This window comes from Coptis chinensis, chromosome 7, assembly GCF_015680905.1.
Source record: "Coptis chinensis isolate HL-2020 chromosome 7, ASM1568090v1, whole genome shotgun sequence".
NCBI classification, from domain to species: Eukaryota; Viridiplantae; Streptophyta; class Magnoliopsida; order Ranunculales; family Ranunculaceae; genus Coptis; species Coptis chinensis.
The window spans coordinates 41,329,080-41,401,168 of NC_141462.1; the positions used below are offsets into that span (position 1 = coordinate 41,329,080).

General features: G+C 35.5%; 2 protein-coding genes and 4 long non-coding RNA genes across 6 annotated transcripts; 1 reads left to right on the plus strand and 5 right to left on the minus strand.

Annotated features, from left to right (window-relative positions):
* Positions 1–7,520: 7,520 nt before the first annotated feature.
* LOC147487572 (uncharacterized) lies at positions 7,521–11,131 on the minus strand. The gene is made up of 4 exons (XR_015201612.1): positions 9,875–11,131; positions 8,726–9,015; positions 8,533–8,597; positions 7,521–8,417 (listed from the first exon to the last, which is right to left on the minus strand). It is a non-coding gene; the product is annotated as an uncharacterized LOC147487572 (long non-coding RNA).
* A 2,969-nt stretch (positions 11,132–14,100) lies between these two features.
* On the minus strand, positions 14,101–15,360 carry LOC147487573 (uncharacterized). The gene is made up of 3 exons (XR_015203079.1): positions 15,114–15,360; positions 14,260–14,410; positions 14,101–14,190 (listed from the first exon to the last, which is right to left on the minus strand). It is a non-coding gene; the product is annotated as an uncharacterized LOC147487573 (long non-coding RNA).
* Positions 15,361–24,312: 8,952 nt separating this feature from the next.
* Positions 24,313–32,441, minus strand: LOC147487574 (serine/threonine-protein kinase PCRK1-like). Its single transcript, XM_086572061.1, has 4 exons — positions 31,618–32,441; positions 29,303–29,563; positions 25,793–25,915; positions 24,313–25,111 (listed from the first exon to the last, which is right to left on the minus strand). Exons 1-4 carry the CDS (start codon positions 31,996–31,998, stop codon positions 24,596–24,598), a joined length of 1,281 nt encoding a protein of 426 aa, XP_086428187.1. The 5' UTR covers positions 31,999–32,441; the 3' UTR covers positions 24,313–24,595.
* Positions 32,442–32,909: 468 nt separating this feature from the next.
* Positions 32,910–38,126, minus strand: LOC147487575 (TCP-1/cpn60 chaperonin family protein). The gene is made up of 14 exons (XM_086572060.1): positions 37,925–38,126; positions 37,706–37,767; positions 37,534–37,606; positions 37,287–37,354; positions 37,076–37,145; positions 36,292–36,360; positions 36,141–36,212; positions 35,880–35,953; positions 35,459–35,736; positions 34,220–34,604; positions 34,019–34,144; positions 33,583–33,687; positions 33,413–33,487; positions 32,910–33,345 (listed from the first exon to the last, which is right to left on the minus strand). Exons 1-14 carry the CDS (start codon positions 37,947–37,949, stop codon positions 33,154–33,156), a joined length of 1,674 nt encoding a protein of 557 aa, XP_086428186.1. The 5' UTR covers positions 37,950–38,126; the 3' UTR covers positions 32,910–33,153.
* A 3,941-nt stretch (positions 38,127–42,067) lies between these two features.
* Positions 42,068–43,648, minus strand: LOC147487576 (uncharacterized). The gene is made up of 3 exons (XR_015200669.1): positions 43,435–43,648; positions 42,837–42,987; positions 42,068–42,401 (listed from the first exon to the last, which is right to left on the minus strand). It is a non-coding gene; the product is annotated as an uncharacterized LOC147487576 (long non-coding RNA).
* Positions 43,649–56,338: 12,690 nt separating this feature from the next.
* On the plus strand, positions 56,339–59,605 carry LOC147487577 (uncharacterized). The gene is made up of 4 exons (XR_015201919.1): positions 56,339–56,407; positions 57,776–57,814; positions 58,737–58,827; positions 59,319–59,605. It is a non-coding gene; the product is annotated as an uncharacterized LOC147487577 (long non-coding RNA).
* The last annotated feature ends 12,484 nt before the right edge of the window (positions 59,606–72,089 follow it).

The following is a 72,089-nucleotide window of genomic DNA, read 5'->3' on the forward strand; positions in this document are numbered from 1 at the left end:
ACAGATGCCATTGGAGATGTCATCCTGCCAGTCTCCATTAGAGAAAAGGAAGACATGGTCAAAACCTCAACACGATTCAGCGTGATTGATGTCAAGTCGTCCTACACTGCCATTCTAAGACGCCGATGGATTCACAAGATCCAAGCAATTCCATCAACCTTACACCAGGTCCTGCGATTTCCCAGCCCCCGCGGCATCATGGAGCTTAGAAGCAACCAACTAGAAGCCCACCGGTGCAATCACGTCAGCACAATGACCTCACCCAAGCCTCAGGTCGTCGAACACAAAGACGTCCCAAAGAAACAAGATCCTCAAACGTCCAACCTTACAACAACTGCAATAGATAAGCTCAAAGGGAAACAAGCTTAAATAGAACTAGGAGAAAAAGTCAATCTGGGCTCAGATGAAGACCCAAAGTTCGTTTATGTAGGGGCTGATTTAGACCACTAGCTCAAGTAGCAACTTGTCAAATTTCTATCTCTCAATAAAGATGTTTTTGCTTGGTTGTATATCGATATGTCAGGAATTGACCCTCAGGTCACTTGCCACAAGTTAAATGTAGATCTAACAGTCAAGCCTGTCAAACAACGACCTAGGAAACTAGCACTCAAATTTCAAAAAGCCATCAATGAAGAGATAGAAAAGCTCAAGAATGTTGGATTCATTAGAGAAGTCAAGTACCCGACCTGGCTAGCCAATATTGTGGCCGTTCCAAAGAAGAATGGTCAGGTACGACTTTGTATAGATTTCACTAATGTCAACAAGCACTGCCCAAAGGACAACTTCCCCCTACCAAGGATTGACATACTGGTAAATCAAACATGTTGCCATGAGCTGTTATCATTCATGGACGCATATAGTGGATACAACTAAATATCGCTTGCAGAAGAAGACCAGGAAAAGACATCCTTCAGAATCGAGCAAAGGAACGTTACATTCTGGCCCCTACCATTTGGCTTGAAGAACGCCGGTGCGACCTACCAAAGACTAGTCACCAAAATGTTTAAAGACTTGCTAGGAGACACTATGGAGGTCTACATAGACGATATGGTGGTCAAAAGCGAAAAGGCGGGTGATCACATCTCCCACCTGCAAGAAACCTTTGAACGACTTCGCCAAAACAAGATGAAGCTCAACCCAACAAAATGCGTATTCGGAGTAGCCTCGGGAAAATTCTTAGGTTACCTCGTGTCACAAAGGCGCATCGAAGCAAATCAGAACAAATACGAGCTCTCCTTGAGATGCCAGCACCAACCACAAAGCAACAAATTTACAAGCTATTAGGCATAGTTTCAACACTCAACAGATTCATCTCACGAGCATCTGACAAATGCAGACTATTCCTGCAAATACTCAAAAAAGGCACAACATTCACATAGACAGACGAGTGCCACAAAGCCTTCACCGACCTGAAAGCTTACTTATCAACGCCGCCCGTCCTGTCCAAACCAGAATAAGCAGAAACACTGGGGCTTTACCTTGCTACAACCGACTTTGCAATCAACTCAGTTCTTTTTCGCGAACACGAAGGAGTCGAAAAGCCAGTCTACTTCACCAGCAAGATGTTAGCAGATTCAGAAAAACACTATTCTCTGATGGAAAAAGTAATGCTCTCTTTACTCTACTCTGCTCGGAAGTTCCGACCTTACTTCCAATCTCACAACATTAAGGTAATCACCGATGTACCCCTCAAGCAAGTATTAAGTTCCAGCAACAAAACCGCTCGAATGGCCAAGTGGGCTGAAGAACTCAGAGAGCACCACATAGAGTTCGTTCCCAGAACATCTCGCAAAGGACAGGTCATTACTGATTTCCTTGTAGACTTCCCTGTCGAAGACACCAACTGGGAACCCGAGCCCATCACTTTACTCCATCAACCAGCCACCCCTGACACATGGCACCTCTACATAGATGGAGCGTGCAACAATAGCGGCAGTGGACTGGGGGCTCTGTTAACATCACCAAAAGGCACCCAGCTACAAAAATCAATCAAGATCGATTTCGCAATGTCCAACAACGAAACGGAATACGAAGCATTGATCACAGGCCTCCGCATGGGACGACAGCTACAAGTCCCAAAGCTTAAAGCTTACAGCGACTCCCAGCTAATCGTCAAGCAGATCACCAAAGAATATGTCACGAATGGAACAAACCTGACAAACTACGCTCAGGTCGTCAATGACCTCGTCAGATCATTCAAAACGTTCTCATTGGAACACATTCCTAGGGAAGATAACAGACATGCAGGCAGTCTAGCTTTCTTAGCCTCAAAGACACAAGAGGTTTACCCCAGCATAGTCTACATTGACATCCTGGAAAGGCCCGCATACCAGAAAGAAAGTGTCAATAGCCTCACCGACTTTCAGCCCTTATCCGAAGAAGAAATCACTCAATCTTGGATAGGCCCATTCCTGAAACATATTTTACAGGGTGAGATGCTGGCTAAGGCAAAGAATGCTTGTGCAATACAATTTCGAACCCCAAGATACACAGTAATCAACGGACGATTATTCTGCAAATTTGCAAGAGGGCCCCACCTAAGGTGCATAACTCCACTCGAAGGCCAACTCATTTTCGATGAAATCTATAAAGGTGAATATGGCAACCATGTAGGAGCAAGATCCCTGACACATAAAGCAATAGCCCAAGGCATGCATATCGAGGCAAAAAGGTACATTCTTAAATGTCTCCAATGTCAAACATTTTGTAACGCCCGTATTTATAATATGTATTTATTTATTTATTTATTAATTTTTTTTTTAAATTTGTTAGATTGGATTTGGGATATGTGGGCCTAATTTCTGGGCCCGAGTCTGTGTTGGGCTTAGGTTTCAAACCCAGGTATATATATTCATATTTGTCCAGAGAATAGGGTTTTCGGATAAAAATAAAATAAAATGGAGGCAGAGATAAAAAAAAAAACTCACTTGCTAGAGAGTTGGAGCGCAACGATTCGGACTATGAAGGATTTGTGGAGCTTTTAATTAATATGAGTAGTTATTTTGCTTTTTCACCAAACCTATAGTTTTACGTGTATCAATGTATACATACATATTTCTCTGTCTAATGTTTCTGTCTATTTTTACTACTCATTCTCCTGTTATTATTCGGCGTCCTGTTGTATTGTTAAACTCTGTTGAAACTCTGATATCGACATTGAACTGTCGAAGCTTGATTGGGCCCGTTAATGGCGTTGCCAAGCCCAAAAGAAAGAATCGGTCCTGTCTAGTATTTGAGCTCTCATGGTTATGGTTTTGAACCCTTACTGATGTGGTTATGATTGAATGATGTTTGGTGGTTGTGGTGAAGTGTTGGGTATGTGGTATCAATGTTGGTTTGAGTGATGTCAAAGCTGGAAGGAAATGTTAATGGCAGCTCGCCCAAACATCATCCTGTAAAATATTTTGAACTGTTATTCTGTTGATTGTGTTGGTTGATTGATGATTGGTTATAGTGGGGTAGTGTAGTGTGTGTGAGGGCTGTCGAATGGGGGCTGTTAGGAGCTTGAAGACGCATCAATGGCGTCGAGAATCCAGATCCATGGATGGGGGAGTGATTTCGAAACTTAAAATTTGGAGTTTCTTGGTGAATTAAAGTTGTGGTGGTTTTTCACCCTAACTAATTTCGATTAGTTTTTATATGGGGGTGTGTGGAGGTTTGTGGTGGCTGATTTGGTGGAGGTGGTGAGCTGGAGGAAGAAGAAAGAGGTGGAGACGATATTGTTTCTGTGTTTGGTTGGGCTTTGGTCTAAACATTTGTTTGGGTTGGGCCAGTTTAGATTAGTTTTCTTTGGCCAATTTGGTTTAAGTTGTTGGGCGGATTCTATTCTTTTGTTTTGGGTCGGAACTGAGTTAGATTGTTTTGTTGGGCCAAAATCTATTCTTAATTAGTTTTCTTTGGGGCGGTTTATAATTTTATGTGGGCTGGTCCTTATGTCCCCAATTGGGTCAGGTTGAATAAATAGAATGTTTAGACTTTTGGGCTTTGGTTTGGGACTGGTGACTGTTGGGTTTGACCCTTTGATTGTTGAATGTTTAATTGTGCTACGTTTTTATATATTAAATTGTATGGACAAATCAAATGCTAAAATGGTGCGGAAGCCTGCATAAATTGGTTCGTCATTATCTAAGAAAGATTTGACGTTGATATTGTGTAATTTTTGACACGTGACAAGAGTGAAATTTTAGGAAATATAATATTCCTAAAACGCTATAAAAATGTTATGCAGTACATTTGGAGCAATTGTGACATTATATGATATGTTGGGATATATATATTAAATGCAATATTTTTGGAGAAATTGATATAAACGCTCTATTATTATATCTGTGAGATGCTACTATGAGGTAGTATAATATTTGTGGATATTTCCCACGGGATTGTGGCTCAATGCAATAATTTATTTGGCACGTGAAAGAATGAAAGTTGTTCTGAGATGTATTGAGATATTTCCAAATATGGTGACTTAGTGCAATAATTTATTTGGCACGTTAAAGAAGGAAAGTTGTTATGAGATGTATTGAGATATTTCCAAATATGGTGGCTTAGTGCAATAATTTATTTGGCACGTGACAGAGTAAAATGGTTATGAGATACTAATGTATGACATTCGAATAAATTACGTAATGAAAATCCTAGAACCTAGCTACCTACCACAACTCATGTGATTAGCCCCTGTGTAGGGCGTGTGTAATTTGATTGGCCCTTCTGGCATTTCAGTGAATCTGAATGGCCCTTCTGGCATAGCCGACTAGTGGCTTGATTATCTAGTTCGCAAACTTTAGAATGAGACACGTGATATTTTATGTCGAATAGTAGCAGTACTCATATAATGGCTTTCGTGTGAGGGTTACCTGGTATGCGATATCCCGCTTAGGGTAGCTACGCACGGAGTGGTTCATTATGTGAGGGGAGGCATGTGGATGTACATATTCGGCATTAGGAAGTGATTGTAGTAACCAGGGAAACTAGGTAAGACATAGAGACGACGTGATTCTAGAGACACTTGAAGAAACTATAAACAATAATTGTGATGATATATCAAAGTGTACGTTAAATCTATTATAAATGATTTATTGTGATTTAGGTTGCATTCACAATGGTTTTGCAGAAGGATGGGTTGAATTGATTATTCATGCAGGTGTGACCCACTCTGTGATTTGACTTACACCAATGTAAGTATAGAGTAAGTTTTAGTTTGGTTATTCTATTATTAGATACAGTTGATCTAGTACGGTTTGAAGTTATGGCATCTTAGTGGAGGAACTAAATGCCTTATTATTATTGAATTGGAAGCTAAGGCGCCTCAGTGGAAGAACTACCTGCCTTAAGTATTGTAATTAAGAATGTTGTATTAGTTGTGGGGAGTTAAAGGGGGTGGAGGAACTAAACGGTATGGAGGAACTAAGTGTGTTATGGATTATATATATATATATATATATATATATATATATATATATATATATTTATTTATTTATTTATTTATTTATTTTTGGTATTTTAGGGCTACTCATACCAGCATTGTTTATAATGCTGACCCGATTTGCATGTTTGCTTATCGGGTGTGTTCATTAAATGAACCCAGTTGATAAGTCTTAACATGATTAATGTTGAAGAAGGTGGATTGCTGCTTGTGGTTCGCGTTAGCGTCTCATTTCAGGATATGTTTTGTTTTCTCCTGAGGTGCAATAGATTTTAATTGAGACAATGTTGTTTTGTATTTTCAGTTGTAATTATAATTAAAGAGTTGTTGAAAGGAAATTTGTAACTTAATTATATTTGTAAATTTTTGAAATGAAGAGGACTTTTGTTTATTTAAAATTTTTATTGGTTTCAAATTATTAGAATAATTAAATAGATGACGGGTTTTTGGAAATTGAGAGTGCACCACACCTCGAAAATCGAAGAGTCAGGAACAAATATTGTTTTTCCAATTTTGTTGAAATTCGGGGTGTGACACATTTGACCACAACCACCTAAGTCCAGCATGGGAGTTGATCAATATTGCAAGCCCATGGCCTTTCCACATGTGGGGGCTAGACATCATGGGACCATTCATCCCACAAAAGAAAATAGGGCTCAAATACGTCCTGGCAGCCACAGATTACTTCACCAAGTGGGTTGAAGCAATCCCACTAGTCCAAGTCAAGGAGGTCAACACCATCAACTTCATATGGACCAATATCATCACAAGATTTAGTCTACCCAACACCATTATCATGGACAACGGAACCCAATTTGCTGGCACACAAGTCAAGGCCTTTCTACAAAAATGGCGTATCACTCAAGCATTTTCTACACCTAGATATGCACAAAGCAATGACCAAGTAGAGGCCACAAACAAGGCCATCAAAGAAAACCTCCAAAAGAAGTTGGAGAGCAAGAAAAGCCAATGGCCAGAGCAGCTCGAGAACATTCTGTGGGCATACAGAACAATAACTAGAGCCAGTACAAATGAGTCTCCTTTCACACTTTGCTTCGGAATAGAAGCAGTAATACCATCAGAACTCACACTTTCAACCACACGTTCTGACATCGTCAAGTCAGGAGACAATGACAGCATCTTGGCAAAAGAAGTTGATCTCCTAGAGGAACGAAGAGAAACAGCTGCAATATCCCTAGCTCGGTACCACCAAACAATCCAACGATCTTACAACAAGAAGGTCATCCCAAGATCTTTTCAGGCTGGGGACCTAGTCCTCAAAAAGACACTTGCTCCAGCCAAACTCGACCCAACATGGAAATGTCCCTATATTGTTGACAAAGTCATTGAAAACGGTGCATACTGGATCAAAACTCAGCTCGGTGATATGCTTCCCTGACCTTGGAATATAGCTCTCCTAAAGCGATTTTATCAATAAGTCTTTCTCCAAATACATAATTCGATATGAATAAAATTTCATTAACATTTTTATGTACAAATATCATTTTGTGCATTACATGAGTACCATACATCTTGCACTACACAACCCGACCTAGGACATCACAATGTTAGGTCGTACATCAAAGGCGAAGTCTACAACGACTCAATTACAATCACATAGTGGTTAATCATCAATCAATTCAAACAAGGTCCCCCAAAAGGACCCTAAATCAACTTAACACCAATGCCAAGGTTAATTATGATTCAACTGTAATTGCCACTCAAAGGCCAATTATCAGACAAATATAATCCAGGGGACCCCCAAAAGGACCCCAAGTCAACTTACGACCTCGAAATAGTTTAAGTTAGACACAACTACAATGGCCATTCAAAGGCTAATTATAAAAGCTTCCCCCAAAAGGAACGACTCGCACACACCTAAACATGGCAAAGCCTAGGTGTCAACTATGCAAATCTACCAGGTCATACACAAAAGCATTATGACCTGATATAGTCAGACAAACTGATACAATCAGACAACCTACCCAAGTTCAGCAGTTCATCATTGCTTCAGCTATACAACACAGGTCGTCAAACAATAATCAAAAGAACGAAAGCAATCATTGGCAGGCAAACATCAAAACACAATCTCAACAAGTAAGTAATTTAACTATTCCTACTTAAATACAATTTTGGTTAAATACTAGAGGCCCCCAGGTTATCCTGAGAAAACAACCTCAGCACCCCCATTAGAAATCAAAAGTCATCAGTATCAGTATCAATATCAACTACAGCATGAAAGAGAACATTGTTCAAACATTTCATCCATAATCAAAACAACTGACAAGCACAAGAGATCAATTAGCACAAGAAAGATTCTCCACATTCAAAGGCTCTAATGGTCCACCCTCTTCACCAACTGGGCCACTAACTGGATCACAGCTTGCATTTACAACTTCTGGGGAAACCTCTTCAGTTCGATAAACAGATGGTATAGCCCCTGTCATTCAGCAAATCCAACACATGGAAAATCCTCCAACTATTCCCTACGAACTGACAAGGGGCTTTTCCCAAAAAATTCAACACCTCCACAGTAAGACGGGAAAAATGCAACCTCATCCCAGCCTTCAACTATCCATAGCAAACAACTATTCCTCCACCCCAAGGAACGTAGTCACTATGAAACATATTTCTCTCCCCACTCAGGTCGTACATGGCCAGGTCGGCCTTCACCCAGCCAAACTCCTCCCTCAGATAAGCATAACAATCTTCCGACCTAGGTCTCCTCGCATCCTCAGCCCTTGTCTCCAACAACGGAGACGACGAAGCCTCAGCACCACTACAAACCCTATCATCAACCTCTTCACCACTTACTGTTCTCTCTCTCCATTCATCAATTTCAACTTCACTACTCAAGCTATCACTGGTAGCAGACATTACGAGTTCTAGAATAAACAAAATATCAAAGTTTGCAAGATCAAAAGACGCACCTAATACCGAAGATGAGAAAAGTTTTTTTCTTTTTTTTCTTTAGCTCTATTTTTTCCTTCTTTTCCTAGATGGAAAAATGAGAAAAAGAAATCCTTAACAAGCCAAAACCCTTCAGCTTCCAAAACCTTGAGAGACTACAAAAATGTTTCGTGTTCCCAAATGCCTAAATCATTACTCACCCACAAATCGTCGTAATTTCAGGCCCACAAATCCAGCCCAACAGTTCCCGCACATTTTCCGAAACCTAATTTCAAAACAAAGAACTGTCAGACACGTGCTTTCAAACTTTACTTTTTTTACCGTTCTTTTTCCATGCAACAACTGTTCAAAGAACACAAAAATAAAATAAAATAAAGGGGGTTGTGTAAGTACCCTCCGTTCCACACTATAGTGCACATGTCCACATACCAGGTCGTCCTCCCACAGCTCGTCCCATATCATCAGGTCGAACCCACGACCCAACACTCAGGTCGGCCACATCATCAATTACAGTCATTTATGGAAGCAAATCAACTAGCGCAATCTTGAGCTCAATCAACGCCACAATCAAAGAGACATTAACTTTGTAACAGCAGAGTAATGGCGAATCATCAAGATAGCACACAAGGTGGATCTACACTTCATAACGGTCCAAGGCAAATATGGAAGGTCAGCTCAAACATCTATAAATAGAGAGAGATGAACTACATAAGGCTTGATTCAAGTTTACCCCAAGAAACTTGATACATAGGCAACTCTTATCCTAGGAAGAGTGCAGCTATTCCCTACCTCACGAATCATCAAGTCGTTGTTCAGTAAATACAACATCTACAATTATGATTAAGATTTTAATTGTTTATTCTCTGTATTCCATTCTTCAATATTAGCACAAGTTCGCAAATGATATATATCAAATAAGACTTGCCAAAAGTTTATGGTAGCCTTAGGAGAGAACTTGGTAAAGGGATATGATGTAAGCGTTCCAACAATTAGGTCGTCTTTAGATGCTTCCAAGTTCATGGGCACTTCATCTCAAAGATACTAGACTATTAGAAATGTATGTCCGTGTGTTTGTGTAAGACATAACACTACACTAGAACAGTTGAAAAAAGACATCAAAGTGCCGTCGTTTTAAAAAAAAAACAACACTTTAAAGTGTCGGATGGTGACCCGTTTTTTTAGCGAATGTTTTTTTTTTCACACTAAAAGGTCGCTTTATCAAATTTTCATTTTTTTTAAAGCGTTGAATGAGCTAAAAGAAGCCCAGTCTACCGAGAGGAAATCAAACAAAATGGACATTTCTTCCTAAACAGACCCATCTTCATACAACAATAACAACATAAGCCAAATATTAGTAAATTCAAATTCTTTTCCATTTCCACACCTACTAAATAATATAGTCATACCACTCAACAAAATTCTAAACTTAAAATTTCAATTCATACACTATTACAATGATCTAAATTGTACAAAAATCTCATGCAGAGAACTTTCAATTTAACTTCTGATGAGTAAATATTCGAAAAGAGAAGTATGTAGTACCAAAACCACCATCTCAAGCTCCAGAGGGATGCAGTCCTGATCCTGATGGTATAGCTTAGTAAAGTAGAACAGAAAAAAGAATTAATTCATTTTTGGATGGCAATCAAGAGACAACTTCTAGGATCTTGCATTGGAGTCATATACAGATGTAGTGGATTCGTGATAGATCCATAGGAGTCTCACTTCCCATACCATAACGTGGTGTCTCACTGTTGAAACGGAAAGGTCAGGAAGCTCAACAAATAGACCAGCTTTTAAGAAACAGAAAGTTGACAACCAATTACATATTATTACCGATACGGAGTTGAAACAACAATATTATCCCTAACATTTTTGAAAATGTTGCCACGTGAAACTTTGTAGAGGTTTTCAAGGAAAAGGGGGGACTAAGCAGCTCAAAAAATTGAAAGCAACAAATTACTGTGGAATTCTAAATGAAAAAAAGAATGAACAATAACAAATGGCCCTATTATCTCAGCAGTGACAAAATATAACTATACAGTAGCCACAAATTATCGGAGTTCGATAGTATATAATTGTTCAAGTGCCACAATAACTACGAAACCACTTGTCATACGCTTTGGGGATGACACATGTTGCAGCTAAAGTATGAAATCAAGTTAGAGAAGCATCACAAAAAATGTAACTTAAAATGAACAGATAGTGAAACCTGTATACAATGCACTTGAAAGCATATATGTAACAGAGTTTCAAAGGAAAGTAAGAGCGTTATGATTATCTAAATAGGCCATCCGAATTGCGTCTGTATTATTGTCTTTATGTGTGTAATATGCAGGAAATGCATGACAAACACATTAACAAAGACATATCAGATTTGTCATTTTTAACATATCAAAATGAGGTGGCAGTCCTAGAGGGTTCACATGTTTGGTTACGTAACCATTAACAAGATTCAACAGATCAGGGCATGCTCCTACTATTTAACAATTCATGTCATGGAAACTAAGGTATGATTTGTAGAAAATGGTAACTTAGAAACTAATAAACTTTTGTTATTTTCAAGATCATGTTTCCTTTATCTACTTCAAGTAACAATTAAAAAAACTACGATATCTTCATAGATAAAATATAACAATTTTTTCATTACCAACGTTTATATGACCTCCATATATAGGTGTATTGATAAAAGAAGCAATCAGCTATAAGCAAAGACCATACAAGTGAAAAATATGGCAAAACAACACTGCAAATGTATGTCAAAGCATGCCATAAATTATGCTAACACGTGATGTTCACTCCTTGGGGAGAGTAAAGAACCCGCTCGCCCGGTCCGAAAAAAAATGTCTCACTAGAAGATTGTTGATGATGGTGAGAAATCACTTTTGTTGCAGACTCTTCTCCAACTGCTCCAAGCTTGAGCTTGGATGAAATCCGAAGGTTTCCTTCCATGTTTCCTGGATGTAAAAACTTGTGTTAGATAACAATGTTGTCCACATGAATCCTTTTCATACTGCTAGATGCAAAAGTCATGTAGATAACATATTTGTAGATCATTCAAATAGAATTTTAACTTGTATGACCAATGTGTAATTAGTCCTTATATTGCATGGGAAAAGGAGAATGTGCATAAACACAAACTTGCGTCAAAACAAATGCAAGATAGTTTTTTTTTAAAAGTTTACAGTTTAATTGTTTGTTATTCAGTGTCTTTCAATAGTTAACAAGGACACTCATTCTCAACGTATTTGTTGTGTCAGAGTCCATGACAGTGTGTTGCACATGTGTCAAACACATATAGAAACATTCTATACGTAATGTGTATAAGGTTTTAGGCCCTACCTTATCAAACAATTAGTACACACGTCATTCAACATTAGTGTATCTGTAATTTTCGTTACATAGCAGATCACAGACTACAAAACAAAAGAGAAAAATAAAAAATGTACATACAGTATGTGTAACAAAGTTTCCACATGGAAGGATTCCTAGCCAAGGTAGGAAGCCAGATTTTGGTAATCTGTTAACCGGTAGATACCGCGATCTTCATGAAACATCGCTGCATTTCTGTTTTCTGGTTGTTTTGTCACAGAATCCCAGGTGGACAAAGAAACAAATAAATTGAGAATCCTCTGCATATTTCAGAACATGCTTACAAGCAAACACACACACAAAAGAAAAACTATCAACTTCATAAATATAACTATGAAGAGATCACCACGTTTGGAAATGCCTAAGAAAATTGGAACATTTTCTCAGGGATACCTTTGTTGTATCCACAAAGTACTTTCACAAAGAAAATTTGGCAAAAAACACTAGTTAAAAATGGACTATGTCATATAAATATTACAATCACATAGAAGTGTGTGGCTTTTAACATCTTTTGACAAAGAGTTACTAATTAATGTGGTAATATGGAGGATAATAAATAGTATGTTTTCTAAATAAAGCAGACTAGTAAGAAAATTTCAGGATTGGACAGATACATATTTTATAGAACAATGGCCTAGTATGTTGATAAGCATGTGAAATTTTAAAGTTCATGGAATCATAGCTCTATTAAGTATTCCAGTTAAGGAGATGCAACTTACAATAGTAAACTGTGCACCAACAAATGAGCAGCTCCATATACTTCAATCAATCATTCACCCTTACTATGTAAACCTACAATGGAAAGAGAAAAATCAACTTAGAACACCCAACCCGCCTTCTCTACAAAATTGATCAGTCCGCTAAAACTATTTTGATGTAGTGACAGGTAGGCTACTTCTGGTTGGCATCTTAGATGTCGGCTCACTCACAAATCTCCCAAGTTTTCAAACCAAAGATAACCTACAAATTTTTCTTTCCGAGGGCTGTAAAAGAATGCTTTGGATGAATGGATTATAAACACAATGTCAACTGCAAAGCAAGGTAGCTCCAACTACCGCCAAACTCATCTTTTATGGGCTTGAACCACCAAGATTACCTTGCTTTGGTATGGTTTGTTTGGAATGCAAGTGGATATATCTTTTAGGTTCTATATAATCTTCCTAAAGAACTAATAATTTTAGGACAGTTTGACAACATAGCAATGCATCTATCTATTGTGAAAAGTTAATAGCATCTATCCACTTCTGAAAAGAACATAGCTCAGTCTGATGACATCATGTTGTGGTACGCTTTTTCTATATATATCTTTTAATTGTGACAAATGCATTCACCAAAGGGCTTCAAACCGAAATCTCAAATCGAGAACTAAAATAGCATACTCTATTTAGTGGCAATCAAAACTACAGTCCCCAACTCAAAATGTTTGATGGCGCTTTTTTAGTCCTTTGTGCCTAGGGTGGATCCAATGTTATACTAGGACTTGGGGTAATAGGCTACTTGTGTGGCACATGTAGGGCTGTTTTGTGCATTTTCGTGTTCCTATGCTCGTAGGCTTTCTCAACCTACTTTGCTTCATTTATTAATGAAATTCTATTTTACCAGGAAAAATTTATAATAATATATACTATAGGATAACTTATCATCAGCAAGATCCTCCACACTTCCCTAGTTTTATAGGTTTATAAAGAAAAAATGATAACAAGAATGGAAGCATCAAGTTAGTAAGCTAAACATGCGCAGGTTAATCAAATGAGAGCTGAAGTGCTAATTGCTAAACCATATCATCATTTCACTAAAACTAAAAAATAAAATAAATTAAATATCATCATTTCACTTACAACTTACTGTCATTCAACTTCAGAAATCGGACAAGAAATTGTGCTTACCAGCCGTGTTCCACCTTTCAAGTATGATCTGGGTCATTGGTTTTAACGAAACTAGGAAAACCATTTTCAAGTTTCGACTTCAAGTCTTCACTCTTTCCATCACAGGGTTGACCCTAGAATCCTCACCGTTTCTATCACATGGTTGACCCTAGATTCCTCTGAATACTCTCTGTTGACAATCCGATTTGATAAATTAAGTACATTACACATTATATTCCATCGGACAATCTTCTAAATACATATCGTAACCACAAACCTCATAGGACTTTCTTCGATAACATTGGGATCCTGAAAAAATGAACATTTGGGGGTAAGTGAACTTCAAAATGCAATGTGGATATAAAGGGAGTAACTTGGGTCGAAAAGAAAATGACTCACTTCTTTGTATACTGGAGTTAGCAATTTAGAAATACGGGATGATCTTCTTTCTCCGATAATTGCTAATGGAGCTGGCTTTTCTTCAGATACACCAGCTTGGCAATTTAGCCCTAGTCTTTCCTTCAGATATCTTGGAGTTGGAAATTCAGCAATATGAGATGATCTTCTTGGTTCAGTAACAATCATTTCTTTGCGAGAAGGTCGAGGTCTCACTTGCTTCCTCTGTTATCCAATTAGAAGATTGAAAAACAAAATAACAGGTAATAGAGCAGTGTGAAAAGGAAGAATTACCGGCTTTTTAGAGGCGTCGCGAACATCTTGAGCAAGTTTAACAAGGTTGATTTCCTGCATTCTTTTCTTGTTTTCCTCTATTCTTTGCTTACGTATATCTTCATATGATGTTTTCTTAGCTTTCTCCATTTTCTTCACTTAACTTTAAAACCTTGTCAGAAAACCAATAACTCAAAATTTCAAATCAAAGCCTAAAAACCCATATGAAGTACAAATCGACAAAGAAAAGATTGAAGTTTTAAACAACAAAACAACAACGAAAATGTACCCTTTGCATAAATAGCTCTCTCTGAGAATGGAGTGTTGCTACTGGAGTTAGTCATTTGGTTGTTGAAGAGAGTTACAGAGTGAGAGCGAGAGAATTGTTTGGTGAGTGGGTTAAAGCCAAAATTTAGAAAAGAATTTGAATTTGAATTTAGCGACGTTACAATTTTGGTAAATGTGAGTTCCAAACTAGTTACAATTCTCTCAGAGCAAGCAATAAGATATAAAACCAAAATAAACTATAACTTCTATAACTTCTATGTTTCATAAAGAATGAGGGTGAAAGTAAACTATAACTTCTATAATGTGAAAATAAGCCATAGCTTCTATGTTTCATAAAGAATCAAAATTATCATGTGAATCAGGTCAAGCAAATTTGGCCAAGTGAGCCTACTTCGTCGAAATTAGTGTCAGATCAAAGCCCAAATAGCAACAAGTTACTACATAGTTACATAATAAATTAAACAGAAGTAAAGCATCAACAGCCAAATAACTCAAATCAAAATCAACAATCTAGGGTTTTTAATTCGATTAAACAACCGCAACAATCATAAACAATGAGTGAACTAGATTTTGAGAAGAAAAATTACCTTTCTTCTCCATTGTTGATTCACTGTTGAATAATCACGCTTTGCGAAAGGATCAGTAAATATCCATTGTTGAATTTGAGGATCATCAAATCTCCATTATCAATTTGAGTGGAATCGCCAGAGAGAGAGAGTGGAGGCCTATTTTTGTGAGCGAGGGTTTTTTCTTATTTTTGTGAGAAAGAATGAAAGAGTGAAGAAACGGTTATTTTTTTGGGACCCTGTTTTTTTTTGTATGGGTTGTGATAATGTGATCTGACGCTTACAGTGAGTTTATCGACGCGTGGTGGGCGTGCTCACAAAAAGACAAAACAAGAGCGTCGGTGGTTTTGTCTTTTCTTTTTAAATCTGGTGTAGTGTAAAGGATGTAATAAATGCAGTGTTTGCAATATCCTTTTTTTTTTAAGTAAAATGTTGTAAATTTGAGGTGATTTTCCTTTGGGTATTTTGACATTGGTATGCGATTATTGAGTAGTGTTCTGGTCTTGAGATTTTGGTTTTTATTAGCTTTCTTTAGGACCTCAAACTTAGTTTTGGTGCATTAGACCTTATTGACCTCTATTTCTGCCATACCTTGTGATGGATCTGTAGTAACAGAAAGGTTAAGTTGTATCTGATAATTCAGTGAATTTAGTCCAGCTAGTTTTAGGTTAAGTTTTTCACTTTTAACTATACCCTAGGTAGTTTTAGGTCCTCATTCAGTTTTATATATGTACTCTTTAAACTTTCCAAAAATTGTATTCATCTTAGTTAAGTTGTTTAGCAGTTGGTAGACATGTATAATAATTTTTTAGCTGACCTAGCAAAAAAAAAACCTTGTTACAACGGTTTTGGCACTTTATATCTATGAGATGGATGTTTCTGCTTGTTACTAAATCCCTTACCAGATTGGGTGATGATTCCATATTGGTAGGGTTATGGGTCTCTAACTTGGCGCTTCAAGCCTTCAAGTTATAATAGGCCTTGGTCAATTGTTAGCAAATTGGGTCATCACAGAATAACTCTACATCAGCTCCGATCCTCACAAGGAAGAGATCCATAGGAATGTAACGGCCTTATTAGACAGAATCAAGATTAATGCACGTTGGGATGAGTAGTTCAAAGATTCACGATTACGTTAATTACAATTGGATAGGTTACATTTCGTAAATCCCATAATTTACTCTGATCCTATGAGCATCTTGCTAAGGCAGTAAGGTTTAGGAGCTAGTGATCTTAAGATATCCAACTTTTCCAATAATTTTACCAATCTAATGATCTTAAGGTATCCTACTTTACCAATCTATAACTGTTCCACTAGTATTTACCTGATGAGCATCACAGTTATATGAAATGTACTATTTGAAAAGATATGAAACTCTTGTGACTTTCCTGGATTCCTCGTCCCATGTGAACTGGAGGCAAGAAAGAGAGTACGTACCTCCCTTTCAAGACAATGGAAACCTCTTCACAAGAATGCCTGTGGATGGGTGTTTGTGAACCCGGAGCAAATGTCTGAAGCCATACATCCACGTGAAAATCGAAAAGGAACAGATATAGGTAGGCAAGGCGAGCAAAAAGGATCCAATAATAGATGTCCAAGTTTTTAGAGATAAACTTTGAGTTGGCATACCTCAGTTGATAACTCATACTATACAGAGCTTATATGCTTACTTTCAATATGCTAGTCAAAGGTGACCCAAAAACACTTAACTCTGCCAAGGATTAGCGGCACAAATCTCTTTCATCCCATGTAGAAGAGAACATGCAACTGTCGTGTGTGATAGTCCCTCCTCTCCTGGAAGCTAACTAATATTCGTTACTACCGGTATCCCTACAACATACATAAAAAACGTCACTTCCCTCAACCACATATATTAGGTAATTTACATAGTCTAGTGAAAAAAGATCTTAAGAATACTACAGAAAACATAATTGACTGGATCGTCGAGACAGTTATATTAATCATCTCCTCTATTCTTTTAGTTTAAGTAGTAGACATTTTTGTAAGGGAACCTCATAGGCAGCTTTCCTAATGGCTCTTCTAAATACATCTTCTTCTAAATATCGAGCAGGTTATGTTTACCATACTTTTTATACCATAGTTTATACCACTCTTGAAACACAAACAGTACGTAAAGTGAGAAAAACTTTTTCGAAAGGGTGCACTGGTTCGAAACAGTGAATTATGCCGAAAAGGTATGACCTTTCGAAATGTGTACTGGTTCGAAACAGTGCATCATACCGAAAATGTGTGACCTTTCGAAATAGGCACTGGTTCAAAATAGTGTTTTATGCCAAAATAGTGTGTCCTTTCGAAACATGTTCACCCTTTTGAAATAGGCACCATTCACCTATAAATAGTGGATGAATTTGGAGAGAAAAACACACCAGATCACACGTCTGAGTTCGATTTTTTCTTTCTCCCCTCGTTTTACCAAATACTATGTTGTGTTCACGATTCTCGTAGAATTGAAGTCTTGGATTTTTATATGAAAATCGTTTCATCTTGGGAGACACTTTCCCATTAACCTTCAAGCACCGTAAGAGAGAAAATTTGTCTTAAGAACATAGTGATCATCACTAGACTCGGATTTAATCATTGGTAAATTAAGTTCATTCGTTGAACTAAAGGTTTATTCATAATATATTTGTTATATCAATTTGGGTTTTCTTGTTTACTTAATAATAAGTATATTTTTGGAATAAGTTTCCTACCAGACATATTCTTTTTGTTTTGAATTAATTTAGTTGAATTAATTTTGGTTATACTTATTATTTAGTTGAAATGCACTAACAACTTTGAACCGAATTTTTGTTCAGGTCGCGTTAATAAGCTGTAGAAAAAAAAATAAAAGATGTTAACTGCCTATATATGAGTTTGCCTTCTCTTTGGGAATAAAACTGTTCGGAGTCAAAGAATACACCGTTTCCACATATTAGTTTGTGCTCATTTGATTGGTTCAGCATATTACCAAAACCATCAAAAAATAGGTGGCAGTTGATATTTTGATTATCAATGGTGGGTCACTGTTTGTCTTGATCAACCATACATGTGACTCAATCAATTAACATGTCCTACTCAAGTCGCACCTTTTCGTTGGAAAAAAGTTGGACAGTAAAGGTATCAACACCTAAATAATTAAATAATAGTTTTTCAGTTTTGATCGGTTATGGTTTGAGCCGGTTAGTAAAAAGTGCGCACGTTCGAAAAAGAGGCTATGTCCGAAAGGTAAGTACAATTAAGTTTGAAAGGGCCACAAAACTAAATAAGCGGTACCACACCTGTTTGCAAGAGACGGTTTAGAAACATTTAAAAGGTAACTGTTAGGCACACGGTTAAAAGCATCGTCTTTGTATCTTACTAAGAACAGTAAATTGATTTCATTTCATGGTTTGATACCAGTAAAAGAAATCATAAACAACAAGCTACTTTTCACACCTTCCAATTTTGAACCTTCTGAAAAGGACATCTCATGCATTGTTGGTCTCTTACTGAAAAGGTATTTTCTACGCCCATTCTTTCTCTCTCAAACAGAAACAAGTTCACATATTAGTTTGTGAGTGTATCTTCTTTACTAAACAGAATTTGTTTCTATTTTCTTTTTTGGTTTTAAAGAATAACAAAGTGTGTTTCTATTTCAGAATAGAAATGACAACACTACTAGGTTCTCCTATTCGTATTGTTCTTATTTCATTTGCTAGACCTACTAGTTCGTTGAATGGTATGGACATTTTGGTCTCCAATGACGACTTTATGTTCGTAGAGGTGGAACTCGACAACTACGGGTGTCTACTAGCAATGGTAGATCCTAGTTCAACTCATACGTTAATCTCTGAGTATGTATCCGAGGTTATTGGATTGAAACTCACAGATTGTAAAGGCTCTATGAGAGGCTTGAACCAAGAAGCTGAACCGGTGAAAGGACTCGCTTTGGAAGTTAACATTAAGATGAACAACTAGCGAGGAAAGGTGGACCTGATGGTAGCTTACTTAGACTATTTTCAAGTCATTCTTAGAATGGACTTCTTGAAAGCAAACAAGATGGTGGTAATGCCAAACTTGGAGGGGATTATGATCCAAGATTATGAGAATCCGTGCTTCATTCCAGATGTTAGGAATGACGGGTGCTAAAAGGGTTCTAAAAATATTTTATTATTTATAAGATATATGTATTTTACTATTGCGCCAAAAAGTGTCAATAAAGAAAATTGCTTAAGATATTGTTTTGTAAGCATACTTGTAAGCAAAATTGAGGTCTTAGAAGTATTTCGACACTATATGAATGATATGTGACATTCTTTAACAAGACGCCTCACTTGAAAAATATATATCTAAATGGTTTTTCAATTTATTGACTTTGTCATGAGAAATTGGAAAAATGTGGGGGATTATGTATCTCCTTGAATTAATCAATTCAAAATTGGAAATTTGTTGAAACATTACTCAAAAGACATAAAATGTGGTGTTTTACTCAATGAGAGATGCATAAATTTCAAGAAAATCCTCAAAGAAAACGTGCATAGCAAGGTCCACTATAGAATCAGAATTCATAGCGTTGGATAAGGCTGGAAAAGAAACTGATTGACTTCTAAATTTCTTAGAGGATATTCCAAACTAGGATAAACTTGTGTCAGCAGTGTGTATACACTATGACAGCCAATCTGTTATTGATAGAGTACAGAGTAGCATGTATAACGGGAAGTCTCAACACATACGTCGTAGACATAACACCGTTAGATAATTGCTCTCAAATGGAGTTATCTCAATCGACTATGTAAGGTCAAAAGATAACATTGCGAATCCACTTACAAAAGATTTAACAAAGAGCAAGTGGAAATATTATCAAGGGGAATGAGCTTAAAGCCTTTGAGATAATCAATCAAGAGTCTTCATAATGGAAAAACCAACCTAGTTGACTGGAGATCCCAAGATCTAGGTTCAAAGGGCAAACGGAATTATGTTTGTGACTCGAATCAGTTAGCACTAGAGAGTAATATAATATATTCTAACCCATTCCTATATAAGACAGTGCATATCTGCCGCGAGACCCAGGATAAGTCAAGCTTTTAATGATTTACTATATCTTGGAAAGTTATATTATCCAAGTAGAGCATTACATGATACTCTTTATAGAAATCACCTATATGAGGATTTTAAGGGAAATGTCTCAAAAGAACTTTATGAAATCAAGAAGTGTTCAAGGCCAAAATAAATACAAACGTGAGAACCAATAGTATTCGAGAAAGTACTGCGTGAAGATGATTGTCTAGGTTTATACAAACGGCTGACAGTTCAAGGACATTAATTGAAGTCTACTAATCGTCCAATTAAATCCGATCGTCTTTCACTAAGGCAAGTTTAAGGCCTCCCATGCTACTTGACCTGATGCGGTATCTTTTCATTTGTAAAAGAACAGAAATCCGATGTTTATAATAGAAGAAGTCAAATCTTCATTTACGTGGGGGATTGTTAGAAAAATGGATTTGCACAAATCCATTTAGATATGAATGAGTAATTTGTTTCCCAAGTTACTCCACTTGAGATGAAATGGATTTCTCTTGAAACAGTACGTAACGTGAGAAAAACCTTTTCGAAAGGGTGCACTGGTTCAAAACAATGCATTATGCCGAAATGGTACGACCTTTTGAAATATGCACTGGTTCGAAACAGTGCATTATGCCGAAAAGGTGTGACCTTTCGAATAGGCACTGGTTCGTAACAGTGCTTTATGCCGAAACGGTGTGTCCTTTCAAAACATGTGACTTTTCAAAGAGTTGCCTACTTTTTCCCAAGTCACTGTGTTGTTTCGAAGAAGCACCACCCACCTATAAATAGTGGATGAATTTGGAGAGAAAGACACACCATATCACACAGAGTTTTGATCTTTCTCTTCTCCTCCTGTTCTTAGTCAAATACTATGTTGTGTTAACTGATTCTGTAGAATTGAAGTGCTAGTTTTCGATAGAAAGAAATCAGTTCTATTTTGGGAGACAGTTTCCCATCAACCTTCAAGCACCGTAAGGGGGAAAATTTGTCTTAAGGACATAGTGATCATCACTAGGCTTGGATTTAATCATTGGTAAATTAAATTCATTCGTTGAACTAAAGGTTTGTCCATGATATATTTGTTATATCAATTTGGGTTTTCTTGTTTACTTAACAATAAGTATATTTTTGGAATAAGTTTCCTACAACACCCCCCTACAAAATGAGTTAAGTGGTAATAATTTGTGGATATGATCTACTAACCATTGATAACATTTCCACAAATATTTGTTTTATTTAGAAATCTCTAACCTAATTAAAAATTGTTCTCAATTTTGATTTTTTTTAAACGGCTTAGATTTTTCGATTTTGCAATCATTTTTTGACATATATATCTATATCTATATCTTAATATTAAAGCTCCCACAAGGGGTATTTTTCGAGCTCTATTAAAATTCAACGTCATCTCCTATTAAAACGGGAATTTCTCTTCTATTTGAAAAACGAGATTTTTTTTTTTTACAATGGAAATTCATCTCTTATTATAACGGGAATTCCTCTCCTATTTAAACAAATTCTAACATTTCTAATTAAAACGGGAATCATTCTCCTATTAAAATGGGAATTCCTCCCCTATTGAAAAGAGAAAATCTAGCATATCTAATTAAAACGGGAATTATTCTTCTATTAAAACAGGATCTCTCTCCCAATTGAAAAAACGGGTTTTTAAAATTTAATTAAAACTTCATTTAAAACAATTTGTTAGAAAATTAAAACGGGTTGAAAAAATGGTTTTTTAAAATTTAATTAAAACTTCATTTAAAACAATTTGTTAGAAAATTAAAATGGGTTAGCGACTAAAATGGTAGTCCCAATTTTCTAAAAAAAAATATAAATGTTTTCAAAAGAGCCGGTGCGTATGCGCGGGCCCCTACAAGCTAGTCTTAATATTAAAGCTCCCACAAGGAGTATTTTTCGAGCTCTATTAAAATTCTACGTCATCTCCTATTAAAACGGGAATTTCTCTCCTATTATAACGGGAATTCTTCTCCTATTAAAACAAATTCTAGCACTTCTAATTAAAACGAGAATCATTCTCCTATTAAAAGCGGGAATCACATTTCTAAATTAAAACAGGATCCCTCTCCCAATTAAAAAACGGGTTTTTAAAACTTAATTAAAATAATTTGTTGAGAAATTAAAACGGATTTTTAAGACTTGATTAAAATGGGTTAGCAACGAAAACATGAATCATGATTTGTTAGAAAATTTATATATGTATAGTTATGATTGTTGAGCAAGTTTTTAAAAGAGCCGATCTCTCCTATTAAAACGGGAATCACGCTTCTATATTAAGTAAATTATTAAAATGGGATCCATCTTCCAATAAAAAAAACGGATTTTTAAAACTTAATTAAAACAATTTGTTTGAAAATTAAAACGAGTTTCTAAAACTTAATTAAAACAATTTGTTAGGAAATTACAACGGATTAGCGACTAAAACGAGAATCACAATTTGTTAGAAAATTTATGTAACAATTTTTTTTGGTGCAAATTTATATATTAATCGAGATTTATGAGCCATGCCCCTTTATTTTGGATATGGAATATTGATAGAGAACGTTTGTGACTTTGTGGACAGAGGAAATTAAATTTAGAGTAAATTAGGTATTTTGCTGGTGTATGACATTACGAACGAGTCATCCTTCAAGTCTTCAACAACATTAAGAACTGGATCCGCCAAATCAAACAATATGCTTTGAGACACCCAGGTTACAGCTAGCCCTTCACCAGCTAGCCATGGCCCATGGGGTAAAATTGCATTTTTCATTCTAGGCGTGCTTACCTTTATTTGGAGTATCACTATCAAAAAAAAAAAAAAAAAAAAGAGTATAAGGACGAATAAGTGATGACTTAACCACATGGCAAAAGAAGTCAACAATATGCTTCCCTACCACTGAAAAAATTAAAGAGAAGGTACAAACATGGTGAGGTCAATCATACCAAGAAAGGGTTTGGGTTAGTTAGTGTTACCCCTACTAGATGAGCCAATTAGGATTTCTTCCTTATTAAATGAGTAATTAGGGTTTCTTCCAAATATATACGAAAAAAAACACGGTTCTGGTCTAGTAGGGGAAATCCTAATTGGCTCATCTAGTGGGGGGTAATACCATAGCTAATAAATTCGTGGACAACAAAAATTCAGTACATAAATTATTTGTCAAAAATATGAAAATTTGGATTCTAATTCGTTTAAAAATTTGGCCCAAAAAAACGAAAAAAATGCAAAACATATAATTCATGTTTTGTACGGGTATAATACGAAAAAATTCAGTTATATTTTGTTGCATTATAATATTTTTTCCAAATTGTAGTGTGTTTTTTTTATTTAAAAAATACGGGCTTTATTATTCGGCAATTATAAGCCTGTATAATAGAATTCGAGTATTAATCCTTAAGTTTGAAACGTTCGCCTTATTATTCGTATTATACAGAAAAACATATAAAACGGGTATAAAACAGAATATTAGCTATGTTTAATACTAGTTAAACCTACCAGAAATGACTGATTAAACACTATACCTCCTATACGAACCTGAAAATTAAATGCAATCCCCATGATATTTTGAAGTTGCATTGCGTGCAGTGAGAACCGTGGTCTTTAAAACAGCTTAAACCATTTACATAGAACCCCTCAGCACCAAAGGCAATAACTAACAAACGACAATGTTTTAAGTATTCGATGGTCATTGAAATATTGTTTGTTCCTTTTGGGATTGAAGCTGCCATGCACCAAGTTCCCTGTTCCAAACACGCGACGGTTAAAGTTTGGCAGCTCTTGTAGGTAATCCACGAGCCGATTGGTTTTGAGCATGTAAAATCAGGTGGTAAAACACGTTGGGTATGCACTTTGCCACTTTGCACCCAATCGGCCAAAAACTCACCTTCCAATTTGTAACAAGTGACACAACTTCTTCCTGAACAAGACAGCACAATATCTTTAGTATGTTGGTCCTATAAACGTACGACGCACAATAGAATTATAGAAGACAACACAATATCTTCAGTATGTTGTTCCTTTGCACCATAGTTCTTCATTACCCACATGTAATCAGGTATAGGGACTTGTCTGAATGCATGGTACAGAAATTACAATGCGGAAAGTATCTAGTTTTTCCAATAGAGTTAATGTTACGAAGAAGGAAAGAACCAAAGTGAAGATATCCGGCCTCGTTTGAGTACACGCCCAGCATATTATTGTTCTTCTTCCTTAACTGTCATAAATAGGATGGCTATATATGCATATAAAAATAACACAGTCAAATCTAGGCAAATTACATTTATAATTACAATCTCAGTTTCTCCTGTACATTCGTGGTCTCGTGTTTGACTGTTTGTACTTGCCTCAATCCCTCGTCTCCTTAATGACAAAGCCAAAAATTAATCTCACACGTGCTTCCTCCCTTCAGCCAACTGCCATGGAAAAAACCACTCCTTATCTTCAGTCGTATATTCGTCAGCAAGCCCAAACAAGTTTTGGCGTCCATCCTCGCCTTAAAAACCAACCACTTCCTGTGGTGGGGTCATCCATATTTTTTCCCTTCAAGTAGGACTCACTGCTTTTGGTTTCTTCTGAAGCGTCATTGGCATTCCTACTCTTATTTGGGAGTTCAGGTATCCCCACTTCCACGATCTGCTTCACCATCTCCAAAACCTCACTCATCTTGGGACGCGCCTTGGGATGTCGTAGCAAGCAGCGGTTGGCTACAGCTGCAAGCTTCTGGACAGACTTGAGGGAGTACTCTCCTTCAAGCCTTGGGTCCAATATCATCCGGAATTTCTTCATGTCCGACAGGTAAGGGCGGATCCATTCCAAGAGCTTCTGTTCTCCCCTGGGACGATTTTTGTCCAGTGCACGCCTACCTGTAAGGAGTTCATAAAGAACTACACCATAGCTCCATACATCGCTCTTAGCTGTCAGACGGCCAGTCTGTATATACTCTGGAGCAGCATATCCCATGGTCCCTACAACCTTTTTAAAAATAAGATTCTAATTAATTCTATATACTTCATATAATAAGCACAAAAGCAAAGTAGTTTTGATGAAAACAAGCCCAATGCAAGGTAAGGTATCCATGGAAGGAGAGACCACCATCAATAATAGAAACCTAAGCCAAAGAATCACTTAGTAGAATGGATGTATTCCATTTTCATTTTTCTTTGGAGAAGGTAGACTACTGAAAAGCTTAAAGATCAGTTCATTCATAATATGCAATGAGTTCGCTAATCAACACTGCAGGAATTAGAGCTTTATCATGTTCAGGCTCAACTCTTTTCTTAAAAAAACCCTAGAATCAGTACAGGATCGGCTCATTTTGCAAAAACAACGAGCTTGAGTGTCCCAAAAACAAATGGAGCCCAAGTAGCTCGGGTAATTTCCTTCTTTGCTTAGTACAGATGGTATTGAGCCAAGCCAGTCGAGCTTTAGTATGTTCAAGCTTGGCTTGTTATTAATTAAAAGTCCCTAAAAATGAATTGAACCCAAGTAGCTAAGCTCATTAACCAGCCCTACTAATCTGGCGCTTCAAGTATTCCATCCCCATGATAGTTGTTGCTTTCAATACCATATATAGTAGGTCCCTTTAGATTGGTTTAAATACCATAACAGGTGAGAACTACTTTGCAATAGATCTGTCATCCACTTAAAACATACCGCTGTTGAGATGTGACTTAATCCTTCAGATGGACCCAACCTCGCCAAACCAAAGTCTGATAGCTTGGCGTTCCATTGGTCATCCAAGAGAATGTTCGATGTTTTAAAGTCTCTGAAGATGATCTGGTGAGATGAAATACAAATATATCAGTACCTACATATAATGGGGTAACAATGATAAACTGTAAATGTGACAAAAAAACAACAACAATTACAGGTCATCTCTCTTTCAACACTCAGTTTCCTCCAATAAGCCTCGATTTGACGTTCCATGATGAAAAGATTATCCGCCTAAAGACAATGCCATCTTGTAGTTAAGTAAGTTCCCGCACTTTTTTTTTTTTTGCATAAACTTTGGCCACTTAAACTTTAAATTAGTAATACAGTGAGCAATTTGAGATTTTACCTGTGTTGCATGGGTACGGGACGGAGTGTCTGGTTTGGACACGGGTACGACGATTTGGACACGGCGAGATCTGAGAATTAGGGTCTGTTTTGCTTGTGTCCGGGTGTCCGTACCAGTCTCCGCAGGACACGGGTACGCGATACAGAGGAAATTAGGGCGTACCCATGCAACAGAGGATTTTACCCTGATAGACCTTGAACAAAAGTAGCTGACTGTGGACTTAAAAACACTCATTTCAAGAAGAGTTCGATGCCCATATTCATAAAAAGTGGAAAGTTGAATACCCTTTTTGGGTGAAAATCCTATCCCATAACTAGTTAATTTTACTTGGATAACCAAATTCTAAAAATTGGAACAGTTGAGGAAAAAACGAGCAGAAGGGTCCCGCACTGGGTTTGGACTATCGTACCAAGAAGGTCAAAGCCACTGGTTCTGCAAGAGATACATGAATGTCACACCTCCGTATCGTGAATTAAGGAATTATCAAAGTGTCAAATGAAAAATCTCTTCTACAATTGCATAACAACCAACTTAAAAGAGAACTTTAAATGGCAACCTCAAAACCTATTGCGACAAAGAAAGAAGCAGATTTCTGCATAATAATGTAGAGGAAATGAGACAGCAAAATGGAGGAATTGAAGTATCACAAAAGTAGTACCTGGAAAGAAAGGAATGGAGGAATGGAAGTATCAGGAAGTAATATCTGGAAAGAAATCAATTGATAAATGGAGGAATGGAAGTACTAGGAAAGTAAAATCTAGTTTGTATTTCATGCTATATGACAGCAGAGTTGTTAGGATGGTAACTTGTTATATATCTTTCCCATTCTCCAGACTTCTTTTGCCAGGGCAGTGTGAGGGAGGAGCTTTAGTGTAGGAGCGGGACAATAGGATATACTGGGGGAAGTATGATAAGTATGAAATTCAATTCATGGTTGATACGAGTTCAATATCCTTTCTAAGGAAGATTTTTATCTAAATAATTACACCTTTTCCAGCAAAGCGAGTGAAAAACTTTCTAGCGTTTTTATAATTAAACAAGAGAAGGTGACCATCTCTTTTGGGTAATTATGTGCACATCAGCAAAGCTTATGATACAGTCAGTGGGAAGTCATTGGAGGGCATACTTCAAAGACTGTCCTTCCTTCCAAAGGATCACTGGCCTAAAAAATCTATTGTCTTCTCTACTCACAGGATGACTCGGCCAAGGAGAAAGCCAACTGTTTGCAGAAGCCATTCTAGTACAGCTTATGAAACCTCCAATAACTCACCTAGTTCTCCCTGTCATTTCCAGCTACTATACTGAGTATAAATGACTGCCAAGCACTTACTGAGAAAATTAAGCCAGAATTTAGAACTGCAAAGCTAAACACTTGTCTCATGCAGGCAGATTGCAATTAATTCAATCAGTTTTACCATCCTTTCATGTTTATTGGGGAAGAACCTTTGTTCCACCAATTAGTGTTCTAGATCAAGTAGCCAAGATTTGTAACAAATTCCTCTGGTGTGGACCTGAGATGCAGCAGAAGACTTGCCATGCAAGCAGGAAGTATGATTCTCTTTCAGAGGAGGCTCACCTCTACATAATGGTCTTAAGTTGTGGAACCAAGCAGCATACAGTGGACTAGTTATGAAGATTTCCAATAAACAAGAATCACTCTGGGATATGGAAGCAGCAAATCAAGAACAAACAGTTTTAGGCAATGAAAATTCCTAGAGACTGCTTTTGGGTTTGGAGAAATGTTTTTAAAATGAGACATTTGACAAGAAGATTTATTAAACATAGAACTGCAACAGGTGAGAGTACTTCGTATGGTTTGAACATTGGCGCTGAAATTTAATACTCATTGAAGTCACTGAAGCCAGAAGCCATATTCAGCTGCCCCCCCACTAGTGCCCTAATCTCTGAAAAAAATGTAATGAGATAGTCATCTTAATCTTATGCTTCTCTCCTGCGTCCTCTGGCTTAACTATCTACTTCTTGATCTTTTGCTTCTCTATCTTAACGAAAAGTTATTTTTATATTCCATGTAGTGACGGAAACTAAGTGATACATTTGAATTTTCACATGTAAATTTCTTATCTTAGTCTTATGAACAAATACAAAATAGTATGTGGACAGAAAAGTTTTCAAACTTTTATAAAGTCACAAGTACACTACTAGATAACTGCAAGCAGTGGGGGCGTGAGCGGAGGGTGGAGAAGAGAGAGGGAGAGATGGGTTTGTGGGTGGAGAGAGAGAAAGAGTTGGGTTTGGTTGAGAAGGAGGGTTGAGCAAGTGAAGAAGAAGAAGAAGAAGAGAGAGAGAGAGAGAGAGAGGGAGAGGGGGGGGTTGTTGCCTGTTGGAAACCCAAACCAAGAGTTCGCTCCCGCTCACTGAAGGAGGAGGAGAGAGAGGGAAGGCGAAAGATTGATAACAGACAGACAGAAACTTACCAAACTACATTTTGGGCCACGTCCCCCCCCCAAAAAAAAACATTCGCTCCGCTCACTTGACCAGTAATATTTAGGGTTTAATATATAGTGTTAAATTTTTAAAGAATGTTGCATCACTCTAATTCGTTATCTTTTTACATAAATGCTAATTATCAAATACTAATTACACAAAGATCTATATCATAAGGGAACCAATTATGTCAGGAGCAAGGTTCAAAATAATTAGGAGTGAGGTTCCAACCAGTTAGGAGTGAGATTCCAACGAGGTTCCTAGTTGAAAGCGCCTAATCGAGGTTCCAGAGCCAGAGCGCCATTGTGCCACCTTGTGTACAAGGTTCTTGCAACTAAGCTCTAAACTACCAGATACACCAACAGTAAATATATTGACAATTTTACTGATATACTGGCTATATATCACTTTCTGTCATCGAAATATTAGTGAATTAATGTACGACTTCTGACCACAATGGTTACTAAGAGTATGAACACCCTAGGTAAGCCGAATCAAAATGTAGTTTGGGTCTTCACTGTTCACCCAGCACCGACAATCCCTTCAGTGTTAATAAAGGTTGTTATTGGTTTTCCGACCAAAAAAAAGGAATGGTTCCTAATCCAGATACAAGTACAAATGCAATATCAATAAAAATTTCAATATCAAAAGGGACAAACCTGAAAGTCCATTTCCTCATGAAGATATGCAAGGCCACGAGCAGCATCCTGGGCGATTTTCAGTCTCACAGCCCATGGTAGGTGTGTGGACGATTTAACTGACAAGTGATCATCCACGCTTCTATTGGGCATATACTCGTAAATTAGAAGCCTCTGGATACCTCTTTCATCGTCATCCGCACAATATCCCACTAGTTTCACAAGGTTTGGATGTTCAACCACTCCCAGGACATTTACTTCTGTTACCCATTCCTTGTGCCCCTGATAGGCAACATGGGGCAAGTAAAAGTGTTAACTACTGAAGATAAACTTTCAAAAGATAAAGATATGTTTGTAAGAAAGTCCATCAATATAATGATTGACTCTGAGTGTTGAGAATCATTATGCAACTTTCCTGCACTTAAGACTAGCTTAGTTAAGAAAGGAACAGAATCCTAGATAGGTCTAACTGGTCGGGTTATTATATCTTATCCAAGTGAAACAACAAAGGTTAGTAATAATCGGAAACCACAAAGAAGAAGGCATAATAATTACATGTTACAGTCTGAATCAATGTCTAATCACTAGCGAAACATAAACACGGTCTAATATAGTCTTAAAATTTGATGACCAACTTGATTGCCTGATTCAGCTGGGAAATTGTGTCTGAAACTGAAGTGATGATAACTAAGATTGCTGTAATCCCATCTGACTTGATTCCTATAACTATTCTAGTAAATATTATATGCTCCAACATGCCATTGCTAAAGAGTACAGACTCATAGGTGAGGATGGTCTCCACATAAATCTACTAGTCTTACTTTAAATGCAACCTTAGAGTATCTTAGATTTTTTTTAAAATTTTTCTCTTTCTTCAGTAATTTAGTTGGAAGGTATCAAATTCCAGAAAAAAGGGGACACTAAAGACCAAAACCCACAGTTCCCTAACCCTGGAAAATCCTCAAAAAACACCCTCCAAAGTTGCATCTCTGCATATTTCATTGCACATATGTGAACTATCCGGGGATGTAGGAGGCTCCAAACGCCATTGCCACTGACGTCCACCACCAGATGTCATTTCTAGTGGCGTTTAACCACATTTTGTGCACCATTCCTAGTGGCGTGAGCGTCTGCTTTAAACCATTAGAGAGAAATTGGGTTTCCCAAATCCTGATCTACTGATTGTTTGGGATGCAGGTGGTTTAGTGCTAAGTCTGCTAACTTAAGCAGTTGGAGTTGGAAATATGTATGGATCAGAAATTTGCCTTGTGTGATCTCCTTCAGTCCTTCCCATCATACAGTATTTCACATTGCTCAACTGAAGGATGGTAGTGTGACTCCACATGACCAAAGTTATGGGAGATGTTTTCAAGGAATCTACTTTCTGGCCAAACTTGAAGGACTAGGAGCTTCAGGTGGTGGCTGATCTTCTAGTCAGAATAGAGGCATTTAGAACCTGTGATGGAGAGTAACAGTGAGATTGAGTTTCTGAGTAAGGTCTGGTCTTCTAAGATATGATTGCTCAAACAACAGCGCACCAGGTAACAAAATTAGTTGGGGGGAACTCTATTCCTGAGAAAGTTTGTTTGCTTGTTAAATTTTTTACCACAAGTCTTATACTTGAGAAGACTTTGACTGCATGGCTGTACCACTATTCCGCTTATCATGTGGCCTGTGCAGTGAATCTTTATCTCACCTATTCATTTAATGGATTAGTCAAGGTAATTATCACTATTATTTTTTAGGTGTTGGGGAGAGAGAAGAACAGATGGGTTCAGTCACGGATTCAGACGATTTCCTTCATTACTCTTACAGACCCTTGGCCACAATTGAATGGGACAGTATTAGGAGCCAACAATGGATTTCAACCCCTTACGCTGTTTCTTTATTGGTGTGTACAGGAAGAAATGACATTCTACATGGGGCAACAAGTGTATCACTGGTAGCTTTTTGTACTGGCTGCGTGTTCGACAGGTCAGATACAGGTGAAGATCCGAACAACTTATGATAAACTGGTCTGGAATCCTTGCTGCAAACAGTTGAAACTTTTTTATGTACTTGGTTGCCGCGATTGGCATTCTTTTCATTACATGGTTTTTATTACTTTAGATAATGTTATCTATCAAAAACCAAATTAAGTTTTGTGCCAGAAGACAATTAGGAGACCAAACATTCCTCTACCTAATTTATTCTCTTTAACAAGATAAACGAAATAATGCTGTAACTTAAAACCCAACTAAAGGGTATTACTTCTGGAACCATTGAGAGCAAATACAATACAAAATAGACAATGATGACCATCATATACAAATAACCATGAGGAAAAGGAAACTTGCCTGCAATCCTTTCTTGCCCAGCTGTTTTACAGCAACAGTTGTTTTGATATTTGGATCTTCACAGCTCTTGATTGCAGCCTTGTATACACACCCAAAGCCACCCTCTCCAATGACTTGCGCACGGCTGAAACTCTTTGTAGCTGTCTTAAGCTCCGAAAAAGTGAACACTCTAAGATTGTTGGATTTGTGAGACAGACTCGCAAACGGGGTCCTTCCGACTGACTCTATGCTAAAATCTGAGGCACTCCGAGAATTGAATTCAGACCCAGATCTCCTCATCTCACGATCCATCGACAATGAAGTGGAGGATCGAGTCGACGCTGACTTTGTAGTTCTTGTCTCATTTTTCTTGTCTTCATTTGTGAAATAAAAGCACTTCATTATCCCCCAATAACACCTCCAATTCTAATTCCTCTGTATAGCCATGCAAAACTCTAAGCAATTAAATTTTGCGACCTCAAATTAAACCTTTTTTTTTTTTTTTTAATTTCCTAAATTTGGATCTACCCACAATAATTCTACAGAGTTTTCTATATGAATTATTTTGTAGAATTTGATCCCATCTATTTAAATATGCTTTTTCCGAAATCCCAACTTTTAGGCTGTTTATATTCTGAATATATTAAAACAGAAAGAACAAGTAACCTTTTGAGCTCCAAGTTGAAATCAACCTTTAAGTTGAGTTTCAGGACTTAGAATACATGACACAGGTGAATAGGTGATGTACTCTAATACACTCCTCCTTCACTAAAAGACAAGTCAACAATAACGATTCATGCATTGACGATGGTGATAGTATTATGAGACTTTTACTCTTCTTTAGTGGGTGACTAGTGATAGCGCAAAGGTTTTTCGGCTTTCTTGGATGGGAACAGAAAAAACTCATGTGTTGAGCTATTAGAAAATGACACGTGTAAGTACGTAACTTTTAGAAAATGACATATGTTTCCGCGTCAGAAATAGATTCACTGTTAAATGACTCTAAATCTCTTCAACTCACACCCAACGACCAGTTTAAAGCATCTTTTGCCAATTCTGTCCCAAAATAGAAAAAGAACAAACACGTGTCTACCGTATCCTTCGGGTAAGCCTTTCTCTTAGATTGACCCGGTCAAATTTCAAGCAATGCCCTTGTCATATGAGCATATCTCAGCGTTTACTCTTAACAGGTTTAGTTTACCAATAACGCTGAGATCAAGGCTAATGCTGGCACGGCTTCCGCAAGGGAAATAGTTAATCCATCACTGACTGAACTACTAGCATAACTACATAACTTAAAAAGTAAACTCGTATGATCCTCCGCATAGTTACCCATTGCATTCATTAACAAACATAATCTCAGTACAGCTTGACGAGAAGAAAACAGAAAACCTACTACAAAGTGTGCAACAGATACATCTGAGACGGCACAAAATCCAAACTATGCAAGCAATAGTTCAAAACTTGCTTGCAAACAAACTTTCCACACCCCCAAAACTTTCCACCAATTGGCAAACTCTGAAGCAACAACGGATCATAACACCGCACTTGAAGGTCTTATTCTGGAAGTATCTGCTCACCATCTGCATCACCCTCTTCCTCAACTTTGGGCTTTGATGGACCTTGGCCGGCACCAGGAGGTTGCTTCTTCTTGATTCCACTTACAATATCATCAATCCTCAGAAGCATACAAGCAGCCTCAATGGCTGTTTTAAAAGTTTGTGCCTTCACATTATATGCATCCCAGATCTGAAAATTACCATTAAAATATAGTACTCATTATAATAACAGAACTTAAGCAGAGAGAGAGGCATACCCTATTTCCTTTCATATCTGTGATTTCCCCAGTATTACCATCAATGCCAATCCACGGGTTCTCGCCATTAGCATGCTGCAACATGTAAATCAACATTACAGCAGCGACGGAGTATTTATAATTTCTCTCATCTACCCAAATTCATATAGCAAAGCAGGTGGAAGCCCTACCTTTCCTTGCAAAGCAGTCATTGTCCGGATGACATTGACCCCACAATTTTGTGCCAGAGTCCGTGGTATTGCTTCAAATGCTATTGCTGCAGCTTCATAAGGCCACTGTAGGATGATCCGAAGCAAAAGTTTAAAGCATTTCAGTAATGGTCAGTAAGACAAGGGAAGCAGCAGTGCAGAATGATGCATCTTTATAAGTGAGGTGACACTATGCAACAACTGTGTAATAATACTCCCCAATGACTAACAAGATGTCAAGAACCAGCTGAGCGGAAGCAAGTTTTGCATGGGTTACATTGTTTTGATACTTCTGGAAGAACCTTTTTATTAATCCATTGCTCGACTACTGGTCACAAGTCGCAACCTCTCCAAACTTGCACTCAGAAAATTACAAGAAATTAAAATAAATTAACCAACTTCAAACATCACTCTTCACCTTTTCAATGCCTTCAATAGCTGAACTTTTCTGCTTCAACGTTGCAGATACAGTCAACTCTGATGCACCGCCACCAGGGACAAGCTTTGGATGTTTAATAATGTTTCTTGCTACTGACATGGCATCCTGTTTAACAGGTACATCTTCTGTGAGTGTTCACATACAGGACAAAGAAGCATTCAACATAAGTTACAAAGGTACCTGAAGATTTCTTTCGACTTCGTTCAAGAGGTCCTTGCTAGCCCCTCTTAAAAGAACAGTGCAAGCTTTTGGGTCTTTGCACTCCACGATGAAGGCAAAGAACTCATCCCCGATCTTCCTTACCTCAAAGAGTCCTGCTCTACTCCCAATATCAGATTCCTGAAGCTCCTCAGGTCTGTTCACAACAACTGCGCCACAGGCCTTAGCTATCCTGTTGCTATCAGTCTTCCTTAGCCTCCTGATAGCACTTACTCCAGCCTTGCTTAGGAAATGGCAAGCCAGATCACTAAGTCCTTTCTCTATGATTACCAAGTCAGGCTTGAACTTCAGAATCTGAGCACAAATGTTCTCGATGTATTCCTCTTCCATCTTGAGCATAACTCCCCTGGTGCACCACTAGCCAAAATGAGAACGGGAAAGTATATACAGCCAAACACATAGTAAATCGACCTAGGACATGACAACTGGCATTCAGTACTACACCAAGGTTTGAACTATTTTTTTGCTTCATCGCTTCAGTTTATGTTGTCAGAAGAGGAGCCATGACAATCCAAGGCAACCACCAAGGTGACAAGTTTTCATGAAGATAGTTGCAGGACATGGTCAATGGTATTCCCAAGGTGGTGCCAAAGCGTTAGTTGAGAAACCTAACACCTTGCTCCTCACCCCTAACAACATAGGTATCAACAAGAATACATATATACAGATTTCCGATCACCCCCAACACACACACACACACACACACAACCCCCCTGTTTACAATTGAAACTTCAACAAGGCTTTCCCGCCCCCCCCCCCCCCACACACACACACACACACACAACCCCCCTGTTTACAATTGAAACTTCAACAAGGCTTTTTTTCGTAGTTCTTCTTTCCCCCTTTTTTTATATAAATTGGCATCTTAGTCAGATGACGAATTCAAATATAATTCACAATGTCTGCTCCTGGAATTCAGCATATCCATACCTAAAACAAAATCCCTTTTATTACGAGTATAATGACCCAGTCCCAAGTCATACTTTTGATAACAAATTTGGTTTTATTTGCCAACAAAGTTGTCAAGAAGAATAATGCGTGAATAACTAACAAGTCTAATTTTCCTTACCAAAAGCATATCCATATTTTGCTATACTCTAAAGTCTAAACAGCAGTGTCCTGACCCCTAAACGCACAGTGCAAAATTAATTTAATTTCACATTTGCTACACAAAAAAGATTAAAGACAAATCGCACTTACCAATCCTCTTCCTTCACCAACTCTGCATTTGTCTGATTTTCACCCTTTTTGTATTCGAGAGGGCAATCAAGAAGAATAATGCGTGGATTCAAAATCTTCCTCCTCATCTTTCCAGGGGCAACGACATCTTTGTTGAACATAACTCCTTTCAGAACCCTAGAATCTTCCAATTGGCCACCGGGAACCTTTTCAACCTTTATGTACTTTTTTATGTCCACCTCCCGTACTCCTTGCCCAAGGTCTACACCCACAGTCTTAGTAGCTTCAATTGCCAAATCCTGAAAATTATATAAAGAAAGAAACATACAAAAACATTACCACCGAAAGGCAAGGAATCATTGGAAAAACAGGAAAGAATTTTCGAGTACTATATCAAATTTGAAAATAAAAAAAAAAAAAAAAAAATGTTCAAGTAATTTACCGCAATTAGATCTCCAAATTGACTAGTGAACTTTGTGCCAATGCAACTCTTAACCAGTCCCAACATCATCTCACCTGCCAAACAAAAACACCAATTGTACTTTCAGAAAAGTCTAAAACAAGGCACCGAAATTCAAGAAAATAATTTCTCATAAACCCTGCTTTGTGACAGGGAAAGAGATGAGTTCAGCATAACCAGATATCAAAAACGCAAAAGAAAAATGATCAACCGAAAACAAGTTTCCAAGGCATAGCAACTTACGGTCATTTACATCAATTGAAACAGCTATTTTGTCAAGCACAGTAAGAGCGTCCTCAAGTGCTCGGTTGTAAGCTACAAACGGAATAAGAAAGAAAGTTAGAAATCTTCCCTAATCAAAAAATGAAGGATTGCCTCAAGCATTAGAGAATACCTCGACAGATAACTGTAGGGTGATAGCTCTTGTTGATGAAAGCTTCGGCTACATGGAGCATCTCACCAGCTTTTCCAAATGGTTATACACAAAGAATCAGTGATCTTTATACCCATAATGTGACCAATTCAAATTCCACTACTAACCTAAAACCTAGAATGTTGCGTATAATAGGAGTAACAAAAAATTACATGCCACCACTGTACAATCACATAAGACCACATGATGCTAATAGTAATAAAACAAAAATAATAATCAAAGATCGTTTTAGCCATCAAGTATTGGTAATATCAATGAGTATGAGTAGGAACTAGGAGTTCAGGCATAAAAAAGAATTAAATAACTACAGAACAGCAAATTATGCCGGTGTACCTAACAGATCACTACTAGAGGCCCATTGAAATAATGTTAATCATTGGATCATAATAATGAATTTTAACGGAAACAAACAAGTTCTCCCATATGTACACAAAATAACAGCATTTAAATCATGGATTCATATCATTTGCGTCCACATGGCACATCTTTCACCTACACAGACTAGTCAACAAATCCCCACTGGAGATACAAATGAGAAGGACTAAGTTAATGAATAATTTGATGAAGACTTTCCAGCACATTTATTCTGGTGTACCTAAGAGAAACGGTGTTAATCCTCATATCCATAATACTTTAAAGACATATATTCCCAATATGTTAACCGATAGGAACATTTAGTAGGTGGGTTGAAATCACTTTCCTCTATCTAGAGAGACTAGTTAGATATGTGGAAGAACCAACATACCAAGTATAATTACGGATGTAGTACCATCTCCTACTTCTTCATCTTGTGTCCTGCTTAGTTCGATCATGGACTGCAGCATTAATCATCGCAATAGAAGAAGAAAAAAATATTTGCATCAGTAAACAAATTATACACTCTTAACAGTGCAAACCATAATCCATTGCAAAAGGAATGCAAACAATAAGAGGTTGAGGTTGAAAGATGTAATTACCTTGGCAGCTGGGTGGGCAACGTCCAACTCACGAAGTATTGCATTTCCATCATTTGTCACTACAATACCTAGTAAAAACAAAAATAAAAGAATAGCCCATAAATGCATGCATAAAAGACTGTGTTAAACAGAGTTACAGCATGGAGAGACACAAATTGTAATCAAGTCCTATAACTTGATGCCGAGTATTGGTTGCATCACTCTAGGACAGCGGACAAATATTGTAAAATAAAAAAAAAAAATATACCTCCTGCAGCATCAAGGAGCATCTTCAGCATGGAACGAGGACCCAACGTAGTACGGATGATGTCAGCTACAGCCTGAAAAGTAAAGATGATAAAGGAGGCTTGGATGAGTGCAGATAATTTTGGGTCAGGTTCTTGGACAATGAGTGGGAGTATACAAAATAAAAATGTCACCTTTGATGCTTGAATATTTGCATGCTGCACTTTACTCCCAGATTCACGCTTCTGAGATTCATCTGTTGACGATGTAAAGTATTAGAAGAGATTTTTATTATAAGTTGAACAAACATGCTAACATTAACCCAAATAAATCTGACTAAACCTAAGTAGTTAAAAATCAACCATTTAACGAGTGAGTGAATAATAGTAATAAATGAGTGAACTTTTACTTACTTAGAACAAGAACGGGTGCATGCATCTTTGATGATGAATCTCCTTTTTAAAGTTTACTACTGAGGTGACTGAGGTTTTGCCTTGTGATGAAGAAACGATTTTGAGTCGAGAGAAATAAACGAGAGTGATTTAGTTAGGGCAGTTCAAGAAACCCCAAATCCACTGGATCTGGCCTTTTCAATTGCTTCTATTTTCCCGGCCCAAAAAACCATCCATTTTATTTGTTTATATAAGCCGTCTCTCAGTTATAACAATGCGTCAATTTGTGACATGTGTTAGGGCATCTCTAATGGAGAGTGTAAACAGTATAAAGTGTAAAATTTACACTTCAAAAGCTAAAAAACTCTTTTCAATAGGGGTTGTATATCGTAGGTAATAAGTTAATAGTCAATAGATAGAGAGCATTTTTTTTCTGTTTGCGACGGTCTAAGTCTGTCGATCAGTGATTTAAACACAGACTCTAAATAACGTATGAAAGTGGACCACTATTTGTTTTAAACTTTTGCGACGGACCAAACCCATCATTTTTCATAATTTTGAATGGGCTGTGACAGTTTAAGTCCGTTGTTATCTATTTTTACACATTTGCCTCCACTTACTATTGGAATAGTCACAAATAGTAAATATACACTTTATGTATTTGGGATTTAGATAGAGTGTATAATCCTAATGGCACCTATGTGGAGGTGAATTTTTACACTCTCCATTGGAGATGCCTTTATGCCATCCATATTATTAGTCGTAATCCGTTCTGACAAAATTACCGTCGTTTTTTTTACATGAAAATGGGAGATATACATACCATATAGAATCCATATCAAATTGACTCAACAACCCTCAAAAAACCTCAACCTTCAATTATGCTATTATTATCTCTCTTACCAACCCCACAAGTATGGCTCGTCCATAAGGGCGAGCTAGGTAGTTGTCTAAGGCCACAAATTAGGGAAGGCCTCAAAATTTATAAAAATTAGCCTTAGTTTGTCCACTAATTTCTCTTTCCAAAGTGTTAAATCAAATAATAACAAAAGATATAAATGTCATTTATGAAAACTAACTAAATCCTTTTTCACTCCACGCACTAGATTTCGGAGATAATTAATTGCCCATGGGCATGGGTACACAATCTAGTGGTGTTCTATTAAATGCTAATCTCGAAGTTTATCAATAATCCAATGATCAAAAGTAAATCATTGGCTTAGTATGTTGTGAGTGTGTCCTTAGTTAATCAAAATTCTTTCTCAAAAAAAAAAATGAAAAGAAAGAAGAACAAACCAAGGAGTCCACGTTCAATTCTTCACCAATCTTCATATTCCCCGTAGCTCTTCTTCACTTCTCTCATTTCTTTCTATAATATTTCATCTCTTTGTACTATCATTCGCTTTCATTGTTCATATTTTGAGTTCATGATCATTTTCAAACAAGTAAAGTAGTTTTTTGTTTAATATTTCTTTTTGGATCTAATCTTATATGGTAGATTTCATGTTTTATTTTCATCTATATATAACCATTAGAAAGTTGGAGCTAGTTATTTGGTAATTCAAATTTTTATATAATGAAATATGGTATTTTTCTCTATTTAAACTCCCACAACTTTTGTTTTCGCCTAAGGCCTCACTTTGCCTTGAGTCGGTCTGAACCCCATCATCTTCTTCCTCATCCCTTCATATATGACCTTTGAATGTCTTTGCATGAACTACTTCTCTTTAGTAACACAAACAAACCCACTCGAACAAACCCAATTAAGTGAAAAAATAGGACAAGCAAGGCTTTAAAATGATGTCGAGTAATGGAGGATTGAAATACTAATTATACATACTAGCATCATGCACATGCTACACACGTTTTAGCAATACTGACGAAAATCACGGAATTATAATCGAGAAGTAAAGTACGCAACAGAAACATAAAATGTATATTAAAAAAAAAACAACACTGATTTTTTTTTTTTTTTTTGTTTCATTCAGGTTCTAAAAGGAATATTCAGTACATGGAAGGTAAACATGAAAACAACTCTTTCCTTAAACATTATGCATCAGCCAAGTAGCAGCATCGCCTAATGCACAGATATTATGTCTGTCAATTTGATTTATCAATCTTGTCCCCTCTCTGCAAGGTGTGCACTGCCCATAGTGCTCATGCGTGTAAAAATAAGAAAGACTTGCAATTGCATTCACAAAGTACGTTGACTTTTCATCCACAATAACTGCAGCAGTTCCCAGCCCAGACGTAACGGCCTTGAGAGCATCCTGCATCGAACCGTGTAAAAAAATTCAATTATTCAAATTCCAAACTACGCATATATCATTTATCATTGTACATGTTCTGAGTCAATCCAATTATGCACTATTCCTCATCGAAAAGGATATTGTAACAGAGATAAATATAAACTACTGAAATAGTACAAAAATATAGCATCCTATTTTTTTTCAAAAAGTTGGCAGAGATTCCCTAGCTTTTTGACATTCAAACTAAACATGTTCCTTTAAATAAATGTACATATAATCCTTGTTTTAATAATCTAAAAATTGAGGTAAATATAAACTACATAAAAAGTACAAAAACATAGCATCCTCCTTTTTGAATGAGTCCAGAGAATGTATACAGAAAAAAAAAAAATATGGAAACAGTGGAAGACATGGCTTCATGTAAACGATTTAGATGTGACGTAAAACTGGGAGATAGCTTCTTCAAAATTCAGACCTCACCTTTCAAGGATGTAATAAAATGGTTCACACAAAAAGTGTCCTGAAACTCACTGCAATATCAAGTAAAAACTAATATAAACAACTCGGATAATATGGATTTTAGACTGTCTAAGAGTGATAGCTATGAGCATTAAATTGCTAGTGGAAGTAACCTGACATCATACTTAAACTATGAATAGAAAATTGAATGTGAGCAAAAAGGCGATTTAATACTCAAACTTATTATATTCTATTTGAAGTATGTTGAAAACTAAGAGAATGTATAGAAAAAACAACATGGAAATAACATAACACATGGCTTCATATCAGCTTTTGAAGTTTAGAAAAGATATTACCATCAAGTCTATGAAAATTGAATCTTCTGAAGAGAGCCAATAGAAATGAGGTCCTCATCCAATTTGTAAGTATTGTACTTGGTTTCATTAGAAAGTAGATTATATATTGTAATCTACAAAACAACTTTTTTCACAACGTATTGGAAACAAATAGCAACAAATAAAAATAAGAGCTTAATTCAAATTCTTAAGTACTATGATTAGATTAGTTTTAGTATAATAATAATAAATAAAAAAAACTTGTCTTAATATCTTCTAAATATAAAAATAAGAGATAGGTTATGAACTTGATCTTTAGTATGTTGAGTCCTCGAAGAGGGTCACAAATAGAAGCAAAAAACTCAACTTTTTCGTGACAACAAATAGAACAATACGAATTAACAACTGCAAACACAAATAATATAAATATGCGTTGGATGAAAACCTCGATTACCTAGAAAAAACTATGAGAAATCAAGTTGGTATTTCAACTTCCATCAAAAAATACCTCCACAATGGAAATCAAGTTGGTATTTTAGCTTCTCTAAGCAAGGAAAGATGTTCCTTAGACATGTTCTGGCGTTGGTTTCTTTGTTGCTAGCTGTTGTTCCTGACGAACATGCATCGTGTCCTTGCTTTCATTAAATATAACAGAGTCCGGTAGGGAAGAATTGTCCATGATGGATGTCTTGAAATAAATGTTGGGCAAGAGAATGCATCTAATTTGAATAGTTATAAAATATATTAATCACAATGCAAATTTTTTGTAATAACACAGTGAAAACCTAATTAACAATGAAACCTAACATATGAACCAACCAACATTTGTACTACTTGGAATTCTAAATGTCATTTTTACCTCCATAACAAACAATGCAGTACATCTATTTGAACAAAAAAAATCCGGTTTCAACAACATTGAACGAAAGTATAGGTAATCTTCCAACCCATCAATAGCAAAGTCGCAATATTTGGTGTAGTAGTTTAAGTATAATTCCATGACTACCACTTTCTTCTCTAATATTATGATCAGCCATATATTCAGCGGTTCTAAAGAGGCCAGGTAACTTAAAGTAACTTACTAAGGTACTGAGTATCCCGAATCCACATAATTAAAACCCCCCTTTTCTAAAGAACCTAGGTTCTTAAAACCTGCATCAAGCAAGAAGTTGTTGTATATATAGAACCCCTAAAGCATTTCTCATGTATAAGTGAAGATGAATCAGTGTAGTCTCTAATAATGGAGAGATGCATTATATAAGTGTATTAACATTTAAGAGGTACATAAACAGATCTGTCAAACTTATAATCCACTTATATCTAAGAAGAAGCAAACCTTACAAAAGGTCGTAAACGAAAGGATGGTGGACAAACTGTGTGAAGTAACCAATGCCCTCATATTCCATTGTACTTTTGATCCACTTTAAGAACCTTTTCGGATGATTCTTCATTCACCTATTTATTCAATAATAAACACAAACAAATCAAGTTTTGTAGACAGAATGTCTAATAGACATCACACAAATTTATGGGCATTTTAATAATAAATCCACTATAATAAACATTTCATCAAACAATTCAAAATATTCATTGGCTGCTATTTCTACTCTGGTTGTTGCTCTACACAAATGATCTAATGAAAAATAAGTTAGAGTACAACTTAGCAACAATTTAGGTACTCTTCTTTAAACAATTATCTTATTATAGTTACACCGTGTCTGATAATTACATAAAAGGAAACAAAATCAAACCTCAAAAACCAAAAAAGAAATCGAAAGTTACCTGTGAATTAGAAGCAACAATTATCTTTTTACAATTACATCGTGTTTGACAATTACATAAAGGGAAACAAAATCAAAACTCAAAAACCAAAAAGTAATCGAAAGTTACCTGTGAATTAGAAGCACGAATACTTTCTACTTCTCTCAAGGATTGAATTGAGCATCAAACCAACCCTTTTTCGAGAATTGTAGGACTATTTTCGGATGTTGATTAAAACAAATATTCTCCAAGGTGCAACGGATGACAGCGCCTACTCCACCTTTGTTTGAGCAACAATCAATAGAAAATGTTCCCGTTTATGGAGAAAAACCTGACAAACCATTAGTCCATTACACCAGCACAGTAGGAATACCATGCCCCTGTTTTTTTCTCTTTTTTTTTTGAAGCACAACGAAATCTAAGTAGTTAGGTGATGTATGACCAGGAATCAATACATAAATAATATTGAATATGATTTATTTGGTACTAATTTAAAAAAGACCTAGTCCCCTATCAATTCTCCAGATAGCCGGAATAAAAAAACATTGCAGCTTAACAATTAGAATATCAAAAACACAACTGATTACCTCTATACAGATTGAAGAATGAAGATAGATTGAGAGCGATTGATGATTCGATCTAAGGATATTACCATGCTTTAAACACTGATTATTCAAAATTAGATGTTGAGAATGAAGAAGTGATTGATGGTTCGATCAGTATTTACCTTTGAAATCAAACTTTTTTTTGCAAGTTTAGACTTCACTCCCTTCAATCTATCGATGCCAACAATCACTTGGAGAATGATCAACAACTCAAATTACCTTCAAGTTAATAGTGTGCATAAATGAATTGCCTTCAAATTCATAATGGCAAGCGGCTCAGGAAGTTCAGTCTCTTGGTTTGCCAAATTCTAAGCCATTGCTTTCAAACAGGGAATAGTGACCTGAAAATATTCAACTTAAATTTGAGAACTGGTTTAGCTGCCCACTTCCTAAACAATGATATACACCTATATAACGTTATAAGAAATCACAGTTGAGCTCATCGAAAGTTTGTCTTAAAATTTTAAACGTCGACCTTTCTAGAAGCACATTGATTCTTAATCATGTTCCAGTTATTTCAAATAGAAACAGAATACTAAGCAAATATTAAGAATCAATAATGATAGAAGGGGGAGCACACAATCAGATGAGGACCCTCAGTCTAAAACTTTCATAGTTCAACATAGAGCTAAGCCGATGAAGATCATCTGTCGAGTATATTATCTAATGAGGAGAATTGCATTGTGTCTGAGTTCAGGGATATCATGACCCACGTAAATATCAGAATGAACTACATGATTTTTAATGAGATAAAAAAAAATTAAATTGCTAAAACCTGGTACTTGATTGCAGCATCATCTCTCCATTCTTTTAACTTTTGTAGCAAAAGTGTAAGTAATCTTTGCAATTCTAGTGAGACCTCTTGAGGGAACAACTTCTGAATCTCATTCTTGCTATTATTAACATAAACACATTTGCGGATCAACACACGAAGACATACCAAAAGCTACAGACACCACGAACATAAAACTCTTTTTCTTTTTTCTTTCCCTTTAACAAAGTTTTGATAGATGAAAAAAATGTTTATTTAGAACGTGGAAGAGATGAGAGAGACATTTGAGCAATAGATGAGTGATAGTTGGGTATCGTTCATTAGAAATAATCGAGATCTGTAAACGTCTCTCCACACAAATTAACATCACTTCTAAGTTCGAAGATAGAGCGAAGGACGTAGAAGGAGAATGCCCACACAACCGAGAGAGAGTAGAATATTCGAGAATTGTGGAGAAATATCATCAAATGGTGAAAAGACCAAACCAGCCCTGCAATAGATAATAAAAAGATGTTTCTACCCCTGTGACGTACGTGAAAATACTGTTCATCAACCCCCATATTTTTCTATATAGTAAGATAAAATGGGCGAACGACCCTCGCATAAAAAAGGCATGTAAAAAACGCTTCACAATAAACAATATAATATGAAACGCGCAACTCTTAAGTCATTATTTGTGTTAATACAAAATTATTTAGTTCAATATATTTAAAATTTCAAGTGAAACCCCGAAGTCATTAAGTGTGTTAATATGAAAGCCCTCAACTCCATCTTTATTATTTTTTTACATCTCATAAGAAGGGCATGCATGCAACGTTTGAGAATGAAGTGAAGAAGAAAGAGTCCTGATTGAGGTTAAGGGCTTTCACTTTAAGAAATGATATTAAGGGTGCGTATAGAAACGTAAAAAGGGCGAGAAATTTGGGAGATTAATTCTACCTGCTGACCGTTTCATGGAGAGCACTAAGCCATAATAAAGTCCAATAATCATGTACTACTTTTAGGCACAAGCGTATATTGGAAGAATTTTCAAAAGGTGTATTTAATTTGTTAACTGAATACTTTAAATGTTATTTAGATGACCCTTCACATGTCTCCACAGGGGTTTCAAAATGATCCCAACCGCCACACCTGCCCTCATCTAACTCAGCCTCAAGCTAATAAAGTTGATTTTTTTTAGCAAATGCTGATATCATCCATTCGTATTACAAATTCTAACTACTAACCAATAATTCTTGAGGTTGTGCCTTCGGCACGGATGTCTTCCTCAAGCTATTTATTCGAAAAAAAATTGTGTAAATGTGCAAATTCTAACCAACCCTTCACCAAAATAACAACCTAAAGAAAGCTGTCAAAATAAAAACAAATAAAAATGAAAACAACTCTGGAACTATATGTACACATGGTAAAAGAAATAATACTAAATCTTATTGTGTCCCCCTATATGTATTGATTTCATACATTGTGAAAAGAGTCCCTTTGTGTATTTTGATTTGACGGCATAGTTTTTTTTGTTTTGCTTGGTAATAAGTATAAAATATAGTGAAAAGAAAGGGAGGAAACTATACATTGTTAGGAGAGGTAAGCCACTCTAAGATACAAAACATTAGCTAAATCTCAAGTCACTCGTATGGCACCTCCAGTAGGTTTGTAGCTAAGTTTGTTTTGTGAAAGATGAAAATGTTTGAGCTCTAAAACACAACTCTTCCTTCTTCCGTTAAGTTGCCAAAGGATGCTTCTAGTTTTAAAGGTTGTAAATATTATGTCACTTTGAACAGCTAAAAATGGGAATCAATTGTTATAACTATAAACAATAAAGAATCCGAAAGAAAAAAATGAACTAATTCAACAACATTAAATAATAATAATAATAAAAAAATCCAACGTTTATATTTGCTAAACCTTCAATAAGCTCTTGTAAACTATCAAATTCCATAAGCATTCCTTTATTGAACCCTTTTTTATTTTGTTTTATATATATTTTTTCGGTTGTCAATAAAATTTAGTTTTTTCAGATTAAATAAAAGGTGATTAAAAGTCCACCAAATTCTTACACTTCTAGATATAGTCCTTTGGAGTGAGACCCTTTAGCAAGCTCGATGACATATTTACTCTTTGATTCTAAAAAAAAAAATGACATATTTACTATTGATATAGTGAGAACCAAAGTATTATATTAAAAACACTTAAGGATTACATACGTAAACTTACTACTTCCAATGACATGTCAGTTAGGTCCTTTAATACACTTACATAGGAAATTGAAACAAAAACACATTATTACAGACATCTGGGAAGCTTGGTATCAACCATTTCCATTGTTTTATCACACATTTAGACATGAAGTTTATCCTTTTCAATCTAGAGAGCATTGTAAAAGTCATCAGCTCTGTGCCCTCTTTCAAGAACAGCTGCAGCCCCCATCCCAGTATTGCAAATATAGAAAGCATTTAATAAAAGTGATACAGGGTAACATTTCCAAAAACACGAACTAATTTCCGATTGACATAGATCAAGAGTACATTGGAAAAAGATCAACAAACCTATGCACATAGTTATGACTCCAAAGCACGGTGTTTCACCTCATGCGAAATTTTCACACAAATGTGTACCCAAGGTGGAGCCTCTAGTGTGTGCAACTCAAAGTAACTAAACACGCTAATAATAATGTATAGTTTCTTACTCGAGTTGCTAATACACAGGCAGACAACTATGGAGAGTCGGCATACTCATTTGAGTTCCTAAATACCAACTTTAAAACGAATAATAGGAAGAACCAAGAAATAGAGCATATAGCAGTTTACCTAGTGGGTTGGCCAACTTGAAGCTCATACACATGTTGACTGTACTCAATCCCAGCGTGTTAAGATCCAGTCCACACATGCATGGTTCTGCCATAGTATAAGCTGACCAACAATGGATGACCTCTTAAGCTTATCAATAGTTTCTACACAATGTAGCACTTGCACTAAGATAAATAGCAGAATACAACGACAAAAAAATGGAAAAAATACAATTAGTAAAGTACACACTTTTATATATAAAAAAAGAGAGAATGGGTTATAGTAGTTAGCTAGGCAACTAAATTGATGCATATTTCATTGGAGTCATTGCTTGAAAATTGTCCCTATGTAACATTTTAGAAAGACATGTAATAAAATGATGAATCATAGTCCTGATTGCACACAAAGTTTGTATAAAGAATTGAAGATCAATTTCATCAAATAGATACTAATCAAAGCAAAGGAAGGACTCAAAGACACCATATTGCTAACCCACAATGATTGCAAATCAAGAAGAGAGAAAGCACAAGTTCTAGTATTCAACACAAACTAATTAACCCATCTCTCATTTCTCTCTACCTTACTCTTTCTTTCCTTTAGTTTCTAGTTTCAACCAAACCTCAGTAAAAGGCTACTGATTTCTTGTGTTTTTTCTACCGATTTGTTCCAAATTAAACATACATTTATGTCTCTTTTACTTATTGTCGTTCTTATCTTTCCCCTGTCTAGCTATTTAGGTAACTTCTCTTAGCATATTTCTTTCTCACATAGTTCTACATCAAATGATGGCAGAGTGGAAGAAAAAATATTCGCCATTCGGCACACAAACCACAAAAATAATAAAAATCACATGAATCGCAACCAATACGCACCCAAAAAATATCTATTGAAATGTCACCCAAAAATTATGTGCAATGTAGGAACAAAAATACCCAAATCTGTCTGTACACCAGGTTACCCAGAAAACATGTGCAAACATAAAGTCTTATGTTTCTTCCAGAACATCACTACGCATACCAAAAGCAATGGACAGAGGTGACAAATTGTCACAGTGATTTAATCTTCGATGTACAATCCAAGGACTTCCTTGATGTAACTCTCCTTTCCTCCATTAGAACTAAAAATGTTCGGTAAAGGGAATAATGAAATTGCTACTTAATTGGAACAACAAAAAAAATATAAAAAGGACCAATCATGGAAACGTGTACATCGAAAAACAGTTTTCACATTTATAGTTATGTACTATCTTGAAACTCATTAGAATTTAGAAGGAGCTATGCACCAAAGAAATTCTGAAATTTGGACAAAAATAAAACAAAATCACAATAATTATATCAAATCCCATAATATTGAACTACTTAAATTTAGGAAATACTTTCGCAATTCTTACCTTTTGAAGACCTTTCATGAGATGGTTACAGTAAGTAACTTTTTGGAAATCAAGAATAGATGGAATATCTCACTAAACATGAGAGTGATTTTGTAGAGGTTTAGATTTGTAGTGGAAGAGTTAAGAGACTCCATTAGAGGCGTTTTCAAGTAGAAAGTGAATAGAGATTAGAGAGGGAGTTACGAAAAGAGAGTTTAATTGCCCGAGAAGTTCACGGGTCTTTAATATTGGGCGTCGGGGTTTCTTTTCTAAAAGACATATTTTAGTCTTATCCAAGCCCAAGCCCAAGCCATTCATCTCACTTGAATCCTCCATCATATCTTAGTCCTAAATCCTAATACAATCTTGGCTGCCCATTTTTGGAGAAGGCAGTGGGAGAGATGAACAATTTTGGGGATTTAAACTTGACATCACCAAATGACCATAGTAATTAGATAGAGAACATTGAGGGTTCAAAATATATTGTATTTGAGAGAAAACTTTTAGGTTTCAAAAGCCATTCAATTCATCCACCCAAAAAAATTCCATTGTATTATGATGGAAATGGACGTTTCAAAATTTCTTAAATGGTGTAGAAATTTAAATATAACTATTAATACAGCTATATTTTTTTAGTAATTGATTAACTTTTTTTAATACAATCCTTAAAAGCACTTAATAAATGTCATTAAGAATTAGCATCAAAGGGGTTTCAAAACAATCCCAACTACACACATGTCTCCTATCTAACTCAGATCCCCACAAAATCTCCACCACCCTTTGTTTATCCATTGTGTTTTGTTATAATAGGCTAAGTATAACCCGTGCCTTCGGCAAGATTGTCTTTACATTTATTAATGTACATTGTTGTCATAAAAAGAAAGTTAAAATAATTCAATAAATTCACTCAATATCATTTGTTTAGTGTTCATGAAAAAAAAAATATTCATTAGACACGTCAATTTTAGTATACATTTTCTTTTGTAATTGAATAATTAAATTACTCTAAGCTCTTGTGGTTGACATATTTTTATTCATATACGTTAGCAAGCAAGTTCATTCTCAAGAAAGAAGAGCAACTTTTAAACAATATATAGGAAACAAATATCTGAATATGTAATCCAGACTATATTACTGTTCAATTTTATAATACACGATTCCGCTATCATTCTAATTTCATATACTAAATTCATTCCCACATTAAAGCACTACCCAGTAACCACTAATTGCTCCACTATTACAAAATCTGAAGCACATTATTACACAATCTTCAACATGTAATACATTTGCAAGTCTTGTACTCTATTAACTCTGCTCAGAAAAGAGGAAGAAATGTGCAAATACTATAACAAATTTCAAGTCATTATCAAACAATAAGAAGTTAAAATGAAGTTATTCAAATTCATTTAGGCTACTTTTGGTTTGAGGAATCAAAATTCCTAAAAAATTGTGAAGAATACAGAAGATAAAGAGCTAAGGCTAAGTCCAATGACTCTTTATCCCCCTAAAAGTGGAGGCCATAGTGGAGGTTTTCACTCTCTATCTATAATTTACTTTCTATATATAAGGAGTATTAGTGAGATACAGAGTACATTCCGCGCCACTTCAAGTGGAGTGATATGACTTACTTTTCTATTCCGCGCCAGTTCAAGTGGAGTGGTATGACTTACTTTATTTTTTTTTCTTTATTTGCATTCTGAGCTAGATGAAATGGAGTGGTTTGTTGAGGTTTTCATTCTATACCTGTTAGGGGTGGAACTCGGGTGGATTGGGTTGGGTTAAGGCCTAACCCAAGCCCAACCTGAGTTACAAATGCTTCAATCTGAGCTCGGGACCACGCCCTAGTCGGTCCTTAAATTTTCAACCCAAGCCCAACTCGGGTTGATCGGGTTGGGTCGGGTTGGTCAAGTTTCTTGGGTTTCAATGTTAAACAGTATAGAATTGAACGCCTTTTCATTGTTAAATAAATAAATTAAGAGATAAATAATATTGAAATTCAATATTCTAACTAAATTAAAGGGATTTGATTATTTAAAAAAGAAATTAACCTGATTGATTCAATTATTCTCTCTAAAATTGATATTCTCAACCTTATTTTTGACAAAAATAAATCTTTATAAGGAAAAATATAACAGAATATAAAGAATGAAATATACACGTACATATATGCAGACGGCCTCGGGCTTTTCGGTTATTTGATATTCTAACCCGAACACAACTTGAAATTGATTCGAGTTTTAATTTTACAAGACCAACCCCGAACCACAGATCTGAAATGTTAGCCCAGGACTAACAAAAGTCGGGTTTTAGCCCATTGGGCTTGGACTAACCCGACCCAAGTTCCACCCCTAATACATGTAAAGCCATTGGACCCATTTTCCTTATCTATATCTGTAAAACACTATTAAATTGAGGAATAAGGATAAAGAGTCCAAAACCATTTGACTCAGCCTAAGAGGAGAGGTGCAGAGAATTTTAAAAAAGAGAGTATAAATGTTTTTTTAGTGAAAAAAAAGACTTATCAAACAAATACATTAGTAGTAGTACTTAAAATACGAACACTTTACACTGCTTTCAAATAAGTACAAAAAAATAATTACAAAATTTTAATAGAGTTATATACACTCTCTATATTGCTTTACAAATCTCAAATATGTTGCATATGGCACTCCCCACCTAGTAAGCCAAGTGGGTTTACCAACTATAATCTCATGATTTTGCTGGTTGAGTGTGGTAGCCGTAAAGTTTGCTTCACGCCAAGTACTAAAAGAGAATTCTAGCAATCTTTAACACTTTAACCATTTAGGTTTCACTAAATACTGTAGCTCTGAAGATCCATATGACATCACAACAGCCACAAAGACTTATTCCACCCATAGTCTCCTTTACCCTTGCATGATGCCCTCCTTGATATACTTCAAAATCGCCAAACACTCAACTGTAGAGCTTGTGTTAATACCAATATTCATGCATAGCGCTTGAAGTGTGACAATCATGATCTCTACATATCACTCCAAAACCTGCTACATTAGGATTGTCATTTGATGATCCGTTTACATTGATTGGTTAGGTGGTTCCCATATAATCTCCTTGACCTTGCCTTCAATCCCACTTCTTAATGTCATAGTGTCAACTACAATGTTAAACAAACAACCTTTGAGAGCCAAAAAAAATTATATATTCACCTACTTTTTGAATTCCTTTATGCTCATTCTACAAAAAAATAATAATAAAAAATAAAAAATCCTTTATGCAAAAAACTTGCCGCTAGTTCCTTGCCTTGGTGAGTACATTTGAAACAGAACACTCCATCTGTGAAAAAGTACAATGAAACCTACAAAGGAAACCATATATTAATTAGTAAATCCTATTGAAAGTAGTTGTGATAGTTTTTGTTTGGATCAATTCGGAACTTGTTTTGTAAAAGTGGAAACTTTGATGCTATTCAAATCAAGATGCAAACATAGAATAGCTTACACCTAAACTAATATGAATGTCTTGCCAACACTACTTCAACAACTCGTCTAGAATAACCCCTCACTGTTATTATTTGCACCCAAATTTAAACACTTCCCTAATTTTTTTCTTTATCTTTTGTTCAGTCCACTTGTTACCATGGAAAATATTTTAAATGAAATCGCTTTTAATTGATGTGCAACTGAAATCTTAGTCAATCACCTTGCACCTTGTCACGATCATGATCATTGCCAAACACATCAGGTGTTTCGATTGAAAAAAAGTGGTTGAAATTCTTGAACTGTGATTAATTTCAATTTGGACCCCAAAAAAGAACATTTAAACTCAACAGATAATGTAAAACAAAGATGGAAAAGGGGACCAAATAAAGAGATTAAAAAACATAGCAGATACACATCTTACATTAGCAAAAAGTTAATGCAGGGAAACACGATAAAGAACAATCGATCTTGAAGCTTAAACTTAAGCTGGTTTGTGATGTATTGACTTGTTTCAGACCACAGTAACTTGTCGCGAGCCCCTGGTTACACATGCATAGAATTTCCAAGGCACTAAATGAAATGGAAGAAAAAGGAACACGATAATCATGCATGTGCGAGGGGGAGGGGGAGGGGGAGGAAAATTTATACCTGAGTTGTGAATGAATATATTAGGAAAATCTTTGAGAAGTAAAATTACATAGTGAAACACAAAAAAGCTAGAGATTGCTAACAAAACAGTAAAAATAACTCTAACTACACCGAATGAAATATATTGATATGACAAAACCTTGAAACATGATTCGGACATCTTGCCAGCCACTGTAGGTTTCACTTCATATATTATCATCTCCATTAATTGAACTTGCTTTCACAGTCTGCTGAAAAAAATTAAGGTAGTGAGGATATGTACCAAGTCCCAGTTTCCAATTTTTCTATCTATCATTAACAACTTGGTCAATCCTATAAAATCTTCAATAAGGCTCACCGAAAAATGTTTTATAATCGTTGTTATGATTTTTCCTTCCACACTTTGCTCAATGCTCTGAAGAAAATAATAATGATCTAACAGTTAGAGTTGGCTTGGAGATACAGTTGGAGTTCGCTTGGAAAATATAAGGAAAGATGCTATGCTGCTTGTGTTGTGGTTCCAATACATATTTGTAATTCTGACAATGCACAATTGCCAATATTTTGTAATATAATCTAATACAGTAGTCACTAACATTACAAATATCACTAAAAACTAATAGCATAAACGTTCCAAAACATAAGGCTATAGGGACTCCAACATGGCATCTTTTCCATGCTAACTATAAAAGCTAGGAATGAACTACTCTTTATTCCACATAGTACGTGTTAGTCCACAGTAGATTATGAGCTCTCTTTCTTATCAACTCATAAGCGCTAGCCGCTGTAAATTCCCATTTGGGGTCATGTTTCCATATCATACGATCTCCTATATGATTTGGAAGAAACAAATTAAATAGTATAACTACATGACATTACCATGTTGTTCCAACTACATTTCCACAAATTAATAGAATTCAATCCAGGAAACACTTAACAATAGTTAAACTCGTAATCAATGAGAATATACTGAATGGAGAAGGGTATATACTGAATGAGAGTATAATCCATTAATCGTATAAATTTTTAAGGGATTACAGAAAGAGATGACCTCAAGTGTAATTATTGTCCTCAAGTGTCATCGATGTCTACTTGTAATCAAATGGAACTCAAAGTCAATAACATTATTGAAAGCCAAACAAAAATCCTTACAAAATCAATATAAATCGTAACAAAAATCCTTACCAATAGCTTTTCACCCTTTACGTGACCCATTAAGGTTCTTAAGTTCTTAAGAAAAATTAGAAGAACAAAAACTAAAAAAATAAATAAATGAGAACAAACAAACGAAGTTGGAATATTGCTAGAGCGGGTCTTACCAGAAAAATAGAGAGAACAAACTGTGGAACAAACAACCTGGGATAAATATTGTCTCGTTAGTTGTGTATGTTTCTTTCTTTTAGTTATTTTTTTCGTGATTAATGCCCATTAATTTTGTATTAAATTTGATTTAAAACCCAAATAACCAAATAGGAAATATGAGGATTTAATTTGCCGTCTCTTTCTCTCTTTTTTCTGATGAATAGGAGGATTTACCATATACCCATTATAGAGTTTAACAAACATTCTGCCAAAAAAATGGACATTCCTGTTTGCATTGGATCAACACCATGCATGGGTACTTCAGCAAATAGGTATTGTATTAGGATTCAAAATAGCTCTTTTGAGTGTACAATATCACATAATGTATACCTGCAGGGTCAAGTATGCAAGGATAGAGAAGGCACATGATAGATAATTATACAGATGGTGCATACTACATACTTATGATACTTTAGGCAGGAAGTCTTTTCAACAGTGTACTGATTTTCCTTTGTCAATATCAACATTCCAACAAACAGGTCACATGCATAAGGTAAGGTTGTCGGCCTATTCAGATGGTAATAATCTAAATCACAGTATTCATGAAAGATTTAGTGTAAACCATGGAATCTAAGGAAGAAACAAACCAAAATTTGATCAATCACATAGTCTATCATCTTCAGCACACACACGCATGCACATATACATGCTTTTTCACACTCTGCTTGACTGATACCTTATACTTCTACTCGCATGCAAGCATGATGACCACGTAAAAGTTTAAATTGTGTGGAGAACCTAATGCACAACTAAAGTCTTTCATCTATTTTTGTCTTTTTTTTTCGTCTAAATAAAAGGGTAGGGCTGGCAAGCATAAACTTGATATCTAGGAATAGGCGAATAGCAACTAATCCTTTGTAATCTATAGAAACTGAATGAATCCATAGAACTCACATCATAGAATTTATGTTATGAAGTCGTACCTGTAACAAAAGCCCCTTACCATGATGTCAAAATTCACCACAAGGCCATAAATACCCTGCTAATCTTGGTTTTGTTAGCTACTGCATGCCCCATGAGCATATCAAATAAAATTAGAAATACAAAGTAAATATTCGTACTCCATAGCCAATTCAACGATGGCCAAAACCTATCAACGATAACCTGTGTCATGCATATAAGTTACGTTAGATCTTTAATTGCCTACATTTTGTGTGAGACGGTGAGAGAAGAACTAACTTGAGAGGCTTGAGACTTCAAATGGTGGGAGGAAAACTAAAATAGATCATTGAAGAATTTCTTAACTCTTCAGTTTCAGTACCTGTGTGGGAGAAAACTAATGTAATCACTAATCAGGTTATTGATCTAATATTTTTTTTATCAAGAAAAGCTCCACCATGATAGAATGTGTTTGATTACAAAGGAATTAAAATGTTTGACTGCCTAATGATTCCAATCTCTTTAACTATAGAAATTTACAGTACAAATGTTTAAAAATTGGGTGCCTTGTGAATGTAGTAGTCATTTGGAAGAAAAAATTGATGTGTATCCCCTAGACATCTTCTTAAACATAATGCAAAATTACTAAAAAAAACTACACAACTACTAAATAAACTACATGATCCCATATAAAAGTACCACACTATTAAAATTAACTGTACAAAGGGGAATTGCATGAAATACCTCGTTGAGTAGAAGTGAAATTGGTGATGAAACATTTAACAATAGCGAAAGAAACCGGAGTAAAGTCTTTTCCGACTGACAGTTGCTCCGAAAAATTCTGAAAAATGGGGATCTGTGCGTTTACGTAATCAATGATTAAGATGAAGTTTGATGCTTTCCCTGAAACACTCAAAAAAAAAAAAAAATTTAGTTGAAATAGAATTAGAAACGAATGGAACTCAAATACAAAGATTATCGACTATTCTTTATTTACATAGTCTTAAGATTAGGCATAAAGATGAGTGCTTGTATATCTCCAAATGTGAACAATGCCTGCAAGAAAAGAACACTAAAATCGGGTCAGTTCATTATCTTAAATTATTAACTCAACAATACATAACAACTATTGAAAGTATGTTGCTTAAATGAACTCACTGAAAATTACACTTAATCAAAAGATGACAAACATGGATACAATCGGGAAAAGAAAAACCAGAGCTCAAGACGTATATATCAATATCTTAATTCAATAATAAAAGATATCAATCCATGAAAAGATTACCTTGAAAGGAAAATACTAAATGCGAGCCTACTTAAGCATTTCTCCACTTGGACGCATTGACGACCTACAAAGCACTGATTATAACAACAGGCGGTTATTTTTTCCAATCCCTACCACTACACCAATTTGCTCAAAAAGCCACAGCCACAACCAGTCATAAACGACGGTTAATAGCCTTAGTTTTAAAGCAAGTGGGCTTAGCAATCGTATTGTACCCAAGGGCCATTGTTTTCTAGTTGTTTGGTTCGGGTTTATGAAAATTTAAAAAATCGAAAAGGAAACTAGAAACTCAGAGAAAAGAATAAGTAATGAAATTTATGTTCTAGGTTTTTATTTGGTTCAATGGAAAAATCGATAAAATTGTTGTGTTGTTTGGCAGCAGCTATTTGATCGGGAACTCTTTCTCTCTGTCTTACAGTTCAAATCGTTATAGTTCGGCGCTGAAACTTCTTAACTACTTTTATTTCTTCTCCATTTTTGCTATTGGTTCAGGTGGATTTGGATTCTGGTTCTTCAGAGGTTCCTTTAATTATCTCTCTCTCTCAATCATTGATTAACAGGTACAATTTTAACTAAATTATGTTATTATAGAAATCTATATGCCTAATGAGAAAAAATTGAATCTTTTCTATGGAATTGGGTTTGCTATGTTTGTTTGTGATAAATATTTTTGGAAGAAATGAATGTGTGAAATTTAGGGGTGTTTGTTTGTATATTATGACTTGTTTGATTCGATCTGCAATGGTGTATACTTGATGTTTATCCTCTCTCTCTCTCTCTGATCTCTCTACTTTTAGGATAATGATGGGCGTTAAAATCCAAAGGAAACAATTATTACTATTTCTATTCCGTAGTTACCAAATGCTATAATCGAAATGTGTGCTTTTGCCTAAATCTTTTTAGTTCCATAGAGTAATTTTTTCACTTGAGAGTACCGCCACCACCCATCAACAAGAATAACCGATACATCCCAGTAAATTATCCCTTTGATAAGTGAAAGTGTAGGTTGAGATTAGCTTATTGACTAAAGACATTTGATAGGAAAAGGTTAAGTTTTACACTTGGTGTCGAGTTTACACTAGATTAATTTTTCGATAAAGGGCCATAGTTAATTTTTGGTTTATGCTTTGGTAGAAAAAAGTGATATCCACATTGATCCTTTTGTGTTTGTGAGGAATTATATCATGCATGTATTGGCTGACGGTAGTATGTGTAAGGTTGTCTTCTTTTAGTTTTCTTTTGGGTTGTTGGATTTCTTAGTGTCTAAGCGATGCCAAGCACCGAAGTAAGCTCCAATTGACCTTTGACTTCAGAAGGTAATCTATCCACCACTTGGGGTATTTAAAAAACTGAATTGGAAAACTTATTGGGTGTATTTGACATGGGATCAGTCTGGTTGTAACAAAACTTGCTTACTTAGGACTAATAAAAACTTTGGCAGATTAATATTGTTTAGGAATAAGTTTTGTATTTTCTTTTCTTTTGTTGGCATGGGATTAGTTTGTTCATGAACATTTGGAACATTTGGACATGGAGAAATGGTTATGGCGCAGTAGACACTATGGTGAGATAATAAATTATTGTTAAACTTCTATTTTTGGCAACCTATGTACTTTATGTTGTTTGAACGTTAGGTTGGTTTTTTTTTGGGGTGGCTCAAGTTCAATTCACCGGAGCATACTCATTCAGTTGTTAGGTGTTGGACAATGTACATCATAATGGTTAGTTTATACATACCAGTCCTACTACTACCCAAAGACCATGACTTTGCTAGAAGCTTATAAGTACTTTGGTCGCTTAAGTATTTAATTCATAGCTGATTGGTCATTGGTAGTATGTTAGTTCCTTGTTTTATGGTGTTATTGCTATTTCAGTTTTTGTTGTTTCAAGGAGATATTCATTTTTTTTTTCGTGTATTGATTTTGCAGTACTTCCACAAAGTGCCTTTACAAACGCCTTTACTACTAGTAAGTTACCCATCATATTTTGACAAGTGTTTTTTTCTTTTATTACTTGTCTTCCTTTCTCTTGCATATATATATATATTAGGGAAAGTTAATAAAGTAGAATACTATAAGACCATGTACTAAAGGTGAGGTTTGTCTTGGGCATTGTCTCCTAGAGTTCTTGAAGATTGATAACTATGACTTGGTTGTTCAGTTCTTACTTTTCATATGTAATGCATTTGCACTTAAACCAAGGTTCACTTGTACATCTTAATTGGACTTATGAAATGAGATAAGTAATAGCGCAAACCAAGTGCTTCTCTGTCACTCTCTTCATACACATGTTCCCCATATAAAGGTATTAGTGATGCATGCCAAGAACTACAAATACTGTACTTTAGTCCAAAGAGTACGCTATATTTCTTTATAAATTTCAACCTTGAGATGGAATAGATTGTTGCGAAGTACTAGTGCAAGGTTGGGGTGGCAGTTGTAGCTGGATGTAAACACTAAGAATTCTACGCATTCAGAGTGTGGGACAAGAGGCTCAAGTACTCTATCTCATTAGTTACAGTCAGTGATCAAGCTTTGTTTGACTGAAGGCTAGCTTAGTTTTGAAATATTAGTATTTCCTTTATATGAGCATTTGTTGAGGTTTTCTGTAAAGAGCCACATTGCTTTTGTTATGACAATGTGTTAGTTCGATGGAGGGTGAGATTGCCCTCTAGTATGACCGAGCTACTTGATTGACATGGTTTACTACTTTACTTTAATATGGCTTTTGCAGTAATTGCTTCACTCTTTACTTTAATAAGTCTTATTTCGACATCATTGTGCTTCTTTTTTATAATATATTTATAAACTATCATGAATTCTTCGATTGCAATTCTTAGAACCTCACTAGATATCTCATTGCAACATGATATATTGTATCGCTGGCCAGGATGAAACGGATTATCTACCTCTCTACAACAACTTTGGTATAGGTCTTACCAGATGGAGTCCGGTAGCATTTGGAGTGCTCAGATTTTAAGGTAGTGATTTATCTCGACAGATTTTATATATGGTCTGGAGTTGGTCTTTACAGGTTTCAACTAGATGTAAATCATGTTGTTGGCGAAATGCCTAAATAATTAATGAGTAACATAAAATTGTTACATGAAGGTGACATGTGTAATAGTACATACAGATCGACAAATGGCTCAAGTGTCTTTATTTTTCTACTATTTTTAGTAGCTTTAAATCCGATTGCCCATCTTTACAACTTTCCTTTGGTTTTACTACCACTTCCTTAAAGAATTGGCAATTAAGAGAGGCATCACTAACACCATCAGAAATCAAGTGCCATGGTAATTTACATTTTTGCTCCATCAACATGGATCCTAGTATATTTTTAGTTTATTTACAAGTATGCCTACAACATATGTTAAGGAGCATTCTGCATTATTCTCTTGCCATCCCTTTTTACGTCATATTTGTATGCTTGCTTACCAAGCCTTTCATCAATTGATTGTTTTTTTTGTAGTGCAACGATTCCAAGGGAGGCGTCATCATCATGTCAATCTACATGGGAGTTGCAAAGTTTTTGTGGAAGAATTATTATTGTTGGAAGATTGCTTAGCAACCGTGAGGGGTACGGTACCTGAAAATGCGTATAGGATTGTAGCGGATGAGATTATTGACTTTATGGAGTTAATGGAAGAACCTTTGGTGTACTTTGATTCGTTTTTTTTTTTTTAATTTTTTTCAAGTTCAAGACTTGTTTGTTACTTGGGATTGAGTTTGAAATATGAAATGAAATATTTTCATTTATTTAGCTTGTGTTATATTTGTTTTTATATATTTCATGGTGGAAAGCTATCAGGTATAAGCAGGTCATGGGATAATAAATAACAAAATACCAACCGGTATCCCTTTAGTAGTGCAAAAACAACGGCTATGGGGTGTTGTTACTTTTTTAAAAAGTGGACCGAATATGTAAGAAAACCACAGTTGAAGGCCGTCGTTAAATAACAAGTGTTAAAAGCCGTCGTTCTTTTTTAAGCATAACAAGTGTCCCGGGCCGTCGTTTTTCAAATACTACAGCCATTTTTATGACGGCCCCAACAACAGACCATAGCACTTGTTTTAGACTTAAAACGACGGTGAATGGCTGTCGTTTATAGACTGTTTTTTTGTAGTGTACACTCATCAATGTGCATACCTTATGCTTGTTAGAACACTAATCAATATAAGAAATAAATCAACATCAGCAGTGTACAATTTCAGTTTCACAGTTTAAAATCACAACCATCTAAGAAGAAGTTACATTCTAAGAATTTTGTTTGAAGAGTTTACATTGGGAATTCGAGCTTATGTTCAACGAAATAATAATCTTCCAGTTCGGTTCGGTTGAGCAACTAAATAGGGAAGAGCAAAGATGGTTGTTGGTTTAGCTTCAATTCTTAATCGTGGGAATATTTTCTTTTTTTCTATCTAAAATCAAGGCATTTCATTTTTTTTTGTTTTTTTTTGTCCCTGTTGGGAAAATGATCAGCTGAGGATTTCCCGATAGTAACGTCCTCATATTTATTTGGGAGAATGCATATACGATAAGTAACAGTCGTGCGTTTCAGTCTAAGCTGCAGCCCAAGCCAACAAACCATGTGTATATAATACATAGCTCACATGTTTTTGTCCCTTTTTTTTTGTAATAGAATCATCAAAAAAAATATTTTAATGGGAGACAAATAAACTGAAACATCTCTTTTCCCATTTTGCATGTCACTTTCCTTGTATGATAAGGTGTGATTTTAATTGGTTGTATATATAACTATTAATACTTTTTTTTCCCCGATAGTTATATAACTACTAGCAAAATGCACGTGCTCTGCACGTAGATGGTATTGACAGGTATTTGTATTTGAATATAATATTAGTGTCTACATTTCATTTTTAGGATTATTGAAACTTTCTTTCACCAAAAACTTCAGAATTTCTCCTCCAAAAAGAACTTTGGATTTTCATCTGAGATGTACATTTGGTGTCGGAGAAAATGACTGAAAAACCTAACCACTTTGCACTTCATAACAAATTAGCAACAAAAACAATTGATTAAAGTTCAAGTTGTAGAAAAAAGTTAATGCAGTATAATTAAAATGAGTTTGCAAACCACAAGAACTTAATTACACAATCATGACCAAAACAATTCCTCTAAGAGTTATACACTTTGAACTTTTCATACAAACATGAGATGGCCATTTGTTTTATAGATCTTTCCTATCTATTAAGAGAACATAAAATCTTCCAAAACTGGAAATCGGATGTACAAAAAATATTGCCATTGCTTTCGGAGATGCAGTCATTTATGGGCTCTCCATATGACCCTAAACAGGGCTACCAAGCAAGCACAAAGTCGTGGGTGAAGAAAATTAATGTTCATCATAAAATGAAAGAACACATAGCTATCGTCATCAACAAACTCTGGGTTTGGATAATCAAGCATCATTCCTGAGTCTTAAGCTTTGACCAAGCATCATTCTCATCTAATCATTTACCTTTATAGAAGCTTTCTTTCACCAAAAACTCCATAATTTCTCCAAAAGAACTTTGGATTTTCATCTGAGATATACTTTTGGTGTCGGAGAAATGATTTTATTTGCTTAGCTCCACTGATTCGTCTCCAATAAGAAAGAATCCAATAAGACTGAAAGTTTAAATGTGATGAAACTATAAGGTAAAAAATAATGTGATTGAATTAGTTAGAAAAAATAATACATTTCATCATGAAAATGATGCAAACCTCCTGGCTGTCTCTGCACCCCTACTTATAGTAGTAATAACAATTAGGAGAAGATTGGTTCTCAGGTTAGGACAAAGCCATAGGTACATAGCCCTTCAACTAAAACCATAACATTTGCTAAACAAATACAATAAAAATAATATACATAATAGAAGAACTAAACCTCAAAATTTGATGAAGTCAAACATTTAAATAAACTTGTTGAACACTTCAACTACCTGGCTGAATGATAAATGCAGTTTCCAAAAATTGCATCCTAAAAGTTATACGCTTACGAAAAGAAGTTTGAGTTGTACAACTGACAGATATTCATAGTAACTATCTATAACCCATTTCCTAGAAGGGATGTTCTTTTGCCGATCCTGGACCATTAAAGGCAACACTTGGGAGCGAGCTGCCTAGGCAACGCCTGAGCAATTTTTTTCAGCCTGCCACCCCAAGCCTTATAGTGTCACTCGCCCCACCTCATGTTTGCCAACACTTTCACCTACCACCTCTTTTGTAATAACTACACAGTTGAGTACATAGCAAATACACGAACACTATGTATAAATCCTTCACAAATCACATGCATGTTACACCAATGTTATTTTACCAAGAATTACAGTTGGAACTGTTAGTCTGTTACCAAGTTTCTGCACTAAACTATCATCCTTGCTTTTGCAGGCTCATGGGTAAACTATTATGGCAATATTGGGAAAACCCTGCTTTCCTTGGTACACTCTGCTTTCAATTTAGAATTACATTTTCATTAGAAAAGCACTTCCCTGCCTCTCTTTAACGAATTCTAATATAAGTGATGGTCATATCTACGTGTACTCATATAATCATATCGTACTATAATTCAATTTTCTGTCGTCATTCCATTTCAAATTGGGGAATGATTGCTTTCCATTCTCATTGGAATGAGATTTGCTCTCAACGTTTTGTGGGGTCAGTAGTGAAGCTAAAGTTAAAATTTAGTAAATAGTAAATCAAAGGTATCAAGTAAATTGAAGTTTTAGAAAATGAACATTTCATGTTATATAGACACGTTAACTAAAATCTTAAAAGGCTGGAATGCCCAAACTCCATGTGCCTCATGGTTTACATAATGTTCTGTTCCCAATTATTTACACTAACCTGGGGGACTTTCCAAGTTGCCAACTCTTCAGTACATATAGAAGACTGTAGAACTGCTTAGATCCACCTGATTTGACATAACAAATTACCAGCAGTGCATCATGATTAGGAGGTGTTTAAAGTTTTAACATCAGTTGAACTGATCTTTTGCAGGTATCTATTTTCTTTGACATTCTCTTCATTGTCCAACATTATTTTCTGTATCCTTCTAATAAAGAAAAGAGTTCTCTCGAGGGCGGTGAGGAAATCACTGCACCACTTGTTAAGTTCCCCTACACATTGCAAACAGGAACGGATGAAGCTTAGTCAGGCTTGTCACTGTAAAAATAATCCGACGCCCTTCCAGTCTGGGTAAAAACTTAAGCATATTAGATTACCAGTTCCGTGTGTAATAGTAATTTGTTCTCCTTACAACATAAAAGGTCTGTTAAATGAAAAAGATATGCTTGTAAAATATTCAGTAATCATGTGCATTGCCACTGCAATCTAAAGATACTAGCAATAAATTGTGTCTGATGCACTTGAACACAAACACACACGCACACATATTTTTCTGTTTAACTTGAAAATAAACACATTGCATATGAAGAGAGGAAGTCATTGACACTGCTGATTAAGTGGAAGTTCTAAACCTGTGAAGCAAAAATAATAATTTTTTTTATAGGTTGTCTTCAAAACAATTATTACCATTGTGACCTAACCACACTTAACCAAAGAATATTTCCATCATACATTCATCGATTAGATATGTCCACCTAAGATGTCAAACATTCTCTTTACTCCCATACAGGGGTATACCACTAAGTTCCATTCCAATTAGTTGTGATTTTAACCATCTTTAGCCGCCGCCACATATTACAAATAATAATAATAAGAAAACTTAAAAATAGCTGCAAAAGCTTAAAATATTATTAATTGTATTCCTAATGCTATTTATGCATGATACATTTGATACATTAAATAAATTAAATTTTTATGCCAAGTAGTTGAAATAGCAATGAAGAAGTTATGATATATTATCGACAACTGATCCCCCATACCAACTATCTAAGAAATTTTCACAATGTTAAACCAAAATAAGGAATTGAAGAGATGCAAAAACCAACATAAAGGGAGCTACTTACTTGTATGAGGCTCTAGAAAACCTTTAAATGTCAAAGAATGATAAATAAGCGAATGGAAAACCATAGTTCTGTTTTGTTTCGACTTTACACGTGGAGTCAACTTTGTCACAAACCTGACCTAGGAGCCATAATAATTAAGAAAATAAAAGACAAATGTGAACCAATTAATATTTTTCATCACTGATATACAATAAGGTGGCCTGAGTTAAGACTATAGTAAAATCATAATAAGAGTTGTTGTCACATCACAATAAAATCCTTAACATTTAAACTTAGTAACAGTTCTAATAGCCAATTCTAAAAACCTTATCATTTAACACTTGACCCACCCCAATCAACAGGTGTATGTGCAATAGCCAATTCTAAAGCAGAAATCAGATTTTAAAATAGCCATGTCGTTTTCCCTGCTATCAATGTTGTATCATGTATGGACTGGCAACTTGGTATTTTAGAATAAAAGCACTGTAAACACCACCTAACCTTTTATTGTTAAGAAGAGATGGTGTTCTTCTAGCTCACTTTATAAAGAAACTCAATAATCATAAAGTGGTGTAAGCTTAATCTAATTAAATATTTAGATGCGTGAAAGACTCTTTGTGCACCTTAACCAATACGTAGTTTAGCTCACTATCTATGTGGCAGGGAAACAGAAGCACAATAAGAATTTGAAGCAAGAAGAAAAAGGTAGTAGTTGGTATTGTTACATTTACAAGTAAGTAGCTCAAACAAGTGCAATTGCAAGATTATCAAAACTCCCTTGGTATGTCCATCGATGTCTTTCAGCTTAACCTACCAAAAGCAAATCTCTTCCACCCAAGGCCAATGAGTTGGACTGAAGTAAAAGAGAACCTGCCTGAATTAGCATGTGTGTGAGGCAGTGATTTAGTTAAGCTAATTGATATATCCAACTTAACATAATAGTCTGATATTATGCATAAATAGTCCTCGTTCTTTGTTTCCGAAGGCTTGCAAAATCTGGATATGCAAGTACTTCTTGTTAATACTACATGTCATCCCAAGGTTACTTGCTTCTCTTTTATGCAGTTCCATGAGGAAAAAGATCATGTAGCAGTAACAGACTTTGCTTTACAACTTCTCAATTAATTTGTTTTTTTCCTTTCAGACAACCGACTTTTCAAGTATTCTTATAAATTGTCCAAGATTTTATTCGGAACTTTTAATGTACTAAATCTGAGCTTACATGATTTATATAGATCAAAAAATTCTGAGACCTAGGAACAGAAGCAATGATGTTTGGAAAGAGGGAACAGAATAATTAACTAACCTTAGTATGAAGTTAGCAAAGTTGCATAACGGATCATGTCATACTGCTACAGAAAAATAACTGGTGTAACTAACCTCACACAGTCGGAGAAAACATTGTCGGTCCCAGAACAGTAGTTGATTATGCAATTATGATTATTCCTTCTTCTTCAACTTCAACAGCTCCGACTCACCATGAATGCTACACGAAAATTATCTAATGAATCAAGAAATATGAAAATAGAAACCCAATGAATGAAAATCAATTATAAATAGTGTAATTAAAATTGAAATAAATGGTGGACCTGTTTTGTAATGATTTACTACATCCTTTTGCTCTTCCATAATTTCTTTCATAGCAAAACAATGTAATCAACGATAGTTATTAGTGTCAAAACAGTAAAAAGTATATATAAAATGAAAATCAGTAGATGGTGTAACAAAGCAACTTGAATAGAATGATAGAACTCCAATTAAGCTCCCCCACAATGTCCTTCACAGCCACAACCACATAAATTACAAATTACAACTTCTACTAATGTCTCGCTCACACTCAAGTGGAGTGGAGCAAGAGAAACTATTGGTTCCCTCTGCCTATACTTACCCCTTCAATAAAACTACACTCCATTTCATTGGTACTGGCATGGTATTTACAACCATTCATCAAACACAAATCACATTTTAAAAAGGTAGTGGAGAAACCAAAGACCTAATCATTGCACCTTTGTACAAACCCCTTTGAAATAAGGTTCAACGGTTTTGTTCCCAGGAAAAACTCGAACAAAATTGAAACCATGGCTTAACTTTGAAACCCACTCAATGATATAACAATAATAAAAGAAGCAATAGAAACACTAAACAAAAATAGCATATGCCACTGAGCCATACCGTTTAATAATTATTCATGCCCACAATAATCCTGAAAGTTTAATCACGACTATTGGATGTCTTGAACAATAAAAATGATTCTAATAAGATTAAAGAACATACATATTTACCCATGAAAGATAAAAGAATCTGCATACCAAGTATTGTCCATATTTATCCATATATACTACAAAGATCCTCGAGAACATATGATTTGTGAAGCTAATGCAAGACGTCGAACTATAAATGCAATAAAGGAAAGACAGTAGGAAAAAACACAAAGGAAAATCTGATTTCCAAATGAAACCAATTCAAACAATAGAATGAGGAAAGGAGAAATTGAATATATCTAAAATCTAGTAAAATCAATCAATAGAAATTGAAATGATAAACCTTTTTCAAAAAATAAAAGATTCAATAAAACTTGTGTTTTTGGTGATGAATTTTCCTTCCAAAGTCCTAACACAAACAATAGAATAAGGGAGAAAAGAGAGAATATGCAGAGATCAACAAAGTAGTCACCTCTTGTCAGGGGAGGAACATAGAGAAAGCATTGATTAAATTTATCATATTTCTTCTTGGTTGATGCTTTGGTGAATAATCGAAGTTGATGGCTTTGGCGGTTTGGTGAACCGAAGGCTTTTGAGACTTTGGAAGGTGAAAGGTTTCAAAACTTTATTCCTAATAATTGTGCTTATTAATTCTCTAATTTCCTAATCTTGCTCACACTATGTTCGAGAGCATCTTAACCACTACTCATCCCACCATAGGATGGAATCCCAGCCGTGGGTCATAAAACTTCCCTCCCTTGTTATATTAATGTTTTCTAAAAGCGAAAGATAAGGGATCACAAAGCAGAATATTAAACGATCATTAGTTTTATAGGATTCTTGTCAAGGATAAAAAGAATGAAGCTATTCAGAGAGGAACCATTCAACAAATGGCTTTCTAGTGGTTGTAACCAGATGGAAACAACAACATATTAGTTTCAATCTGACCTAAGCTCTTGCAAGGTTCTGATGAGTGCATGGAAGTGGACTTGTGTCAATAATGATGAGTTGACTAAAACAACTGCAAATTAATCATATATCCATTTTCTGGTTCAGATATTGATTTTGCACTAATCAAATTTAGATTTTGAACTCACCACACATAAATTTTAGCAAAAATCATTATCCATCAATATCCCTTAATTTGCAGGCACATTGAAACACAAAATTCGATATCCGAACTTACAAAAAGAAGAATCAGGACTGTGTCGTCGTGTGTTATACTACATAACTACAGTGAAATTCAATGGCAAAATTACCTAGATCTTTTGTTTGCCTTGACAATACGTTTGAACGTGCTTCCTAACTTCCCAACATATTGTTTCAACACTTTCGGCTTTAAAAATGTCATAAGCACCTTCCTCACACAATAGATTAAGGACAATAAGAAAAGCAGAGTAGAGTGTATCAATGAGTTCTTACTGATCTTCCTCAAGTACGTGCTGCCCAATGATGATCAAACCATAGAATCCATATTGGTAGTCATCTGATCTATCTAAAGAGTGAAAAGCACGCAAATCAACTTTAATGGGCTAACGTTCTAATCCCTACTCAAAAAACTTAAACAGCTATGCCTATAAGAACCATAATAACCACACCAGTAAATGCAGCTATAGAACCGGCAAATGCCGGACTTACAACAAAAAGAATCAAGATTGTGTCGTCGTGTGTTATACTGTATAACTACAGTGAAATTCAATGGCAAAATTACCCGGATCTTTTGTTTGCCTTGGCAATGTTTCAAGGTGCTTCCTTACATCTCAATCCATCTTTTCAACATATAGTTTCAACATTTCTGGCTTTACAAAATGTCATAAGCGCGTTCCTCACACGATAGATAAAGGACAATAAGAAAATCAGAGTATACCAGTGAGTTCTTACTGACCTTCCTCAAGCACGTGTTGTCCAAAGAGGATCAAACCATCGAATCCATATTGGTAGTCATGATCTAAAGAGTGAAAAGCAAACAAATCAACTTGAATGGACTAACATTCTAATCCCTACATATAAAATTTAAATAGTTATAAGAACCATAATAACCACACCAAGAAATGCAGTAGCAGACCTCGTCTTCATTGCCACCAAACTGAAGAAACTGATAAGCAACACAACATATTGAGGTACAATACAAAATCCTAAGAGTTAACTTGGTTTCCACCATGCACTCTTCTATTAATTTTAACATGAAAGAAACCTCTGCTTTCTTGGAACAATGAGCTAAGTCCCCTTTCATAACAAATGCAATAAAGAATTCCCTCCACAAAAAGTCTAATTCCAAATATTTCTTTAACAATATATGCACATGTAATGTTCATTATTAATTCCAAGTATGTTCATTCAGTCCTATTAGTTTCCTCAAATGACATGAATCCCCAAACACCCAAAAATAAACAATAAATTCACAAATAATCAAACAATCAAGCACTAATAAACCCATTAACAACAACTACCTAGAATCACATAAATTACATTAGAATAATAGAATAATATGACAGAAAACTCGTTGGACCATTTTTCAAGGAACCTAGAAGTTCATCTGCTTTACTCATTAGAATTTCAACATGTTGATCTAAAGTTCTAAACCAATATCGTAAGCTAGGCTAGCTCCATAAACAATAATCTTACCTGCTAGCTATAATGGGAAATTGAATAAAAAGTTGTGAATATTCATTCATAGCACATGAAATAACTAATAATCCTTTGGAAAATTATTGTTTTGTAAATTTAGTTTCAATTTTAGTTAATGGTATAATCGGAAACCAAAATAAGATGATAAACTTTAGATATCATGTTTATTTTTTTTATTTTTATTTTTGGATCCGTAGAAGTTAAATTTCATTCCCAATAATAAATAATAATAAGAGTGTTACAACCAAGATAACTAACCCTTAGCGAGAAATTAAAAGTAGCTAACCACATCCCCACAAGACTCCTAAAAACAAAATTACAATATTGGTATATTCCAATTACAAATAAAATCAATAAATCTCAACTCTCTAAAGATATACGCATTTTTGACCAATTATACAATAACTCTTTAATATCCACCAAAATCTTCTGCATATCCCTTTCCTTGTTCTCAAATGCTCTCCTATTGCGTTCTAACCAAATCCCCCACACTATTGTCTTGGGAATAGTTCTACTAGCCACTTGGCTCTCAAAGAAAGATTCATTGTGAATATGCCGCCATCAAGAGCCTCTCTAATATCACCCAGACGCTAACTAGTTGTGCAAATAAGTGTGATGAGATTTATAGAAGTTTGCTAATGGATTGCTAATGAACTATATAGGAATGGTTCTTATGAAAGATTAGGTGTGAAGCTATATTTATTTTTATGGTTTAACTTTGTCTAATGATTAACTAAATGAAAGTATGTTGAATAATGTTTGAAAGATTAAACTAATAATTTAAAACATATTTTGGATGATTTGTATGGAATGCTAGTGATCAAAACATGATTGGAATGGTTGTATGGAATGAGAAAATGTTTAAGAACAAGTTCTAATCATTTGATGGATTGCAAATGATTAGAACATGTTTGTGTAAAGAAAAGATTACATGAAGCAAGTTGTAGTAAAGAACTAATTATTGAAACAAGGTTGAAACAAAGAAAAGAACTTTGTATTTGAATAAAGCTTTGAAACTTAAATGATAACAATGGAAAATAAGATAAAACAAATAAAAACTTATATCTACTCTAAACCTATTCCTATCTAATTTACACTACTCCTAAAAATGTAAAAACTACTTTCTCTCTCCATCTTTTTCATTTTTGTAGAGAACATTTACATGAATACAGATTTGCCCTCTTCTATCATCTTTGTGAATCACTTTGCTTTTGTTTTTACTTTATGCTTTATGGATTACTTTTCAAATACAAACACTATATAAGATGAAATGAATTCATCTAGATCTTGTAGACTTTTGAGTTAAGGACAAGTCTTCTGGGCCTTTGAGAATTAATCCTTGGTCTTTGGTCATTTAGTTGACTTTTGATCGTTGATCGTTGACTTTTTGGCTTATTTTCCAATCAGTTTTAGTCTTCGTAAGATGTCCTATATATTTAGGCTTTCCTTTTGGCGCTAGAATTCTTTCTTTAAGATATTTCATCCAAAATAGGCTTGTTACCTGAAAAAGCATTGAGAACATACATTGGTAAAGAGTAGGCCGACATGGCATAGAGAGGGGAAGCCTGAGCAACTACCTTAATGAGCACAGCTCTTCCAGCTTTTGATAAGAGCCTAGCCTTCCAACCTTTGATTTTTGCATGTATGGAATCCGCTAGGTAGTTAACATCTTGACTTTTGCTATCAGTTAAAACAATCATTACGTCAAAACTGGGAATTTAGGACACAGGTTACACTTATAATAGGACATCTATTAACCACTACATATTAATCGATGGCCCAAAAACCCTTTTAGGGCATCACCAATGCAGGCCCTCAAAATAGAGGGCCACATTAGCATTTTAGAGGTTAGGATGAAGGACAAACATGATATTGAGAACCTCTAAATGAGGGGTTCTACAATGCAACCTCTAAAAGTAAGATTAAAATCGTGAGAGACTCTATAATAACAAGTTCTATTGGAATAGTGGCAGATGTTTGGGTCTTGAGTTAGTTTGGGAGTGAATTCAATGTTTTCATTACTCACATAAAATTTGCGAAACGGACCGGACATAAAATTAGCGAAACGGGCCGGGTGCCTTAAAACAATCGGTAGGAATGGAGATGTATTTGAAGGATGGTATCTATAAAGGCCCATATAGGGGCTTCATTGGAAGCCCATTGTTGTACTTGGTCCCTCAAATTTAAAGATAAAGGTCCATATGAAGGCCCCATTGGTGATGCCTTTAGACAGTTTCAACATTTTTGGACGGCTCTCCTCACCACCTTCTTCTACTTCCGTGGGAAACAAATTTTTTTTATGAAATTGAAACGTTCGCGCTTTCTCTCTCTCTCTCTCTCTCTCTCTTTTCAGTCAATTGTTTCGATCTCTCTTTTGCTGCTGGAAAATAAAAGAGTGGGTTTTTAGGTGTTACTAATTATTTTCGAATTCTCATTTCTCTCTTCTTTGTCACGCAAAGATCAAGCTTAAACCTTGAGTCTTCCTGTTCCTTGTTTCAATCTCTCTTTTTTTGGGGTGGCAAACACAAGTTACCAACAAGGAGTGCGAATTGATTGTTTTTGGTAATATTTCAAGCTTAAATCTTGGTGTTTTATCTATCAAACTTTAGTGGAATGAGTTGTGTAACCACTTTAGTGTGAATTGATTGGTTTTGTTTATGTGAAATCTAGGTTACTACAGTTGAGTGGTTGCAGCTCGTTTGACAAAATTCCTAAACCAGTTTTCACTCAAAGTTTTGTTGTTTGGTGAATTCCTTACTTTCTCTCTTTCAATTTATGTGTAGCTCTAGGAAGATTATTTAGAAAGTAGAAAGTTGCATATTTTTCACTTTTTTTTTTTTTTTTTTTTTTTTTTTTTTTTTTTTTTTTATATATCTTATTTTGTTTAAATGTTTCATTTTTATTGTTTGCTAATGTTGATGCGATGCGTTATACGTGGGACTTGCCGCCAAATTTGTGATGAACTCTAATATAATTATGGTTGAATGTGTTTGTCTACATTTTGAAATCTGTGATGAACTCTAATAGTTAAAGTAGTGGGTATTTGAAGTCTGGTTCTTGCATGTCATGTCATTTCCTTCAAAAACTGATTTTTTTTGTGGAACTTATTATTGGTTAGATGAAAACGTTCAAATGCATATAGCTGTGTGGTAGAGTTGTCATTCTCAGGGGGTCATGGTTGCAAATATTTCCTTATGCTTGATTATCTTCCAAATCTGCGTTTCATATGTTTACCATTTTTTCCCGTTTCCATTTCCCGTATTTGTTTTTTTTTTGCCCCTTTTGCATTGGTTTCTTCTTGAGATCACAAATGATACATTGCTTATATTGTTGATTGGTTTTCTGATTTCATTCCTCATTCTTATCAATCTCAAAGTTTGGATTCAGTGTAGTTCGTCTGCCGAGGCTCTGTATTTGATTGCGTTTGGTGCAATTTTGAAATTGAACAAACAATATTGGGC

Coding starts and splice junctions, on each gene's coding strand:
- LOC147487574 (XM_086572061.1), bottom strand. CDS start 31,998: ATGAAGTGCTTTTATTTCACAAATGAAGACAAGAAAAATGAGACAAGA. Junction 29,564..31,617: donor TGGGCAAGAAAGGATTGCAG/GCAAGTTTCCTT, acceptor GTTGCCTATCAG/GGGCACAAGGAATGGGTAAC. Junction 25,112..25,792: donor TAAGTCACATCTCAACAGCG/GTATGTTTTAAG, acceptor ATTTTTAAAAAG/GTTGTAGGGACCATGGGATA.
- LOC147487575 (XM_086572060.1), bottom strand. CDS start 37,949: ATGCATGCACCCGTTCTTGTTCTAA. Junction 35,954..36,140: donor TTCAATTGATGTAAATGACC/GTAAGTTGCTAT, acceptor TTTGTTTGGCAG/GTGAGATGATGTTGGGACTG. Junction 35,737..35,879: donor AATTTGGAGATCTAATTGCG/GTAAATTACTTG, acceptor TATAATTTTCAG/GATTTGGCAATTGAAGCTAC.